Source organism: Octopus sinensis, unplaced genomic scaffold (genome assembly GCF_006345805.1).
Source record: "Octopus sinensis unplaced genomic scaffold, ASM634580v1 Contig18963, whole genome shotgun sequence".
In the NCBI taxonomy this organism is placed as follows: Eukaryota; Metazoa; Mollusca; class Cephalopoda; order Octopoda; family Octopodidae; genus Octopus; species Octopus sinensis.
Window position 1 is genome coordinate 177,544 of NW_021836151.1, and position 70,199 is coordinate 247,742.

A 70,199-nucleotide genomic window follows, 5' to 3' on the forward strand; every position below is an offset into this window, starting at 1 on the left:
TTAAAGATTTTTTTAGTTGATTTTTTCCTTTTAATTTCTTTCGATTCTCTTTGTTTCTTTGCTCAAATATGACTTGGAAGGCTCACTTATGATCGGAAAGTATCGAAAACCGAGATGTTTTCAAAATTTCAAAGTCAAAAAATTTATTGATTATTTCCATTGCTCGCCAAATTCTATTGTTTGCCATTTTTTCCTCGGTCCCAAAAATGGCGAGCACCAGAGGTTTTACTGTATCATATTTAATTATTCATGAATTTGTTGACATTTTGAAAACACAGCGCTGGCATCATATATCTTATTGAACCAAATTTGAACATGTTTTTTAAACTAAATCTTTTATTCCAAATCGTTCGTAACTTCTCTTTTTCGTTTAGAAAGCGATTATGTTGGCAATTCTCTTCCATTTTTATTTACCATTGTTTTTATTACATGCAAGAGGTGCGACCTCAGTAAACATACCAGAGTCAAATAAAATCACAATTTGGAATTCCCAGACAAGAGGTTATAATTTTTAGTAAAAGAATTTTAATAAATTGGAATCATTACTAAAAAATCAAACTCCATCTTTGAATAAGCAGACAAGTGATATTTCATCTTTTATTGTTGAACAATTTTATAAATATTTTATGGGTCTGGGTGACAGCAATGACAAGTAAAACTAAAGCACACAAATTCGAAGCATTGAAGGAGATTTTATACATTGGAAGGCTCGTCTCATGTCACGGATTTTCGACCTCTTTGGTTTAATCGAGACACAAGAAATGTGGCATCTTTAAATAAATATGCTTAGAAAAAGATATTTCCGCCTAATCAAGCACTCCTACGACGTAGAACACTTCACTTATCAGATTTCTACTCGTGAAACACTGGGATGGGTTGTTATGACCAAATTGTAGTATTTATGACTCCTACAACCCCTTTATGTGGAGGAATATGGACAGACTGAGACTCGGTCGTGGGGGGAAAGGATTTTCTTTCCTGCAAGTTTTGATTTGACTGTGCTAATTGTCTTAGATATACTGCAGGGGACCATATTTGGATTTATCCTACTAATAACCCGTCTGTGGTAAAGAGACTGGGAGAGATCCTTAATGTGGATCTGGATCACGTCTTTACATTTGAGAGCATTGATGGTGGGTCTTATTTCTTTATGATTTTAGATGATTTAAAGCATAAAAATACATTTTCCTGCCTGACCACCTACCGAGCAGCACTATTACACTATGTTGACATAACTTCCCCCTTAGAAGAGAGGTCTTGGAGATCCAACTTTAAATTACCGAAAAGGCCTTCTCTGGCTATAATCATGATCGGGCCAGGGACCGGAATCGCTCCTTTTTGGGTTTTTGAGGGAGAAACAGGCCAGGAGAAAGAATCAGAGTTTGACGGATTTTAATTTTCATAAAGAATTCGCGAAATCATAGAATCAGACTCGAGAACAACCACAAAAGTTGCCTGCGCAGTAAAATAGATAAGTGTACCCGTCAAAGACATTGACTCGGACTATAAGAAAAGGAGAATCGACTTAAAGCAGAGGCACTGATTAAAAAAATAATATTATGTAGATTTTTTAATTTTGTTTATATATTTAAATTTTGAACCAAAGAATTAGTAAACAAGTGATTTTTTCTGCTGTCATTGAACAGGAATCATTTTTAAAAACCAAATTCTTTACATTGTTTAAAATATTTATTCAAATTTTTTGAATTCGTCTAAAAAGCTAAAATCAGAAAAAAGTAAAGAATTGCCCAGTTAAATCACAGAATAAGATATAGACGAATAAAACAATTACTGTCCATATGTTTTTTAACATGAACCCATTAAAACAAGCCAAAATAGGCTTTTGATAATTTTCAGGAATGGAATTCTAATTAAATGCTCCAAATAGAAAAATATAAACTTGAATTGCCGAACTTTTTTTTAATGTTTCTCACTTTTTTGATAATTCACCAGGCTCTCTCTACACAGAGATATAATGACACGGAATGCATTGTTTTGATATTTGTTTAATATTTTAGGGTGAATTAACCCGTTCGTTAATACAATTCGTTTCTCATATTGATCTAAGTAAAATTGATAGGAATATTTCTATCGATTGTGGGGTAGGTTACGTTCCTATAACTAATTGTAGAAAAAAATACATAATTTGATTCATGGAGGAGGCTCTGATATTGGTAAGTTTATTACTTTTCATATCTAGTGCCAAATATCGATGGTATCTATCCTCTAGTATGTTATTATATTTTTAAATTGCTAGGAAGTGGCCCTTGAATACTGCATTAACTGCTTATATGGTAATATCACAGAGAAAGGTTACGAATTAATTAAATTCCAAGGATCCTCTGCCACACCATATGAAACATACTTCTTTAAATTGGAGGTAATCAAAAGCATATTTATAACAGGTTGATTATTATAACGTGATTTTAAATCATTGTTCGGAGAATATCGAGATGAATAATTTTACCACCTCTTTTTTGGAGACTTATTTTCAACAAATAATAAATATGACAGTAATATCTTAACAATATTGCAGAACGCCGTAAAAAACCATCAATTATATAATGAAGAATCGGACAACGCTTATTTGCAAATATTAGTTTAGTTTTGTTTTTTAATATTATAGAGATCAGTATATATAAAATCATTTTACCTGAGAAGTGCTTTAATATACTTTTTGGAATCACACGGATACATTCTTTGGCAACGCAGCCGTAATTAACTCGATAATTTCTCGATAATCCGAAGCTTACTATAATCTGTTAATAAATTTTTTTTGTGCAAAACAGTATTTAAAAGTAGTCCACGAAAGAAGGAAAATATTTTTTTAATAGAGGCTGTTAGTAGAGGGTAGATAAAGACATCTGCATTCCTGCCTTTTTAGTCCCGCACACACGCTCGCCTCTCAGCCACAATATGACTTACCGCCTGACTTCAGCAAGAAAGCTTGACTTCAGCAAGGAACTTATATCTAAACAACATGGAAATCCCCTTTAAAAAATCCCAGAAAATCCTCGGCGTGACTTACGATAGTCATATGTATTTCTCCCAACAAGTTGAAAATGTTACTACCAGTTGCATGAAGAAACTGAACATCTTAAAAGTGTTTCTCCGAAAATGCAAACAATGGATCAGCTTCCCCACATGCCAATCAATATACCGGCAATACATCGAACCCTCCCTTAGTTATGCTTTTGGGGTGTGGGGAGGGTTTGTCAGTGAAACGAACCGCGTAAAAATCGAAAAAACTCAAGAAAGTTTTCAGAAAGCACAAGGACTGAATGAACATCTATTCATCGCCCCATTTAAAGAAATCTTGGAAAGAAACCTCCGGTCTATAGGCCCTAAAACTCCACCATCACGCCTTAACAGAAATTGTGTCGGGACTAGGGAGGAGCCCCGGGCAAAGATGAGGACCCTCCTCAGAGAAGCCGGGATCACCTGATTAATTAGTTTTATGTTTTGGACGGTGATTTTGGTTCTAATAATAAGTGTCAAATGGCGAAAGAATTGCCCATTTTTTGTAAAACTGCATTTGAATCAATACTTGCATTCCAAACTACTTATTACTGTAAAATGGCCACGTCATGTCTGACTTATGTTAAAGCAAAATATAGAAATAAGACAATTCTTGTTGTTACGTGCATGTTTGTTTCTACTGGGTTTAATGAAACATTTCCAATGGACCTATCTACGAAAGATAATGAATGAGAAACCAATAATAACGTAAATTGTGTGGTCCGTGGGCAGCTTGGAACGCAAGAATCTGATATTCCCCCTCCAAATTCGGTGTTGCAACCGGATTGTCCTGCTAATCTGTTAACTCTATGGGCTATCATCGATCAAGTAACGCAGGTGGACATGATCAAATGGGCGAATGAAGTGGTTAACGTTTCTAGAGCAAGATTCAAAAGAATACCACGTGGTGGATGGCCTATGATTACTCAGGCTTTTAACGAAAAGTTCCTCACGTCCAAATCTGTGGCGAACGTGAACAGTCTGGCTAAGATGACGGGAACAAAGTCTAACTCTCCAATGGATCAAGAAAAGAATCACAAGACTGAGATCTCTAATTTTAGAGATTGCTCAATTGAATTTTCTTCCCGAATAGAGCAAGTAAAATCTATCTCTCAAAAAAAACGAAAGCCGACCAAAAAAGTCCCATATCAACTACTTAAAAAAAATATTGTCTGGAATAAATGCAGTGATTAATGAATATATAAAGACCAACCCTCCTGTCAATTTGAATGATATCACCGATATCATTTATGCTGCACAGCTGACATACCAAGCTCTTACAAAATACTCTCCTAAGAATAACAACTGGAAAGGAATTATGGAAGCAAAACTAATTAAACTTAAAGAACAATACCAACAGACTAATACACTTATTGATCAAAAAGGAAGCTTGAAGTTTGATAATGCAACGAGGGATACGCTGAGTGAATATGGATATCGAAAGGCAAAGAAAGGAGAACTTGGAAGAATTTCTGCTTGCATTGGAGACGAAATAAAGATTGTTGAGAAAAAAACTTCGACTCCATGATGCAAGAAAAGAATTTCGGAAACAGAATTGGTTCTTTGAACTGAATCGGCGTTGTTTCTATCGCAGTTTAAATGATGAAAAAAAGAGTGCAGAGTTTATGTTTAATAACAGTGAATGTTTATCATATTGGAAAAAAATATGGAGTAGAAATGAGAAGAGCGATAATGTGTTACATATTAACAAGAGAGTGACATGGGCAGAGGATACATTTGCAGAGTTTAGTAAAGAAAGCATCCTTGAAATAATTAAACAACTCCCAAACTGGAGAGCTAGCGGTTGTAATGGGGTGTATAATTTCTTTCTAAAAAATTACCTCAATTCATGATCACTTGTGTGAAGAACTAGTCAAGATAATCCATGGTGAATACACACCGGATAAGTGGTTCTACACTGGAATCACATATCTCATCCCACTGTATATGCGACTAAATCTGCAACTTTTGACTTTTGTGAAAATTGTGACTTTTCCAATATAATCAAGTTTGAGGACATTTACATAACGGGTTGAAATGCTACATATATATATTACAGGTATGTGCATTAAGAACACGGATGTCAGTCTCATACACCACAATGGAATCAATTTGTGAGATACTCTGGAAACTTTTGTAATTTTAAACAAATCATCTCGTCACATTATTTGAGTCCTGACCAAATTCAGCGAGCCTGGGAACATTTAATTAATAAGGATAAAATATGTGATTAAAATGATTGATTTGTGTTGATAATTAAAATAAAAGAGTAGTTAATCGTACATCAAAAACATTGAGTTTAAAATTTAAGAAAATTCACACCAAGAAAATTTTTCAATGACCAAAAACCTCTCCTAAACCGAGAAATAATCAACCTTATTCAAGAGAAACTTAAATTCAAAATCGTGTCTAAACAATAAACACAAAAGAAAGAAATTCCTCGAACAAGCAAACACTCTCATCAACCACTACCAGAAAATTAGCCAAATAAAATGAACAAAAATAACCGCAACCGAAGTCTCTTCTTTGACAAGAAAAAACACTCAGATCTAATTACTATTTCTTTTGATAAATCTGCAAGCGGATCAAAAATGCAAAAAAACTCACGCGCCAGGGGACCTAATGGCCTCCACCTAAAGAATTTAGATTTATGGGGGCTGAAGGCGCTATCAAATATTATGAATTCATCATTAAATTCTTTTATAATACCTATGAAATAAAAAAATCAATCATCATTCCAATCCTCAAACCAAACAAGGATTTATGTAAACCTGAATTGTTTAGACCAGTGATTCTTAACGGGGGCGCTGGCGCCCCCCTGGGGGCGCTGGAACATATTAGGGGGGCGCTGGAATTTTAATTTTTTTAATTATTATAAATTTTTATATTAATTTTTGTAAATCATTATCACGTGCTTTTCTATTAATTCTAAATTCAAATTGTCTTGTGTGTACGTAAAAAAAATTATTCACTGATAATATTTATAAATATTTGTTAATTGTATTTAATATTTTAGAACTTTTTAATAAATATTTTAATTATATTTTATAGATGTCTGATAAAAAAGTAAAACGACGTATATATTCGGATGAATACCTAAAGTTTGGAGTGATACCCTACGACCATAACAATTCACTTCCAATGTGTCTTATGTGTAAAAAGGTCTTTACAAATGAAGGAATGAAGCCTTCAAGAATGCTAAATCATCTTAAGATTGTCATCCTGACAAACTTGATGCGGATATCAATTATTTTTCTAATCTGAAATATAATTATGAAAATCGTCTTATGATTAATCAACTATTTACAAAAATTCGAAGATGCTTGAAAAAGGCCTATTAGCATCATACAAAATATCGCAATTGATAGCGAAATCAGGAAAACCTCATACTATTGGAGAGTCATTAATATTACCAGCTATCAAAGAAGTGTTAAATTCAATGGTTGATTGTGATTCTGAACAAATAATTTCATCAATTCCTTTGAGTAATAGTTCTGTTTCTTCCAGAATTGATGAAATGGCATTTGATATCGAAGAAACCCTATGTGCATTTTTAAGAACAACAAAATTTTCAATTCAGATTGATGAATCGACATTCAACGATAGTGTTGCACTTTTATTAGTTTACGTACGTTATATTAATCAAAATGATGTAATTCAAGAAGAATTTTTATTTCTGAACACCTTGAACTCGATACAAGAGGATTAACAATTTTCAAAACGATGAGCATTATGAACGACTTCTTTTGCATACCCATGTTAGATGGCTTTCAAAAGGAAACTGTTTGTGTCGATTTTTTGAATTGTATGATTCAATCTTAGAATTTTGTCAGTTACATGAGCAGAGAATTTTTAGGTAATTATGAGCAGAGAATTTTTACTACAAAAATTTGGGGTTATTTTTTGTAATAATATTTATTAGGTCGAAAAATTAACGGATTCTGACTGTGAATGCTTTTGCTTGCATCTAAAAATGTTAAAAGATGACATGAAAATCCGCTTTGAAGATTTAGAAAATTTAAAATTTTTTGATTGGTATATAAATCCATTTGAAACTGAAAACGTTAATTTATCTCAAGAAATAACAGAAAATTTATTAAATCTGAAATATGACTTTGAAGCTAAAGTCATTTTCAACAAATATGGATATCAACAATTCTGGGTTACTCATAGAAAAAATATCCTTTATTGTGGAATGAAATTGAAACACTTATAATAGCATTTCCTTCAACATATCTAGTTGAAAGAGGATTTAGTGCAGTCTCTAATATTTTGACCAAAAAAAGAAATAAATTACAAATTGTGAATAGAGGAGATTTGAGACTAAGTCTGTCGACTATTGAAGCTGACATAAAACGATTGACAAATTCCCATCAAGCACAAGGCAGTCACTAAAATTTTTTTATATAAAAAAGTTTGGTTTGTGAATACCCTTTTTAATTCTAAAAAAATAATAAGTAATATTCGAAAATATTAAAATGAAACAATTGGCGAAAAAATTGCCAAATAAATCTATAATTGAAAAAAAATAAATTAAATAATAGGGGGGCGCTGAAATTTTGAAGCTTCGAAATTGTGTCAAAAGGGGGCGCTGACTTAAAAAAGGTTAAGAACCACTGGTTTAGACCGATCTCTATCTTCTCCATAATTTCAAAAATCCTCAAAAGATTAATTCTTTAGTTAATCAAGCACACTCAAATTTTCTGAACGGCGACAGTTTAACCCCTGATCTACATAACACAACAAAAAACTACCCACCCTCAAAAATTTAAGAATTTTGTGGGTCATCTTTGACTAATGCCTCACCTTTTCTCAAAACATTGACTTCACATGCAGTAAAGTAAAGCGCAAACTAAACGCCCTAAAAGCCATATCGGGCCAATTCTATAGTCAAGTAATAGAAAGCCTATTAATTGTATATAAACAATTTGTTCGAACATCCCTGAATCATGCCACCCCATGCTGGTCTTGAAATGTATCCATTACGAACTTAAAAAAACTTCAGCGCCTCCAGAAAGCTGGCTTGCATACAGTCACTGGATGTCTTCCATCAACGCCTATCAACCACATCCACTGGGAATCCAGGATCCTCCCCGTCTGGCATCACTTGGAAATTTGTGGATTACAATTCCTCAGAGATCCTAGACACCCAACAACATTGTGTTTCCCTGTGAAAAAAACGAAAGGCATATCATCTCCACTCTTCGGACCAATTGAGACCACTCTTAAAAATACCTTTTCCGAAAAACAGATCAACCATGTCCAAACAGATAAACAATCAAATTTCCATTCAGGGCATCAGATCATTCGAACACAATAAACTACTAGACTTTGTATATCGATGGATCCGAATCATTTCTAAACAGGAAAATCCATATACACAGGAGTCCGCTCAGTCCACCATCCCCTCTTCCAAGACCACATCACTCCGTGCATCCAAATGTCTTTTCTTATGCCCTGGGCTACCTCAATCGTCTCCCATCACGGGCTAATTTTTAAAAATCCGTTTTTGAGTTCAGAAACTGATTTCTAGTAATGACAACAGAATTATGCAAGTGATTGAAGTTAAACTTTAAACTTATATCACTCAAAAACTTATTAAAGCATTTGATGTCTTGTGATTGGAGTTAAACTTTCAAAAATGCTAACTAAAAACATATAAATTTCCAAAAAGGACATTTTTACAACGGGAAAATATTTTTGGAGGCCTCTTTGGCAGCTGGTTATTTCAGATGAACTTTTTGCCATTCTCCAAGGAAATTGTTTTCAATTTGTTCGCTGGCCTGTCTAAATTAGTTCTAATTATCTGTCTATTATTTTTATTACTTTTTCACAGTTTTTTTTTCGGCAAAAGATATTTATTTATTGGAACGAGAGAATTGATCAAGCTTTACATAGATAAAACGCCCATTAACTGGAATCGAACCACTCCGGTGTCAACCGGCCACGGGTTTGAAGCCCGTACCTTGGACACCAAGGATCAGCTAGGCGTAAATAGTTGCAGAAAAAGAAAAATATTTATTTAAAAAGAGCTGTTAATAGAGAGTAGATAAAGACCTTTGCATTCCTACCTTTTCAATCCCGCACACACGCTCACCTCTCAGCCTTAAACTGACTTACCTCCTGACCTGCCACCCAGATATTATCTTCTCTAGGACCTCAGGGAGGCCTTTGAGGGACAATTCCTGAGTATCCTTGAGCTTCTCTCGCAATCCAAAATCATGGGCTAACCGGATGGCTCGTCTTCTAGCTTTCTTGAGCGCATCAACGTACTTCTCCCTGTCCTTGCAGAAGTTCCAGGCATGTAAGCCATAGGTCAAGACGTCAATGTCGGCCAATTGTCATCTCCAGGAGTTGAGCAAACGTAGAATGGAGTTGACGGTCTATTCTCAATCACTGCTTGACAAACCCGATCAATAACTCGTCTATGGGGTCCTGTACATAAAATGTATTTTCGCGGAGATATCCTTTGTGCGTGAGTCCGAGCTCCAATGCCCTGTCCTCTGGCATGAGGAGACAAGTTGAGGTCTTGTCGGCGAAAAAAAAAGAGTTGGCGAAAACATGTTTGCATGCATTGAATTGAATATTATGCTCTCAATGAAAGAATTGTTTGAAAAATAGTTAGAACGTTACGGTTTACATTTGTCAACCGAAAGCATACGTAAACATATACATAAATGAATGAATTAGTATTTATTCGAAAAGGAAAAACGAAAAGGAGAGAGGAAATTAATAAGACAACGAATGCCTCTTCTACATTGTTTCCCTCTTCTTTTTTGTTTAATTACAGATTCGAGAGGCAAATGCTTTCACAAGAACATTTCCAATTTTTTCTGTCGTGTCTTCTATCTCCTGAGTGATAGCTTGGTCCAGCTGGAGCGTATTTGCCAATTTGATGGAATTTCGTCTTGTCTTTTCGAGCTTAACGATAATGCGATCCCTCTCAGCCAATTCTTCGATTGCCTCAAATACTACTAAGCTCAATCCAATTGAAAATGCATGGTCAATTTTAAAGGCAGGAAAAAAGATTTATCAACTCGTTGCCCATACATTTTAAGAATATAATCAAATGGACTTAACGGAAAAAGAATATCGCTTACAGTGTCTTGAGAGGATTATTGAAAAAAACATTGGACTAATAACTGTTCAAAGATGTTTTGCATTTATAGCAAACATACAGCGCGAACTTACAGGTGAAATTCAAATACAGAACGTCCAATTTAAAAAAACGCTCATCTTTCCTTTTTTCTCTAATTTTATACGTTTTCGATTAGTTAAATCGTAAATTATAAAATTGAAGTTGCCAATTATAAAATTGAGTTTGCAAATTATAAAATTAAAGTTTTTTAGGATAGTGTTAATAATGCCTAGATTCTGCAATTAATTCCAATTGTAAATGTTTCACATCATAAATTGAAAGAATTTTGTTCTAATACATTCAACAAGAAAAGAAGAGATGTAACTAAAAGTTATTTTACTCGACAAAATTATATTTACTGGCGAATGTTTAATGTCATTTTGTGATCAGCAGGGATAAATTCATATTTCTTTTTATAATAAAATCGACAATTTCTTAGACGCAAATATATAGAAGAAAAACCAGGAAGAAGGCCTTGCCACGTATATAACTCCAATCTGATCTCCGTCCATCACTTGTTCTACTGTCCTGGACCACCGGCATTGTCGCAACAACACGCAGCACTTTGGAGTCTCTGGAAGCAATCAGCCCACGTTGTGCATCGCTTAATAGCCGCGGATTTCCTGCATATCTAGGAGATCGGGGCTACTAACTAACAAACAATTTCTTAATAATCCGTGGTTTACTATAATCTGTAGTAAAAAGTTTTTTAGTCCAAAATAGTTTTTCAGAAATATTTTTAATCATAATACAACACTTCTGCAAAGACAGAGACACGTATGTACCTGAATCTTCACTTGTGCCTCCCACACAGTTTTCAAAATCAAAAGAGAACAAGAAAATAAGATATTTAATTAATTTCGAGGTAAAAAAGTCGATTAGCTACTCTTGTCTTATAATTTCTTTTAATTGTAGTGCGGTTGATTAAACGGTAGGAAGCTCGACAGACCATTTGGAGATGTTTTATCCGGAGTCTGTATGTGATGAGATATCCATGACGTCGTTACGCGTAAAACTCGAACGGAGTTTAAAGCAGAGGCAACCGGTGGGATTCGAACCCGAAACCATGTACCCACCCGAAGATCGTCAAATGACTCTTTTTGCAAAGGCAACGACGGAGGAAGCTTCTCTGAATGAGACCATAGAATCAGACTCGAGAACAACCACAAAAGTTACCTGCGCAGTAAAATGGATAAGTGTATCCGTCGAAGACATTGACCCGGACTAGAAAAAAAGGAGGATCGACTGAAAGCAGAGGCATTGATTAAAAACTAATTTTATGTGGATTTTTCAATTTTGTTTATATATTTAAATTTTGAACCAAAGAATTAGTAAACAAGTGGTTTTTTTCTGCTGTCATTGAACAGGAATCATTTTTAAAAACCAAATTCTTTACATTTTTTAAATATTTATTCAAATTTGTTGAATTCCTTAAAAGAGCTGAAATCTGATAATAAGTAAAGAATTGCCCAGTTAAATCACAGAATAAGATATAGACGCACAAAACAATTACTGTCAATTTTTTTTAACATGAACCCATTAAAACAAGCCAAAATAGTCTTTTGGTAATTTTCAGGAATGAAAATCTAATTAACTGCTCCAAATAGAATAATATAAACTTGAATTGCCGAACTTTTTTTAATGTTTCTCACTTTTTTGATAATTCACCAGGCTCTCTCCACACAGAGATATGATTACAGGAATGCATTGTTTTGATATTCGTTTAATATTTTAGGGTGAATTAACCCGTTGGTTTATACATTTCGTTCTTCGTATTAGTCTAGATACAATTGATAGGAATATTTCTATCGATTGTGGGGTAGGTTACCTTCCTATAACTAATTGTAGAAAAAAATACATAATTTGATTCATGCAGGAGGCTCTGATATTGGTAAGTTTATTAATTTTCATATCTAGAGCCAAATATCAATGGTTTCTATCCTCTAGTATGTTATTACATTTTTAAATTGCTAGGAAGTGGCCCTAGAATACTGCATTAACTGCTTATATGGTAATATCACAGAGAAAGGTTACGAATTAATTAAATTTCAAGGATCCTCTGCCACACCATATGAAAAATACTTCCTTAAATTAAAGGTAATCAAAAGCATATTTATAACAGGATGGTTATTATAACGGAACTTCAAATCATTGTCCGAAGAAGATTGTGATGAATAATTTTACCACCTCTTTTTTGGAGACTTATATTCAACAAATAATAAATATGACAGTAAGATCTTAACAATATTGCAGAACTTCGTAAAAAACCATCAATTATATAATGAAGAATCGGACAACGCTTATATGCAAATATTAGTTTAGTTTTGTTTTTTTAATATTATAGGAATCAGTACATATGAAAGTATACGACCTGATATATCAGTGATTCTTAACGGGGGCGCTGGCGCCCCCTGGGGGCGCTGGAACATATTAGGGGGGCGCTGGAATTTTAATTTTTTTTAATTATTATAAATATTTTATTAGTTTTTGTAAATCATTATCACGTGCTTTTCTATTAATTCTAAATTCAAATTGTCTTGTGTGTACGTAAAAAAAATTATTCACTGATAATATTTATAAATATTTGTTAATTGTATTTAATATTTTAGAACTTTTTAATAAATATTTTAATTATATTTTATAGATGTCTGATAAAAAAGTAAAACGACGTATATATTCGGATGAATACCTAAAGTTTGGAGTGATACCCTACGACCATAACAATTCACTTCCAATGTGTCTTATGTGTAAAAAGGTCTTTACAAATGAAGGAATGAAGCCTTCAAGAATGCTAAATCATCTTAAGATTTGTCATCCTGACAAACTTGATGCGGATATCAATTATTTTTCTAATCTGAAATATAATTATGAAAATCGTTCTTATGATTAATCAACTATTTACAAAAAATTCGAAGATGCTTGAAAAAGGCCTATTAGCATCATACAAATATCGCAATTGATAGCGAAATCAGGAAAACCTCATACTATTGGAGAGTCATTAATATTACCAGCTATCAAAGAAGTGTTAAATTCAATGGTTGATTGTGATTCTGAACAAATAATTTCATCAATTCCTTTGAGTAATAGTTCTGTTTCTTCCAGAATTGATGAAATGGCATTTGATATCGAAGAAACCCTATGTGCATTTTTAAGAACAACAAAATTTTCAATTCAGATTGATGAATCGACATTCAACGATAGTGTTGCACTTTTATTAGTTTACGTACGTTATATTAATCAAAATGATGTAATTCAAGAAGAATTTTTATTTTCTGAACACCTTGAACTCGATACAAGAGGATTAACAATTTTCAAAACGATGAGCATTATGAACGACTTCTTTTGCATACCCATGTTAGATGGCTTTCAAAAGGAAACTGTTTGTGTCGATTTTTTGAATTGTATGATTCAATCTTAGAATTTTGTCAGTTACATGAGCAGAGAATTTTTAGGTAATTATGAGCAGAGAATTTTACTACAAAAATTTGGGGTTATTTTTGTAATAATATTTATTAGGTCGAAAAATTAACGGATTCTGACTGTGAATGCTTTTGCTTGCATCTAAAAATGTTAAAAGATGACATGAAAATCCGCTTTGAAGATTTAGAAAATTTAAAATTTTTTGATTGGTATATAAATCCATTTGAAACTGAAAACGTTAATTTATCTCAAGAAATAACAGAAAATTTATTAAATCTGAAATATGACTTTGAAGCTAAAGTCATTTTCAACAAATATGGATATCAACAATTCTGGGTTACTCATAGAAAAAAATATCCTTTATTGTGGAATGAAATTGAAACACTTATAATAGCATTTCCTTCAACATATCTAGTTGAAAGAGGATTTAGTGCAGTCTCTAATATTTTGACCAAAAAAAGAAATAAATTACAAATTGTGAATAGAGGAGATTTGAGACTAAGTCTGTCGACTATTGAAGCTGACATAAAACGATTGACAAATTCCCATCAAGCACAAGGCAGTCACTAAAATTTTTTTATATAAAAAAGTTTGGTTTGTGAATACCCTTTTTAATTCTAAAAAAATAATAAGTAATATTCGAAAATATTAAAATGAAACAATTGGCGAAAAAATTGCCAAATAAATCTATAATTGAAAAAAAATAAATTAAATAATAGGGGGGCGCTGAAATTTTGAAGCTTCGAAATTGTGTCAAAAGGGGGCGCTGACTTAAAAAAGGTTAAGAACCACTGTGATATATGCTTTAATAGATTTTTTGAGATCACGCGGATACATTCTTTGGCCACACAGCCGTAATTAAATCGATAATTACTATAATCTGTTAATAAATTTTTTGGTGCAAAACAGTATTTAAAAGTAGTCCACGAAAGAAGAAAAATATTTTTTTTAATAGAGGCTGTTAGTAGAGGGTAGATAAAGACATCTGCATTCCTGCCTTTTCAGTCCCGCACACACGCTCGCCTCTCAGCCACAATATGACTTACCGCCTGACTTCAGCAAGAAAGCTTGACTTCAGCAAGGAACTTATATCTAAACAACATGGAAATCCCCTTTAAAAAATCCCAGAAAATCCTCGGCGTAATTACGATTGTCATATGTGTTTCTCCCAACAAGTTGAAAATGTTACTACTAGCTGCATAAAGCAACTGAACATCTTAAAAGTGTTTCTCCGAAAATACAAACAATGGATCAGCTTCCCCACACGCCAATCAATATACCGGCAATACATGGAACCCTCCATTAGTAATGCTCGTGGGGCGTGGGGAGGGTTTGTCAGTGAAACGAACCGCGTAAAAATCGAAAAAACTCAAGAAAGTTTTCGGAAAGCACAAAGACTGAATAAACATTTATTTATCGCCCCATTTAAAGAAATCTTGAAAAGAAACCTCCGGTCTACAGGCCCTAAAACTCCACCACCTCGCCTTCACAGAAATTGTGTCGGGACTAGGGAGGAGCACCGGGCAAAGATGAGGACCCTCCTCAGAGAAGCCGGGATCACCTGATTAATTAGTTTTATGTTTTGGACGGTGATCTTGGTTCTAATAATAATAAGTGTAAAATGGCGAAAGAATTGCCCATTTTTAGTAAAACTGCATTGAAATCAATACTTCCATTCCAAACTACTTATTACTGTGAAATGGCCATGTCATGTCTGACTTTTGCTAAAACAAAATATATAGAAATAGACTACGGGTACAAAATGATATGCAAGTAGCTAAGTCGAAAATACAGCTTGACTAAAGTAAAATTATTCTTAACAAACAAGATTGGAAATCTCACTGAATTACTGTTAAATTGTCTGTTATTTGGAGAACTTTCATGTTATTTTTATATAATAAATTGTCGAACATGTTTAAACCAGCCCCCGACGATGCCAGAAATTGTAGGCTAGTAGCAAAAATTATTTTATTTAAAGTGGTCCCCAGTCTAAAAAAGGTTGAAAACCGCTAAAACATAATATACTAATAATGATTTACAGAGAATTTTGACCTACAAATAAGTTGATCAACAGCTTTTCTTCAAAAAGGAGCAATTAGTTGCTTATTTGTAAAATTGCATAATAAATTCAATCTCAGATTGAACATGTTAATACAAATTTACTGAAAATTAATAAATTTTTCAACTCTCTTTTGTAGAAAATCTATTTTGTTTTGTTCCATATTTAGTTTTTGATTGTTTACTTTAATATTTTTGGCCTTCAGAACCTTCACGGTCTCCAGTTTAAATTTGGCAGCATTTTTTTCATATCTTTGAATCGCCTGTTTCATTTTGTAGTCGATTTGAGAAACTTCCAAAGACTTTTTCCTTTTTAAAATCATATTTTTAGAGTCAAGTGACTTTTGACTTGGAAACTGTAATCTATTTAGTTGTAATTACTTTACTACCTAACAGTATTGTTCATGTCTCGTATATATTCTAATAAGCCGCATAAATACTAATTAATTATAAACCCATTTCCATGTGGAAAAAACGCTATAACTAAATCAGGAAAAATGATAAAATTCCAAATGATTAAATAATCACTTAATTGTTCATTTAAGTACAAAAACACAAAAAAGTGTCCTATTCTCGTCTGGCAACCCCTTTGTACTACTCTTAAAATAAAAGCGACAAAACTCACGTGTTTCTACAATCAAGCCTACAATTTATCAGTTAGGTTACCCAACTAATATTAAATTAAAAAATAAATCACAAAGACAGTAAATTAAAATTTATTATTAAAACTAAATAAAATTTTTAAATTACAATGCAGCATGGTGACACATTTGTATCTCATGTTGGTGCAGACAACGAAAACCCAGTTATATACGACAAAGTAGGGCAACGTCAGTCAAATGAGACAGATTACGACGACTCGGTCCCCGACCCTTTCGACTCCCGAGAAATATTCGGTAGTCAATAATAAACCAGCAAAGACCTGATTCGAAATATCCGTGACCCTGAACATCCCCTCACACTCGAACAACTCAACGTGGTCAGTATTGGCGGGATAAATGTGTTCAAATCGATTGTTTCTGTTTTCTTTACTCCGACCGTCCCACACTGTTCCATGGCCACTATGATTGGCCTTTGCCTGATTTGGAGACTTCGGACTTTTCTTCCACCTCGATTTAGTGTTGATGAGTTGCCATTACTCCCAGATTAATGTGCAGATTGTGGAGGGGACTCACACATCTGCGGACGAGAGTATTCTCTGTTGGTTATTCTAGTCAATAAACAACTTTTGGACAAGGAAAGGACATTTGCAGCCTTTGATAACCCACATTTGCTTAACTTTGTTCAGGACTGTAGTCTATAGTCTCTTTGTCTCCACTAGACTTGATTAATTTAAATATTAATTTAAATATTAATTAATATTAATTAAAAATTAAATATTTTATTTTTATAAAACGTGTTAAAGTTTTTGATGGACGTGGAAGAGAATGAGCTTGAATTTAACAAATCTGCTTACGAGATGTACCACACCTTTGATACAGGTACTCCTCTACTAATTGGAAGGGGAATCCTGCCTATCATTCGACTTTATTAACTCAGATACTTCAAAAACGTGTTCTTCCTATCCACAGAACTGTCTAATGGTGTGTGGCACTCAAGCACCACCAGAATACCCAAATTATATAAACATAATGCACATGACTGGACTAACCCAAATTGAGGACTCCTCTGAGTCAGAGGACGACACTACAGACCCCCCAAATGTGAATTGTGTTTCGATTATTCACGAAGGGACCGTCAATCGTCTAAGGGTACCCTCTATAGTACTAAAGTAGACCAAACGTGTCTTCAATTCTCAGTTTGTGGCCACTTTTTCTGCCAATTCGTGTGTAAATGTGTATGATGTGACCGATTCAGTCCAGGCAGTCACTCAGTAAGTCAATTCCAGTCCATTTGGCAGAAAAAGGCAGAATCCGTTGGGGATAAAACCTTTTTATTCATATCGAGGACATTCCACGGAGGGATATGCCCTGGATTGGTCTCCCCTTATACCCGGTTGGTCTAATATAGCCTAAAATAAGGACAAATGATAAGTGGGGATTGCAATGGGATGATTTGTTTGTGGCAGTTACGGAATTGTGGTGATTTTAGCGTGGAGAGTCCTCAGTGGTGTGGCCACTCTGCCTCAGTGGAGGATGTTCAGTACAGTCCGAGGGATGCCTCAGTGAGACTGTCCTCTCTACTTAGGTATTTGTGTCATGTTCAGTCGACCGGTCTATCACAATGTGGGATATCAGAAAACAAGGGAAATGTGTGGATATTAGTCCTGCTCATAATTTGGATGTGAATGTGATTAGTTTCCACAGACATGACCCACTTATTCTATCAGGAGGGGACGAAGGGGGACTTAAGGTGTGGGATATTCGACAGACGGAGGTGGGTGGTGGTATTCACGGTAGAGTCCTCTGGTGGAGTGGGCGTGGTATGACTCCCCCATTACTAGTGTGGAGTGGAATGAGGTGGATCCCACTGTATTTGCTGCCTCCTGTGATAAGTGCATTTCGATTTGGGACTATGAGGCTGTTAGAGAGGGAGAGGAGACTGAGGATGTGCCTTCTCAGTTGTTGTTTGAGCATAGAGGGTTGAGGGATGTTAAGGAAGTACATTGGTGGAAAGAGGGGTTTCTTGGAGGCATTTCTGTTGAGGGATTTGATATTTTTAAAACTATTTCGGCTTAATTATTTTTAAATTTATTATGTTGTTAAGTTGTTTAAATTTGCCTGAAAAAATGGAAATAAAATTGATATCCAATGGACTGCTTTATGTGGAGGAAGTTCAGGGTCTTTCGTTAGGCCAACTCTCCCACAGTTTGTTATAATAATTAAGGCAAGGAGTGGGATATATGACTGAGGAGGAGTATAAATCACTGCAGTCAGTCATTGAGGACAAATTGACTCCTCCCAAGTACCCATTCTTCACCAACGCGTTTGAAATTCTACTGAAGGAGGGCAACAAACAGAAAATATCAACCCACTCCACCAACATTGACCATCTTCTAGACGGGGGAATTCCTTTTGGAAAAGTAGTGGAAATTTGTGGAGGACCAGGCACTGGAAAGACTCAATTCTGGTTATTTTAACTCACAGCAGTTGCAGTCATCAACTCTGCATTTCTTTATTCGAGGCTGGACTTGAGAAAACTCTTTTTGTGGATCCTCAGGGAACATTAATGGCAGACAGACTGGTGGAGATGGGAGGCAGTGCTGTCTTGGACTCAATTCACGTGTCTAATCCCTCTTCTTATGAGGAGATGACTAACATGCTTACTTCACTGTTAGATGTCTCCTTCAATGACTTCAAACTTATAATAATCGACAACTTGACTTTGCTGTTTTGTCAGGATGTGGACAAATCAGTAAAATTGTCTATTTTGGCTGATATTTTGACTAATCTGGCAATAAGCAAAGATATAGCTGTATTTGTGTGATGATTAGTAAGGTGGTGGTTACCAATTGGAATGCGAGAAGGAGGACTGGGGATGTAATATATACTATTCCTGCCTTGGGGGAAACATGGAGGAGAGCTGTCGGTTATAGACTTGTCCTCGACATTACTAAGCTCAATTATGATGGACAAGTCAGGCAGGCCAGACGTTGCCTTCTTGATAAATCACCCGAAGGAAGAAGAACCAGCTGGAATTACTTTTGTATTACGGTTGGGTTGTATTGAATACTCTCCAGGACAAAGGAATATGCGATGGTTGATTACTCATTTCAGTTGTTTTCAATAAAATTAATTCTTTGCTTATAAAATAGTTTAATAGTCAAAATTAAATCCAGTCATCGATGTTTATAGCAGGTTTGCATTTGTCAGACTACTTTTTTTATAAATCTTCAAAAGAAGTATGCAGCAACTTAAGATCACTTTTCTACCTATATGGACCTTGCAAAATTGTGCAATCAGATAATGATTCAGAATTAAAGAAAATAAACAATTCAATTCAGTGGAAGACTGTCAAATCCTTTACTCTGAAATTAGACAGAAATATGCCTGTAGGATCTCCCAGCTCTCAATCAGACTGTCGGCTTCAAAGACAGACTTTTCGGACAGGCCAATGCTTCCTTATAAGAATATCCCAAAGCCCTCACAACCGACGCACTCTTCAAAACTGTCATTTCAACAAAACTCGAATGGTCCATAGAGACTAAACTACACACATGACAGTAAAAATAAAAAATTTTTAGAATCACATTCGAAAACCATTTCTAGGAGGACATCCAATGTCAAATCCATGTATTTTGTCACTCCTGTCCGACTAAAAGTCTCCAAATCATCGGACATGTCCGGAGCCGAGAATTTGAATTCTTTTCCAATATGTTTTGCCATAAACAACGCCCTTCATTTCCTCGTAGCAATACAATCAAGCATTTGCTGGAAATAAGTCTAAAAATCCAACCGGACTGGATCGAGACCAACAAAGAGAGTCTTCAATCACCGAATCCAAGTCCCCTCCAAGTGACTCAATCAATTTGACCTTCTAAGCAACCGCATGTGCTGTACACCCAGTCAAAGTTGGAGTCCGATAACAAAATTCCAAAGCAAGGGAATAACTTTCGAACTTATAAATCTATAATTAGTCAAAAAGTGACTTTTAAAGGCTTGGATAGAAGTGAGAAAATTTAGAATCTGTTCGACAATCCACAGTGGAGAATATCCTCGACTGAACCGACACTGAAAAATGTCCAATTTTTATCGCTAGATTGAGAAGAGCCTTCATTCAGTACCGCACAACAAGAGACACATGAACAGTAAATGTATTTAAATTATTAATTTTTAAAAAATGTCAGTAATGAATTTAAACTTTGGTGTTTTGACGACTTTTAGAATTTGTTTTTTTATGTTTTGTGGCCATGAACATTTGATTTCCAGGCGAGAGCTTTTTAATCTTATTTCGTGATAGATTCTGTTTCTTTGATTTCTTAGCTCTCTTTTATTTTCCGGATTTTCGATATTCGATGTTTCTTTGCTGAGTTCCCTTAAAAATTGGGAATTTATAGCCGTTACTACAGAGAAGGAAAAACACCAGGAAACTCGGATCTGCCGACTCAAAAGATATTACACGACGGAAAATATTAGCCATAATATCATTTCAAAAATTACAAATTCATGCGAAGATTTGCCTCATATAAAATACTGAGTTTGAAAAAATAACTGACATTACTATAAATGTAGGTTCTCCCTACTCACAGCCTGCCGCTAATTCATCAGGGACTTTGGAATAGTATTAGTTTAACTTTTCACTTTTATGTGACTTTTAACAAACAAGATGAACCAATTGCTCTTTCCATTTACGATATTTTTTCAAAAAGGGTATTTAAATATTTAGCGCAAACAAAACCATAGTTTGACTTAGTAAATATCATTTTAAGATTTATATGTAAAGAAAGCAAAACTGCTCAGAAACTCTACATGCCCTCCAACCAACAGGAACGATCGTCCAAACGTTCAAAAAGAACGTCAAGTCACGCTCAAGCAATGCAGAGTATGGAACATCATCACAGCTTTGTGTAAGAACAATTTTGATGAACGTTCTTTCAAGGCAAACTTTAGAAATAATCCCTAGAAGTATAGCCTTACAATTGCAAAAATTGGAAATTTTAAGTTATTCACGTCTTTTAGTTAAAAAATATAAATTATTTTAAAGGGTTAATAAGTAATAATTATTTTTCCAACTTATTGATAAACATTTAAATATAAATATTGATACTAAAGAAATATTTTAAATAATTGTTTATTTTCAGTCTTCCACTGGTCAAGTATTCGAAAGCTTCATGGACGAGAAGCCGACGCGATCGAGAAAGAATTAGAGCGTCCTATCGCAAGGGATATCCGCTCGAAAAACCATCTTGATTAAGGCATTGTTGCAGGTTATAAGTATAAAATTATGTTTTAGAATATATTAAAAATCATTTTGAAAATTCAGAGATTTGTTCAAATTTAGACTCAATTGAAAATTCAAGTATTTTAACTTTGAATTTATATTTAGGCGATTCCAAGTCCAAAAAAATTCAAATTTTATTTAAATCCGATTGATGGAAACTCAGCCTACTATAAAGCAATGAATAGGAAAATGAATGTCCACAATAGTAAATACGAATCTAGTGTCGGAGATAAAGTTTAGATAAAAAATTATAGATAGGTTCGAGTTAAAAAAGATTATGGAACAAACCCTTCGTTGCGGTTGGATAAATTCGAGTCTCCATTCTATCCGACCGCTGAGATAATTAAAATTTTATCAAATAATCGAGTCGAGGTAAATCAATCATTTTTATTTAATAGATAAAATATGCTAAAGGAGAGATATGGACGGTACCAATGGCAAGACAAAAAATGATTAATTTTAATTTTTTGTTAAAATGCATTATTCTTTCAAGTGAAGAAAAAAAAATTAAAAAAAATAATTGACATCACAAGGTCAAAAATGTAACCGGTTGCCCATGCGTATCCAGCCGCCCATGTCACATATTATAAAAATAAATAAAAAACATAGGTTTTTGAATGTTATAAAAAAAACAACAATGTTTAATAAAAATTAATTATCTTAAATTATTTAAGAATCCATATCGTCAGTGATTTCTCTTCTTCGCTTGGAAGAAGAGTTTGCAACAAAATTCTCATCATTTTCCATTTCTGCGTCAAAGTAATTGTTTAGCTGAGTGTCCTCACGACATGCCAGCTCCGCAAGTTGATTGGCGGCAGAGGCGTACTCCTCGTTGTCTACCTTCATCCCATGTCTGTGTTCAATAAGCATACTCTCTAGAGTCCTCTTCAGCACAACCGACTGGATGTATGTCCTCGTTCCTTCTTCAATGGATAACTTGTCCATATGACTTTTAAAAAACTTTGAGACAACTCCATCCCATGTCAAGGTGTCACTCGAGTCGAGGAAATAGGCCATTCGGGGAGTTGTGGGTACTGCAGAAAGTGACTGTCGTGTGGCTAAAGGGGGAAGTCCTCGGTCTCCTGTGTGATGGGGAAGTAGAAGAAGTCGTCAAAGGAATAACGGGAATTGATTCCGTCATCTTCCATGACCTAAACATATTCGAATAACAATCATCTCAACCGCGGCCCGCCACAATTTTGGTGCGGCCCGATTAAAATTATGAAAATATATTAAATATTTTTTGTTTTTATATTAAATATTTTGTACATTAATGTTTAAATAATATTGTTTGTGATGTCTGAAGTAGAAAAATTATTCATGAAAATCGTGCATTTAACCCCGAATGGGAGGAAAAATTTTTTGTTTTTGAAGAAAATGGTAACGTACATTGCCTAATTCGAAACACGTTTTAATGATTTTAAAGAAGCTCTACCTATTATGAAAATATTTTCGTCACCTATGGAAACAGATGCTGCAACCGCTCCATACATAAAACTTACCCAAATAAAAACAAAGTATCGAAATCGATTGACTGATGGACACCTAAATCAACTTTTACGCACATCGTGTTCGACTTTTACTCCCTGTTTCGACAAAATAATAGACGCCAAACAGAATCAAGTCTCGCATTGATTTTTATAACTTAATAAAGCCTTCTTTTCATTAATAACATAAAATATTTTTTGTCCGGCCCGCAAAGATATTCTTAATTATCGATTTGGCCCATGAGCTAAAAAGGTTGAGAACCCCTGATCTAAACACTACTAAAATAAAAAACATAGGTTTTAATGTTATAAAAATAAATAAGGTTTAAAATCCATCATTCTTGAACTCAAAATTAATTCTCTGCTTATAAAATAGTCTAAAATAACATAGGTTTTTGAATATTATAAAAATAAATAAATAAAGTTTAAAATCCATCATAATCCTGCTCAGCATCAAAATCATCCAAATCTAGAAATGACAATCCACCAAAGACCCCTATCAAAGTCGTCGTACTCTACAACTATTAGAACTAACACTACCAACCTTCCTCGTCCCCCTTCAACTCATGTTTGACACCATCATCCCCCTACCATACCACCATTCCACTACCGTCACGACTGGAGCATTCAACATCTCCACATCTTCTTCCTCGCTCAGTTTTTTCACCTTCTCTGTAGGAAGAGTGAATGAATCGAGTCCCTCAATACACGACATTGGCAATCCTTTCCTCTTTACTGCCTCCGCCATTGCCTGGCCTGCAGTCTCAAACTTCATGGCAGAAATTGGCTGGGATTATCCACACTGACAAACCTGCTGCTTTCGCTTACAAGAAGCCCGTTTTCTGCGCGAATTGAGTCCAACCTGATTCTGCTGTTTTATCCGCTCTCTTTCCTCCCTTTTCCCTGGAAGTATAAAAACTGGAGGGAACTGGTCATTTCGACTATAAACTCGGAATATTCGGCTTCCCAAATCCGCCTTTTGGTCTCCACTTCCTCCAGACTGTTCAGAACTTGAGCGATTTCGTCATCGTCGACGTCTGCCAAGTCAGTCTCCACCATTTCGCTGACTGACTGTTCGTTTGGAGGCGGCTTAAAGGCCAGCAAATCCTCGACTGACTCATTCAATCCCAATTCCGCAGTCGTTGCCAACTTTAATGATTCTTCCGTGGGGAAAACAGGAATTTCAGTCGTAAATTTCTCCTGGTCGATCAAATATTCCAATTCTTGACTGATTTCCTCAACTTTTTGTGATATTTGTTCCATTTGCACTTTTTTGACTTTTTTCCATTAAATTGAGGAATGCTGGGCTTCAGACAGTCCTCTTCGCTGATTTCCATATTTTTGAACTTTTTGACAGTCCACTCTCCAAAATCCGTGTTTTTGAACTCACACAAACGCTTCTCCACAGTCTCCGGCCTCAGACCCACCATGGCCGCCACATCACGGAAATCGCGGTTTATTCCGTGAAGCAAACAAGCCACAATCAAAGCAGCAGCACAAACCCCCACAGGCTTCCTTCCAATGGCAATCCAGTTGATTTGCATTGCTTTTATAATCTTGACAGCAAAGCAAGTCACTGTGTACAAATTGGTCCCCAAATTCATTTCTTCCGCGAACCTTGAACAGTAAATTGAGGGATCTACGTCGAAAATAAAACTTACCATCAACCGGGAAGACCAGCTGTTCGTTTTTTGTCAACATCAACAGAATGCGGTACAATCCGTTGATATCCGTCCGCAAAATCTCGCTAAAATCCAACAACATGTCTAAAACTGAGAATTGAGAAATAAACGTGGTGTTTTGTGAACACGGCAGCCAATGTAGAGACAAACCCCCACAAAATGAGTCAACTTCTTCCCGAGAGTGTATCCTTTGGAGGAAAATAGTTGGAAGTTCTTCATTGCGTGTTTCTCCACGTTGGACGGGATGTGTAATTTATAGACCAAGGCATGGGACATTGCTTTTACTGAAAATTCGAGTTTATAAATTACCCCTCATCAGAGACTTTTCCTTGGAGATTGCCTTTGTGTTCAAAATCCGGCCCAACTTGCCTGTGGCTCCAGTATCGCCTGGAATGCTGAGATGGGATTGAAACCGCTTTTAGAGACGACTTGTCCGAGGGCCACACATCGGCCGGAGGAGAGTTCTTGGAACTCGACTTCGTCTGAGAGTAGCAGTTTGTTCACGACACAGCCACAGTTTATGCAGGTGGTTATTCCTGTATTTTTAAATAGCTCCAAATCTGTCATCCCGCATTCTGGACATTTGGACTTTTGCTCTATTTGTGAGTTTAAAGCAATACCAGACATGCCAACAAAACCAAACTTTGTAAACAATCTATTAATTTTAAATATAAAAATTAATTCTTTTTAAAGTATTAAATAAACACCTGATTGGTATAATCATTAAACCACTCATTTGGATTTACCTGGGTTCGAATCTCAAAGTGATCATTTTTCATGTTTTATATTCGCCTCAAAAAGTAACTAATTTTTTGCAAAAACTGTGTCAATAAAAACATAGAAAAATTTTATTTGAACATTGAAAGTTCATATGGTTTAGAAATCCAAAAACCAAGATCATTTTCAATCAAATTATTTTTGAATTCTCTCATATTATCATTATAGACTGTATTCATATTTTTAGCATCATAATAAGTAGAATATCCCAAAAAAGTTTTCTTTTTTGACAGTTTCAAAATATCATCAAAATCCTTAAAAAATTCTTTTTTGCTTAATCTACTCGGAATATTCCTCATTGGGATGGTCGAACAGGAATCGACATTGCTTGTCCTATATGTGGCCAAACCAGTCATTCCATCGACCGATTCGAGATCTTTGCATCCCGAAAACCAGTTTAGACTAAATCTCTGCAATTTTTGAGGTTTCAAAATTTTGTCGGTATTAATAATATGTATTTTCAAATCCCCTGACGGAGCATATCTTCCCATAAACGCCTGAAACATGTCCTCCTTTTCAATAAACGTAACTATTTCTTAATCGTTCAATGCACCCACCAATAGTCACGGAACTCAAAAACATGGGCTTCACAAAATTCCCCAATAGAGATCCCTGAATGCCCAGAACATTCCATTTCAGAATCTTATCTGAACAGGACATAGTCAAAAGTCTATTCCCCTCAAATATCCCGTCCCAAGTTTGTAGAACATTGCTCAACGAATCCTTCGTCCCTTCTCCTACAATTCACCTTAAAATAAATCACCCCTCTCTATTTTAGTCCTTAGTCTCTTAGGACACTCCATCTCTTCCGAATCCTCTCTAAACATTGTTTTATTTTGTAATACAATTTCCATATTTTGGAAGCCACCCCACACGGAATGCTACTCACATACAAATGAAGTCGAAAGTTTTCCCGTAACTGAAATAGCGGGCCACTTTCTAGTTTAAAATGACGAGGCATAACTCCGGTTGTGTAAAACTGTTTTATTTCCGAATAAACAAATCTAAAACAAATATTTAAAACTGACTTGAGAAAGGCTCTCCTTGCAATCACTTCTGCGTGACTGTCGAGAATGCAAGTTCCGTTGAGAGTAAGAAACTCTCCCACAATATGATTATTCCCAGTTCCGATGGCAATGGTCTCCATTTGGCCAGTTTCTGTATCTAAATTATTTTTAAGAATAATAAAATGACACCTTCGATGACTATTCCGGCCAACATTCTGTTCCCGAGGGCATATTGGGGGTTGAGCAGAATAAATTGGTGATAAATCTCCTCGCAGTTGTAGGCGATTTTTCTGCCCATGTCCTCAGCCACCTCTTCCGGGGACAAGTGCAGGATATTCGACTAAACTTAACCTAATCAACTACTTTATTTAAATTAATAAGATATGTGAGAGCTTCCTCCATACATTTTCGTTTTGTGATTTTTTTAGTTATTCCAGTCGCGCTTGAAACGAGTTGTGATTCTATATATAGAGTCCCGTCATAGCTAGAATATTCCATGTTTAATAAACCCATAAAAACATGATTTTTTACATTCAAAATCGACGGAGATTTTTCTCATTCCACAATATTCTACTAAAATGGAGGCAGAGTTGTGAATCGTGTCTTTGGCTGTCTCTTCTAAATTACATATTTTTTGATTTGAATATTTTTTAGTTAAAAGTATACAAACCGTCAATTTTGTAATTTATTACATAATTTTTTTTATTCAATTTATTAATGGCGTGTAAAGCAGCTTTCAATTTCATTTCTTTTTTGGAGAATCCAATTGCCATTTCACAGTCAGAACCGTCTATTTCATAATATATTCCAAGGTTCAGTGGTGGAAAATTTATTAGCTTTTCTTTTAATTTAACTATTATTTTTGGATTGTATTAAAAGTACGATTTAATTTGTGTTTTAAGCAAAACTCGGTCAGAATGTTGATTGGACTTCTGGAATTAGACATATAAGTAACAATTCCAGATGTGACCTTTATTGTTACAACAAAAATTGTAACAAATGTATTTTATTCAATATCATGTTAGCCTCATTAAATATATTAAAAATTGGGTATTATAATTTTTAATAAACTAAATAAATTTTAAAATTTTTATTATCCATTTCGGTACTTGTGCATTACATGCATCAAGAAATAAGGCTTGAAATGTGCCCCGATCAAATAAAGACAGAGCTATACATATTTTCATTCACAAATAAAATATCTTAATTGATCAGTAAGTTACATAAATAACGCAGAAACGTCACTCATAAATGTCAAAAGTCCAAGAATTCGAGTTTAAAACGAAATTATTAAAGTTTTATAAGCATTAACGTTTTCAGAAAGTAACTAAGAGCTGTGTTGTTGAAATTAAGTGGAAACTGAAAATGTTATTGCATTATTAATTCAGTTTATTTATCAATACTCATTATTCTTATGTTTATTGATTCTTTCAATTTTTTTATTCAACAAAATGATTTGAAAATATTAATAGTGAATAGGATTTTTTATACAATTAAACCTTTTTTGTACAAATCTTTTTAATTTCTCTATGAATGAAAGATACAAATTTTGATGTGAATTTTATGATTGGAATTCGCAGCTTCACAGCAATCACGAATTTTGGATTTAATATTATTTAAGTAATAAATCATTATTAATAAAATAATTTCTAATAAATATTTATTTCAATTTGTTGTGAATGCGGAATGATGACCCGTTGTGAAACAAATAATAAATAATTAGAATCCACAAGAAATCACCCTCCCTATTCAGTTACTCAAGCGGCTACACAGACTTCCGAGGACTGATCACACTGGCCTTCATTTTGCTGGTTATATCATCCCTACGGTTCGTCATTGACAACATAAAAACGTATTTTCTTTATATATACAAAGCTATGGCCTGATTGGGAGTCCTGTCGTAACTTTTGTGGTATTAATTAACAAAGAACAAAAAGCATATTTATTTATTATTCTTTTACGTTGTATTTTTTGTTGCATTTATTTAGAGTGTCTTGCCTCGATATTACTCACATTCCTACTAGAAATATACTTGATAAATGTAATATTTTATTTAATAAATTATAGAATAAAAAATTTGAAAAATATATAAATATAATTCATGCAATTAATTTAATATCTTTCCTTGTAATTCCGGCTGGGATAATAATCGAACAATCTCCCACTCCCCTGGTGTCCTTTATCACCACGTTTTTCGTTTCCGTGGGTTTTCTCAAACTATATTCGTACATCCGCGTCAATTCCTGGTGTCGTAACGGAATTGTCTTCGAGGAGACATCCTCAGGCATAAAAAGAATAATTTCTCCAAAAGTTGCTGTATCCTCGACTTTGGTGGAATATCCTTCCAATCTGACCGCACGTGACCTCATTTATTTCATGTTGTCCCCCACTTTGTGTTACGAACTTAACTATCCGTGCAAACGCGGAATCAGTTTTGTATTCCTTGGGAAAAGATTGTTTGAAGTGGTGGTGTTGTTATATTTGATTGTGTTCCTCATCCAGCAGTGGTTGCAGCCTGTGTTGTATCAAACCACAAAAATCACTCAAATTCCGTGGAAAGTTATAAAAATAGCAATTCACAACCATATGATTCATTTGGTTGGGTTTTATTGGTTTTTTCACTCCTGTCTTAACTTTATGGCCGAATTGTTGGGGTTTGAAGATCGGGCTTTTTATGGGGCGTGGTGGTTGGTGGTGTTGTGTGAGGACATTTAGGAATAGTCCTGGGCTTCGTACGTTTTGGAAGACTTGGAATTTGCCTGTTTATAGATGGGCCTACAGACATATTTACAGGTCACTTGTATGTCGGGGATATTCCCGAAGGATGGCTTCCTGTGCTGTATTTTTGGTATCGGCTTTCTTCCACGAAGTATTTGTTTGTAATATTGTAGTATTTGGTGAGTGTGCCTCTCAATTTGTTCAGGGTTTCAGCTTTTCTGTCAATGTTGTCACAAGTATTGTTTTTTTACGAGATTAGGTGCCGCAAATATATTTGACTGATAAGTACTGTTCTCCGTTGGTGGGGAATGTTATCATGTGGCTTAATCTTATTGTGGGAGTCCCCTTCATTATGACTTTCTATATCTATGACTATTCTTCTCCTAATTAATGTTTTTAACTACTTTTATTTGTCAATAATTATCAGATTCATTTAAATTTAAACAATTTTATACTTTTGGGGTGAAAAGAGGTTACCGCAAATGATTTAGTTTAATATTATAGAGTTTTCTATTAAAGCTATATATGCACAAAAGAAATACTATATCTCTTTCAATAAAAAAACTGATAACTCAGATCCTTTTTGCATAAATAATTTACTAATAAATTATTTGTTTATGAATGCCATCCTCTGCTCAATTCAAAGGCTCTGCGCTTAGTTAGAAAAATTACTTAGTTAATTAGTTTCTTTTTATTAATTCGTTTATGAAATGAAATGCATAAAGCTTTACACATTTTTTTGCGGCAATAACAAATATGAAATTATTTTTCGTGAAATTTTCAAGACAGAATTGGAGTTGAAAAATGCGATAAATTAAAAAATGAATAAATAACAGTTTAACACTAACTCTTTTTATTGAAAAATGCCTAGATATGTTTCCCTTTCGAGCAGAAAGTAACTTTAATTATTTAATAAAACGTATTTGTGAATTTCGTAAAACAACGATGCCTATTTATTTTTAGACCTTCAACACTAAAGCCTGAAGGGTCAACACTAATGCCTGAACTTTTGACACTAAAGCTCGGAAAACCCAATATCATCAACGTCAACAAAAAATCGTTCATTTAATATGATCAAAGCTTAAACTTAACAATAACAAATGCTGTAAGTTAACATACAAAAATTGAATTTCATAAATAATATAAACATGAAAAAAACAGTCAAGTATTTAATTTTTGCAATGTCACATACATTCTGTGTGCAATACGAATAATGTTCGAAGTGACAGGTCTCTCCAGAGGGTTTTTCTTGAGACACAAAGCCACCAAATCGACCATCTAAATATCCCCAACATAACCAACCTGGGAAGAGTAAATATCAGGATCCATAGGCGTGTAGCCCTCGTGTTGTATCTGTCGACAGAGGGCGATCAGATTGGCCTGTTCTGGCTGAAATGGCACCCGTAAAGTAGCCATCTCGTAAAGAATACAACCCAGGGACCACACATCGGAAGAAAAGTCATACCCTGCTGACTAATCCTCTCGGGGGACATGTAATACGGAGTCCCCACTAACACTAACCAAACCAACAAACCCAGAGAATGAGCCACGGAAGAATTGGAAGGGAAATAACGAGCTAATCCCAAGTCCCCCAATTTGACAAGTCCTTCAGAAGTGATATAAATATTGGCTGGCTTTATATCTATAAATAAGCGGAAAAAACGACCTCTGTGCATTATTCTACGTGAATGCATGTGGTTCAATCCCTGACAAATTTGAAGGAAATATCGCCAAATTGAAAACTCCCCCAATTTCCTATTTTGTATCCGAAATGTCTAAAAATCAAAAATATCAGTCAAACACTCAAAAGTCTGGACAAATCGCCCCAGTCGGCCAGTTCCATCACAATTATCAAATCGTTCATGTGAAGAAACGAAGAGTGGTGTTGGATTACATTCGGATGATTTAATTTCTTTATTATGTAATAAAAAATACCTTTAATAATTCAACCTCCTTCAAACAGTCATAACGAGCCTTTGCATCTGTCATTTCAAATATCTGAGAATTTATGCTGTTATTAGAGTTACTTGAACTTGTTTGAGGGCATAATATTGGTTATCAAGCAGACTGCGTGCAGTGAGCACTACACTGAACTGTCCGTTTCCAAGTTTCCCTTCGACGGCAAATTGTGTGAGAGACTGGTACTTATCACTGTTGCATAGTGCCAGAAGTCTCGAAATTTCTTCGTGGTAGTCGACTTTGTTCTGACACTGGTCCATAATGTACTCACGTCAACAAGTGGACAATAACAAATTTAAATATTTATTTCAAATATAATTAAATTTAATCCTAAATTAATATAAAACAGAAAAATAATTTAGTCCAAAACAATATCAACAGACTTTAATGCATCGACTATCCATTGTGGAATTTCCAAATAACGCCGATTAAAAAAATCAGAACAAAATTGTGGAAACATTTCCTCTTCAATAGCATTTCTAACCCTCTTCATCAATCTCATCTGAAATGCAATATTATGAATGCTTAGCAGAGAAGCCAATCCACTTTTTTGCTTATTACACGACAAAAAATGAAGAAAAGCCCGAGAATACAACCGACATGTCGAACACTCACATTCACTGTCAATAGGAGACATATCCTCACAATATTCTATACTAGATAACCTCAAACTGCCAGAATCCACCAAAGCATTACCAAATCTCTATAAATTAGTAATAATATTAATATACAGCTGTTCTAGTGGGGAAAACACAGTCAAACATGTCGACTCCCAAAGCAACAAGGACTACAAGGTCTTCCGCGTATCTACCAATGTCGGAAAGGACTACCCAATGCCCATAGCATAGCGAGGAGACTCAAATGGAAGCAATTCACAGCAAAGACTAATACTAGTCCAAAACTCGTTTTTACTTTCTCCTCCACTCAGCCCTCCTATTGCATACCCCACGTGCTTTTTATCCACCAAAGCTACAAGTAATAAATATATATAATACATTTGATACAACGTTGTCGGAGTTGGGGGTTTGTGGCTCCTTGGATTATGGGGAATACTGTTTGAAGATGAGGGTTTCTGTTAGCATGATAAGACCTCTCTGCCCAACGAATTGTCCTACGATTTGATTTGTCAAAAAACCTATCCATGGCCTCACTCACACGTTCAAAATCAGAGGAAGGACTCACCACGTCATCTAACTGCATTATAATATCAGATCCTATAAATATTGCAAATATTGAGCACTACCGAGATCATTTTGTATTTCAATCGACTTTTCTGGAGTTAGTAACATTTCGGATGAGTCGTGTGGTGATTGGAAAGTCACGCCTTCTTCATTTATGGATGACAATTTGATGAGAGAGACCATTTGGAATCCTCCACTGTCCTATCTACTCTCCTGTAATATTTTACTGTTAAAATGCTTCTTTTCCAATTCATAAATTTATGAAGTCCCCCGGCCTTGCTAATTATGGAATTTCCCTTTTATGGTTAATATTGTCAAACTGGTCGATGACCGAGGTGATATGTATTTCCTAGTATTATATTGCAGTCGAGTTCTTCTAGTTGAATAGGGAGAAGTCCCTTCACGGTGCCTTGGGTTCCCACTGGCATAAAGACAGGGGTGGGGACTGAAGAATGTGGAAGTTTTAGCAAGCCGGTTCTGGCTCGGGATGTTTTAGGACATTGTTTTAACACTGAGAATTTGAGGGGAATTTCCATTTAGTAAATATTAGTAAGAGTGCACATGTGTTAAAATTTTATTTTTAGATTGAAATATAAATTAAATGACATACTTTATTAATAGAACATACATAGATTAATTAAGTTAATATTATTAAAATCGATGTTAATCCGACCGTTGTCCGCTGAAGGTTAATTTCCTCCTTTTAGAAGAGAAAGTAACCAACATCACTCCTTTGTCACTAAGTTAGTTTCCTCAGCGGAAGGAGAGGGTGTGTATTCCTGATTGGAATTAAATTAATCTCAAGATTGTTTCCACATGGCGTTCCCCAAAGCTCCCCCCTTTCTCTTGCTCTTTTCAATTTATGCCTTTCCGAAATTTCTAATCCTAAATGGAAGACTCATTCGTTCTCGCCTACGCTGACGACCTACTCATTGGATCACGTGATAAAGATCTCTTGAAAGCTTTCAAAAGAGCACAAGATCTCTTATTACAAATTCGAACTTGGCTATATCAAAACAGGATGAACCTCTCCCCCAAAAAATCGTCCACTACCTTATTTACGTCGGATAAGAGACTTGGAAGGCGTACTGTTGATCTTTTTCTGGACAACGAAAAGATCCCATTCACGAAGAACCCTAAAATTCTGGGGGTCACTTTGACATGTGTTTTACTGCCCATTTAGAGAAGGCCATCGGATCCAGTCAGAGAAAGAATGGACTAATCAAATCGATATTTGGCGGACTAAAGAAACCGTTTCCGGCTCTCTCTAAAAACAATTCATTGAACCGACAATTGGCTATGCCTGCGCCGCATGGGGAATTAATCTCTCATGGTCCAACCGACCTAAAATTGAGATTACACTATACAGAGCTGCGGCTCGCATAATGAAAATTTCCAATTTGAAAAATATTATTCCAAGTCTGCTTGACCACCTAATTAAGAAAGATGGAAAGGGCTTCTTAGCCATTTAACAAGACCAACTGTCAAAACACCATCATATGTCAATTATCAACCAGAAGCACATTACCCCGATTCAATTCCTTACGAAAACTGTTCCCCGTCAGTTTTGCACTTGCGTTGAGCTCATCGGGAAAAGCAGAGAAAGATCTTTAGGATTGTTGGAATCACCTAATTAATTACTCTAATTAACTGTTGGTAATTCTTGGGTTAAATAAAAAAGAGGCTACTGGCTAAATTTATCTCCTCATCAGTGATTCTGATCCAGTGCCTGTGTTCAACAATCATACAACTGCCTGTATATAAGACCGAGTTCCGTCTTCGATAGCCAACTTTTTAATTTAGTTCTTAAAATACTTGGAAACAGCCCGTAAGTCAAAACCAATGGAATTATTTTCACTTGAGCGTCGTAAAGAATGGTTAAATCCCTTGCCAATAGATCGTATTTATGGCATTTCTTGACATGCTTGGCTGTCAAATTAAATATTTTTCTTTTTTAAAAATAAATAGAGAAATCATTGATTTATTCATAGCGAAGATTGTTTTTGGAAAAGCTGCAAAACTACCTCTATGGTTTTGGAGGGTGGTTACTAGTAAACCGACTATCAACAAGTCCAGAAAAGTCGATTACTACCCTCTTTGCCGCAGCAAAGAGACTCGGAAAACAAGGCGGGAGTAACGCTGTGGTTAAACAATGTAGAGATATTATTTCAAAAATAAAGTTTTTTATCTTTAGAAACTTATTAAAAATCAGCAAAAAACATAAAAATCGAAATATCCGATTTTCATCTTTCAATGCTGTCTAATTTGAAATCAATTAAGTCAATGTGGCGAACCTATCAATTAATAGACTGTTCTTCCTCCATTTTGTATTAATTCTCCACCCAAATCTCTTTTTATTATTATAAAAGGATATGTTTAGATTAATGTAAAGTCCAACGATTTGCATGTTATTTTAGTAGTAATTATATTGTATTGGTGAGTGTTTAGAATATTTTTTCTTAATGTGGTTAGCATTTTTTGGTCGACCTTTATCATGTCCCTGTTTGGACAAAACATGTGAGTTGGCTTATGTGTGGGCTCATCTGTAGACCATTAGTGTTTATTACATTTACTCTCGGATGGTCATGTCGATCAGACATTTTGGTAATATGGAATTGCCATTTTTAAGAGTGCTTTTATGGTCAATGCCATCAACATGATCCACCCTGAGCCTGCTGTCAATAAGCAAAAGCATTACATCAATATGAGCATTTAACTCTCCAGGACGGTTTTTTCCCGACGGGAGGTTTTTTTAGATAACTTTAAATTGTTCTTTGATTAGTGTTCTCTAATTTGTACTCCGCCGTTCCTTTTACTGAGAGCAGTTAAGAATGTTGGGAATATTATCACTCGTAAAAAGGAACACATTTTGCCAAATATTAAAAATACGTTAAGTAAGGTAAAATACGCATTGTTCAGTTTTTTGGTAAAGAAATCATGAAAATATTATTTTGTAATAAATAAATAAGTTTTGATGATTAAATATATAATTTATATTGGCCAACATAAAGTAATAAATTACAATAGTTAATAATTTTAGTAATGTCCTCGGATTTGGAAGGCACCACTGAATATGACTACCTCATCAAAATAATAATGCTTGGTATTTATTTTGTTTTTAAAAACAGGCGACTCCGGCGTTGGAAAAACTAGGTTTGTCTCGAAATATACCGAAGAAAAAGAGGCCCAAGATTTTGTAACCACAGTCGGCATTGATTTCAAAGAGAAGATCAAGGCTTGGCTGTTTATTTAATTCCAGACAATCCAATCTCCGTTCAAAAATGACATTCCTAATAAGCAGATTACTGTAAAGTTACAAATTTGGGACACTGCAGGTCAAGAAAGGTATTTTTAGAAACAGATGGACAATTAGTCGCATCGATTTAGTTATGAGGCGTTAATATTTAATTAGAGTTATTATCTCACTTTCAGATTTCGGAGTCTCACGACGGCGTTTTTGAGGGATGCCATGGCCTTCGTGATGGTTTTCGACCTGACCAAAGAACGGACTCTTGCCAATATTCAATACTGGATTGAACAAATAAAAGACCATGCTTATTGTGAAAGTCCTGACATGCTGCTTTGTGGAAACAAGGCCGATTTAAAGGACGAGCGGGAAATACCTCAGCATCAAATCTCAACTTTTGCCCAAGAACAGGGGTACTGTATTTGATATTTGTAGACTTGTTTATTTGGAGACCAGCGCACTTGACGGGCGAAATATTGAAAAAACTTTTGATATTTTACTTGAACGAGTTTTGCAAAGAATAGAAGGGACAAGAAACAACATCACAATTCGGAAGGAGATTGACAAGTCGGTGGCTAAACATAGCAAATGTTGTAACTAATCTCTATTATTAATTTTTATTTACTTTTAACTTTTATTTCAATAAGTACTTGATGTGTTACAGGTTTAATGATGACACAAACAAACACTTGAACTGAATAAATTCGAACCTGTTACCCAAATTGATCGATAATTTTGAATTTATAAAATTCATTTAATAGTAAATAATGTCATAATATGGCTCAATTGAGTGATTTTAGCATGTAAAACCCAAACTTACAAATGTAAATAATTTCGACAAAATATTTATGCTAAACCAGTGCCGAATGATTAAAATCTGCAAAAATCTCCTAAGTTGACTCTGTATAAAGAAGAGATCTTTTTAGTAAAGAAATTTATATTGCGATAAGAAATTTAAACTTAGTGACTATGCGGTAAAATTCAAAGGTTTGGGCACTCTACATTCAGCATTTAAACAAAAGTCTCGCTAAGTGTAAAACCAAAGTTCACAGTTTCAATTATATGACCAATCACACTTACGTAATTTGACTGTCAATGATACAAGACATCGGTAAATATACTTACAACCAGAAAGATTAAAATTACAAAAAAATATTCAAGTTGTCGTATTATAATCTAATCCATATGCGTAACATTTATTTTATGAGAAAAATAAAGAAATATATTATCTGCTTATCTTGTTAACGATTTTATAGTTTTTAAACAATCCGGTGATAAGAGCCCTTGATACTTTGTGATTCGTGTTGTTAGAAATCATATTAATTGCGAAAATCCCATCAGACTCCAAATATTTATCAATAAATCCTTTAACTGTCGACAAATTTGCTATTTCTTCTTTCAAATAAGGATGAATATTTTTCATTACAAATTGAATTCTTTTTTCATGATTGAAAACGTGATAAAGCCATGAAATAGTCGTCGATATATTTGAAATAATGATAAAACACATCCAAAACCAATAGAAAATAAAGATTCCTTCCAGGTAAACGTTATTGGATAAAACACACTGAACAGTATGCCGTTCTGGGTACATAACATTGCCAAGTTCGCGAATATAAAAGTCACACATCCCAACTCTTGGAAATAACGAAGAATCGTTGTTCTGTCTTTGTACAAAGTCCTGGATCATTTTAAATCCGTCTATATTCCCCGTTTTGTTGGATAAAAGGTAATTTGAGAGCAGAAATTGGACGACAGAGTTAATTATATAAAAGAATTTTGCGAGGAAATATGTCAAAGTGAGTCGATGTTCGGAGAACCAACGGTTCAGTAAATTGATATTTCTTGCATGCCATCTTTTTTTCACTTCTAAATATCGTTCAAAATGTGCAATCATTTGAGTAATTTGATTTTCTTTATCATCTCCAGGAAAGAATTTTTGATAGTTTGTTCCAATTTTTATAAGGTTTTTCAGATTGAGTCCGCAACCCGTGTTGTGGCCCCTCCAAAACATGAATGGAAGTCTATATAAAAGAGCGAAGAACAGAAAGATGAATTGTGTCCATTGGTAATATTTTATTTGATTTTTTCCGATGAAATAATCAGTTTCTGGGACCGAGTCGTTCATTGAAACATAATACGTGTTAGTAACCCAACATATTGAATTCGTGTATTTGGTGAATGTTGCTGCAATAAAAATTAGTATTACCTGTAAATTCAGCAGGGGTCCAACATTTGATGGGAGGTCCTACAAAATCGTCGGACGTTACAATAATTGCTAAAATCACAAGAAGTGTCGCTGTGTAGGTATGGTTAAAACGATCGATTACATCATCGTCATTTTCCGTGCCAAAAATATTGTTCAGCACATTTAATATGTCCATTTAATATTTATGCAAAAACTCTTTTTATATAATCTAATATTCCGTCACTAGCTATTATTTCATTGTAATTAAATAGTTTTTTTCACCTAGATTATCAGTAAAATTGAAGAACATAATACGCACTTTTTTATATTATGATATTTTTTTATTGTTTGCAGGCTTCAAATGTATTTTAATTAGTCATATTTGGAGATCAATATTTTCAAATTCAACGGTTCAATATCAATTAATCAAATATAGTAATTGAACAAAGCGTACTAATTGATTGTATGGAAAAGGTTTACATTTTAATTTGTCTTGCTATTTTTGAAATAGTTTATCCAACAATAATTTTTACTGATTCTTAACCAATTATTCACACATTTAGTTATGCAGCAAATAAAACGTCCACTTTTAACAAACTGGAACAAATTAAAAAAGAATTTCTATTTTAGAAATGAATGTAGAAGATCTACAAACGAAGCCTCATAGAAAGTCTCGCCGGCTATCAGGGGTTATAGTTTCCTTACTATCTATCCGCAAAACTTTGTAATTAATAAAATGATTTCAATTAAAAACGAATTGGTCACAATTTAAATCCTTAAACGACTTGAATTGCTTTTATTACTTTTCCTCGATTTACAGACCTCAGACCTTTTCTTTGGAGGCGAATGAACATCTATTTACTCCATATCTGATCAATAACCAGATTCCACAATCTTCTTAATTTGAATGACAGTATTCAGCGGAAAAATAAACTTTCCTAACCGAGAAGCAACTGAGGAAGACTTTGGCTAAATATGAAAAACCAAAAACTTTACAGATCCAAGAGAATAGAGAGAAAGTATTTCAGAGGCAACATTTCGCACCTTTTCAGAACTAACTCGAATAATATGATAAAAAGAATCCCCAGGCAAATCAATCTGGCTAATTAAACAACAATACTGAATAGAGACGAGTGGCCAGGTCAATACAACCCATGGCGACCTCTTCTTGCTTATACCTAATAAGGATATCCGTCCTCTGACAGTCATTCATCAAATTCCTATGAATAAATACTGAAAATACCATGAACACTGCACTACTTCAGCATAATCCGCCAACATCAAAGTCTGTAAGTACAAAATAATAACCTAAGAGTGAGAAAGTGGATAAACTTTATGAGGATGTTGAGGGAAAACTGCAAATCCCAATTCTTTGAGGATCTTCCTTTCAGTTTCAATCAATTCTCTTTTATAATGAACATATTGACTATCCAACAAAACAGGACAAAGTGGTCTGGTTTTGTGAATAGTAATTTACTTGTTATTCTCCAACTGGTCGAGTATGGTTGCCACGTTGATTACATCGCGGAATCTCCGCGGCTCCTCTTCAATGCGGGAGGCCAATATTACACATGACATTGCTACATTCTTCAAGTGAACTTTCCCCGTAAAGGACTTTCTGTAGAAATATCGGTGGAATAGTGACTGTGCTGTTGCTGCAGCGGACTGGGAGGTCATTATTGAGTAATACAGTGGGTAATTTCAGTAGGATACAACATTTTTGGATCATGCTACAGCCTATCCAACGCAAAGCTTTTTCGTCGTCAATTGTGAGGTTTTCTTGGAGGGAAGGGGGGTTGGAAGTCGTCTCGGGTGGAAGTGCGACTTGATTCAGGGTCAAAACTACTTGTCCATATCCTCGTGCTTCCATCACACCACAAACAGAATCATTCAGATTAATAATTTATTAAAGACATAAAACACTTATACGAATAAGTAATTCAATATTAATTAATAAATGTCGGTTATTAATTTTTTCACCATGGAGAAGATGTTCAATTGACTGGCTCTTTAGTGCTATCGTTTGGGACAGAACATAATTTCCCAAATCACTTAATTCGTATTTTTTTGCAGAATAGTCTTCCCCCTGACATAGATAGAAAGCTAGAATTGTGATTAAATTTAAGGCCGCCATGTTACTTTTAAAACACATTTCTATCAGCCCTTATTTGATTTCATTTAAAAACTGATTTAAAAAAATACACACATCGTTCAAATCACAGAAGAGTATCCAGAATTTTTCCATTTTTTACTTGTCCAAAACAAGGGTGATATTGTGGTAGTAGTATTGGACAATCTTTATGCCTTTTCTAGCATCACTTTTTATTACAGAAAAGACAATTGTGACGAGTTTTTCAAAACCTGTCTCTTAAAACTACAAAAAAAGTCATTAAAGTTTTTTGAATTGAGTATTTAGGAATATTCTGCATAGAAATGACCATCTGCAATATGAAGTAGACACAAATCGTTATTCTCGAGTGTTTGGAACGTCTATTATGTTGATAAGAAACCAGTGGAATTATCTTTTTTGCTTTTATTTTAAGGCCATACTTAACATTCAGACTTATTTCTCTGATTCTATTTTGATTTATTCCAAATTATTCCCAAACGAGTCAATCATTGTAAATCTGTGCTCAGAAAACTAAAATAATTATCAGACAGTTACAATTTGGACGATTTTTTGTCTGTCCGAGTAACAAATCGACCAGTCTCGTGAGTCATTAACGAGTTTATAGTCATATGATAACGCGATTTCAGAATCCAATGCAAAGTCTCATGGGTCTGTTATAACGTCTTTCTTTTCAATCAATTCCTCGATCATAAACGTATTATATGATATAAATTGGTTTTGTCGTCAATGTGATTTGATATAATTTTGAGAAGAGGACTGATCGGGTAAAAATCCAATTCGTATTCTAGGAAGATTTTGATCAGAATTTTCTCCGAATTCAAGTAGTCTCCGCATATTTCTCTTTCAGGAAACATCCAATTTCCTGAAATTTTAAATTTGTGTTGAAAAATAAAAGAGCATGTGTCTACAGGATTTTTACTCCAGTTCTGAATATTCCGATTTTTAAAATCCTACAAATGATTGATTAACTTGCATCCACGTATTCCTTTCTTGTTTAGAATGTGATTCTATTGTATGAGAGGTCTCTTTGTAATTAATATTTTAAATTCAGAATACTAATTCTTTGTTAATTGCAAGAGCTTTGGGGAAATTGAATTTCATTGTTTTGTCCAGTCTCTAATATTTATCCTGATACTTTTGACTGAACTCATGTAAGCTTTCTACAAAATAAATCTATAAATTACGAATTTGTTGCTATTAATAGTCATTCGATTAATTTTTGAGTCATTTCCGGTGATCTTTTTTATAAATATTCACAAAACGGAGTATTGGAGATTAAAATGCTTTCTGTAATTGATTCAATAAAAATTCAAATTCCCAATTTTGTACAAAACTTTCAAAGAATTTTGTAAATGACAAAATTCTATAAATCGATATGAACTCGTTACAGAAAATAGAAAAAACTGTTAAAGTAATAACAAAATTAATCCAAACCCATGGAGATAAAAACTGAAAGTTTCAAGCAACAATGATTTAAGAAAATTTGAAGTTACAGCACTTTGAGTTATTCTAAAAACATTCACGGAGAAATTATGAAATCAGCTTTCTGTAATTAAAAGTAAAATTGACTTTATTTTAAAGTGTTATTTGATTAGTTTTACCAGAAAGAAAGAAAAATGCTTATCAGAAATACCCAGGCCAAATACCTGCAACCGTCTCGAAAGTGATTAATATTTATAGAATGTTTAGAATATATATTTTAAATAATAAATTCAACTTTGTGTTCTTGTTATGGACGGCGGCTTGTTATGGTATTATATGACCAATGATATCCCAGTACCCTAACACAGATGACCGTCTCTCATCCCTTTCTAGTAGTATGTCGCCAGTCTCAGGTATTTTGCTTCCCTCGTTAATAATAAGATAAATACAGCAACATCTGCACTCCACACCACTCCATTTTCAGTCATCCCCTTACTTTACAATCTTTCTTCTTCACAGGTACAACTAGGTCTTTTATATTGAGGGTATCCATTGCCTCTGGAAGGGATTTCACAGTGCCTTACTGACTGAAGGCTGTCGATATTTCACAGAAATAGCGCTTACTGAGTATATTCCAACCAGAAACAGTACAATGGAGACTTTTTTGCTAAAACTGGTTTCCTCTGCTCTTCTTATCCCTCTACACATTACATCATTTGTTACATCTGTCAGAGTAATGACCAGTTTTTAAAATAGAGTTCCATTGCCTCCATTTCTCCTGGAGTGGTCGAAACTCTCCAAATGAGTGTATGTCGTATATTCGGAGTCGGACAGTCTGCTTCGTCGATTCATTTTCTTGTTTTGGCTCCGCTTTGCCTGATTGACAGCGCAGTCTGCAACGGAATTGATCGCCTAGTTCGTGTCTTCAGAGATCTTGATCTTCGGTGACTGAAGACATAAATTCTGTTGTGGATAGCTCTCTCTGTGAATATTATACTTCTGCCTTTTCTACGTGTCTTTCCACTCTTATTCTCTATCCTTTTCGGACCATCACTGCCAGATTGATTGTTCAGGGAACTCGTTCTATTATTGACGATGCCAGTGGTCTTGGAGTTATTGTGGTTCAGAGCAAGTATGAGGGTATCAGGACTGCTGTCTTGCTATCCTTTCTAGTGATGGATTTGCTGGTTTTTACAGAGGGTTTGGGTCTTTCTTGTTGGAATGTTTTGTTCATTATGCTCTTTTTCGATGTCTTTGGAAGTTGCGTGAATTTTATTTGAACATTTAATAAATGACATTTTCTTTTGGGTGTGTTTGCGGTTATTTAGTATTCGGCCGGAAAAATTAATTTTAGCCACTAAATTCTAGTTTATAAGAATGTTGTAACGTATTTAATTGGAAAATGAATTGGTAGTTCTCGTTTTGTCATCAATTTTAGTTCGTGGATTCTAAAGAGTTCTTGCAGCCACTTTCCTGTTAGATCACTCTTGGGATTAGGATCGACAATTCGGCATTCATCTGCTCATACGAGTAACCATTTGGAAGAGAAAAATATAATTGGACAACTTTCTGGATGATATAATGGCATCAAATTAAGAAAAGAATCCTTTGGTAGCATTTGTCGTAATTTGTTCATCATGAAATTTTGCTCCAGTCAAATGTTGGTTGTGAATAGTGAACAGATTATGAACATCACTCAGAAGCTTGTAGGAAAACGAATTTTTAATTTTCTTATGAAAAAAACGTTTTATAAACAATTTGTTATTGGTGAAAATGAAACTGAGATTATTCAAACGATTGAAAAAATAATTCAAAAAACTTAAGATCGATGGTAATGATGAGCTACGAGAACGACCTTGGACTGTGCTCAGAAAATGACTACTACAGTTCGATTTGTAGAAACCAGCAAGAACTGATAAAGACAATTAAATTGTTCAAAAAAAGAAATGACAAGACTGTTATTGTTCACTACAAATTAACAGGGTTTTTTCCCTTTTCAACGCTAAGAAAACTATCATCACAAATTAAGAATCGAACTGACTATATTGATACAATTTTTGCGGTGAAAAATATTTTTCGTGGGAATAAAATAATTGATGGCACCATTTTAAAACACTTTGATGCCTCAGAAAGAAAATATTTATTAAACGGAATTGAAAAAATTAGAGAAGCTATGGAAAACGTTGAAAAGTCTGATTTACAAGTACTTGTGGACGCGGAATACACAGATATGAACGAGGGAATCAATGCGATAACCATGGCAATGATTATGCTTTACAATGTTGAAGTACCGACAGTGGGACTTACTTTTCAATGTTACCTAAAGAATTCATTGAACTCAATTATGCAAAACCTCAACATAATTGAAGAATTCAACCTTTGTTGGAATTGTAAGTTTGTTAGAGGAGCTTATATGCTATCCGAACGCCAATATTCTGATTTAAATAAAGTGCCCAATCCGGTTTTTGATTCTTACGAAGAAACAAATTCAAATTATGACAAAATAGTGGAAATGATATTTAATTATCATTTCTCAAAAAAATATTCAATATTGCTTGCCACACACAATATTAACTCTATTCGGAAGGCCTGCAAACTTTTGCTCCAAACGAATAGACACACAGGTTCATTCAAGTTTGGACAATTGATGGGAATGTCGGACCATATTAGTCTTCAGTTGGGATCTCTTAATTTTCCAGTATATAAGTCATCTCCATATGGAAATGTGGAAGATACAATTCCGTACCTCGTAAGACGATTTTATGAAAATTCGTCAATTTTTGGTAACGTAAAAAACGATGTCGTATTTATACGGAAAGAATTTTTTCGAAGATTAAACCCCCTTTCTCTAAAAAATTAGTCACATCTATGATATCTATTTCTAATAAATAAAATATTTATTTCTTATAAACCAATCATTTTTTAATTTGAAATGTTTTATGAATTTGACACAAAAATAGGCATTCCAATATGACAAAAAAGAAATAAATGTTTTAAATCGCCAGATTTCAATCTAATTGAACATTTATAGAAAATTTTAAAATTCAAAATTGATTTAAGGAAATCGCAAACAATCACCAAATTAAGAACAATTTGCTTGAAGAATGGAAAATATTATGTTACAGTCGGATAAATGGACACGCGAATAAATGGACACTTTCAAAATTTCATTTTTGAGCAATATTACCATACAAAATACATTTGATTTTTCTAAGTCTCACTTTAAACACATTTTTAATAATTTTGGTACCTGTTGAAAAAAGCAGGATATCGAAAAAACCAACATCCCACTGACATCAACAATTTTTATTGATCATCGAAAAGTCTATTTGATTTTTGGTTAACCATTAAAAAATAATGATTTAAAATTGTAAATAAATCGGTTAAAATTGAGATAATAATTAAAATTTACATTAGAAAATAGAAAACTGTCTATCATTTTATCTCCAGCAATAAGAAGTTTTGAATACGCTTCTTCACGTGCATCTACGATTGCACTGTCGACATCTCCCGATAATAATTGTTCGATTTCCGACTCCGTTATTGGATTTGGATTTTGAAAACTATGTCTTTGTTAATGAAAATATTCAAAGAGCATTTAGAAAAAGATTGAAAACTAAAATTTATTAAAAACCGTCTTCAGGTCAAAAAAGATTACTAAACGTTTTCTTTTTGAGCAGAATTTTCTTGGGACTTCAAATAAAGAGCTTGATTCAATTATTTTTTTAACAGAAGCAAAATTAATGAAATGCAAAGAATGTGTTCATAGATATTGGGCAACATTATTCCGGAAATAGCATAAAAATATGTTAGAACATTTGTTAATAGGTTTGCTGGAAAATGAGACGTGTAAGTATTAAAAATAACAAATATTTAAAAGTGATCTTTTTATGAAAATATAAATTTACGATTTTTTAAAAGATTTTGAATGCTTAGTACTTTAATTAAATACATTAAGTGGGGTCCACCTGATTAGTTAACTTTACTCTGTCTTTCTAAAAAAATAAAGTGCGTTTCGGCCTAATGGAGAAACCTGGTACTGGTAACATTGCCAAGTCAATCCAGAAAAGGCTTTGAATAATTGAATAAGTGGGGTTTCCTGATGTTATTTTTAGATCAAGTTCATTCTGATAATTAATTTAGATAAATTTTGGGATGGTCCTTTTTATGGAAATTATTTTATCAAAAAAACTAACGAATGACAAACATAAAATTGGAAATGAAATTTAATTAAAATCAATAAGCAAATTTATAATATTCATAGAATTTTTGTCCGAAGATTAATTCTAAAATATGTCTATTTTTCTCAATACCAAAATTAGTTCCAAACAAATTACATATTTCCACGACGGAATAATCAAAAACAGCGCGCTGCACGTGATCGACACTGGGCTCGGATCCACGACATTTAAATTTGTACCAGTCAACATAAAAATCACTTATGACTCCTGCCTGTAAATTGGTGATTTATTACATGCCAGACAAAATTTTTAGATTTTTATCATGCGTAGCGTGTGCTAAATTAAGCGTTTCCTCGTTCTTTAATAATTGTATGTTTTTGACAACAAACACGTCTTCTTCACCTTCTTCCATTAATACGTCCTGTATTCATTCATTTTGTATACCTTGGCCACCAAAAATAACTTAAACTCTTCATCTGTTCTTTTAAGTTTTATCAATTCTTCGATCAGTCGTTTAAGTAATTTTTCAGTACATGCGGTGTTAATGACTACATTTCAAATATATATTCGACCATGAGACATCTTGATTTTGATTTTCTGTTCGATTGCTTTAATTGATACATATTCGTATAGCACAGCTATAGAAGATATATTTTCTGCTTCGATCACGAATTTGTCATCTCTGTAGATAAAGACATTTTTCACAACTTGAATCGGCAGCAAACTAATGTCCCGAGATTGAGCGATTTGAAATAATAAACTACGTCTGTAGTAGTTATAGTTTCAGGAACTTCTGGAAAACAGTCGGAAATCCAATTATTACATTCTACTGCCGAAAATGTTCCCGTTATTTTCAACAAATTCACATCGCTAAATTAAATCAGGATTTGAAAAATTACGCGATAGGCTCATAACTATTTATTCGTTGGTGATGAGACATGGGCTTTACTTTAATAGACATTTTTTTGACAGTTTGAATGGAACTGTTGTACAAAACATAAATATGTATCCATCCAACTTGCCCTTCAACAAAATTGAGGTTGATTTTAAAGTTATTCCTCGACCAATCAAATTTAATAGAAAATGTTGTCTAATAAATACTTTTTAATATATGACCTTGTATTCAGAATGGTTCTGGATATGATCTAAGAAACAGCCCTCTTCTATGTTAACAACATCAACGTAAATCGTACTCTAAAACTACTTAACAAATATAAACCACTAAAATTATGTGCTCGGTATTTAGTGAGCACTGAACTTCGAGGGTATGAAACTTTTTATCAAAATTCCAGATCAATTTATGTTGGATCTCGATGACAGGAAACACGACAACTTTGCCCTTTTTTGCTTTCCGAGAAAATATTTTCGCAGCCTCGTTTCTCTGAATTTCAAGATCATTTTCAATTTCTTCAATTCTATTTGAAATTAAAATGAGCCACTAATTAACGTTTCCTTATTATCTTGTGCTACTTTCAATTCCGGATGCTTATCATCGGTGGTTATCTCGATTATCCATCCTATGGAACTAAAAATCATCAAATAAACCCTTGATAGTAGAGCATAACAGTTTCATCTCTCCAGAGTATTTTAATACTTGAATACATGTAACCGAATCGTCAATGTCCTGAAATGACTGTTTTCAAATTATACAGCGAATCCTAGACATGAGAAGATCCCTCCGAAGGAACAGGAGTAGATGCGAATGTGTCCCTTTTCAGTTCCCACTGCAACCTTCATCATATATTCCTCCACTTCAAAAGTTTCAATACAGGCGACTTGGTGATATGATTTGAAAACTTACTATTGTCAACTTCTGGAGTTTTGTATTCCCAAACTATTGTTAGAGTTTTCCTGAAATAAAAACACAGCTCAAACATATCAAATCGAAGCATTCCAATTGTTCCATCATAAGCACCAAATAATATTTCATGTTTTTCTAGACAAATATTTAATCCAAAAACCGTTCTTTGATCGAGCTACATTTAAAACTAAGCAAGGACTGGAGAGTTCAACTTCATGTAATATTTCTCCACCCTGTGAAATAGATTGATGAAAAGTAACTTCCAATGCTCGAATTCTTCGATCAGAAGTCGCTATACACGAGAATATTGCCGAATTCATAGAAATGGCGATAATGTCATTGATACAATATCCTAATTGACAATTAAAAACTTCATAGTTATCTTCAAAACAATATATTGTCTGATTAGTGCAGATTATTTTTATTTTTTCACAAGGAAGCCTTAGAAACCTTATACATAGATTGTACATTATTGTGATATCTTCATGGATTGGGTAATGTATTTCGTTTTCCAGCTCTCCTTCCGAAAACAACAAAATTTTATCGACGGTGGAAACATAAATTTTATCGTTTTGGGTGATTATATTCTTATATTTAATAATTCTTCCTTCATAATTTTTGACTTTTTATATTAGATTAATGTGTACTTTCAGAGAATTTGATCTTATTTTGAAATTTAAAAATTTTCCGCTCATATCTCCGCAGAATATCTAGCTTATATGAAATTAAATACCTGTTTGTTTGGTCCAACATGAAAACACTTTTTCGAGATGCTATTTATCTAGGATATTAGTTTGTGTACTCATTTCCTGCATTAGGTAGCTCAATCTTAGTTTTGGCTCAATCATTTATTATTATTGTAACTATTAGTAACAATTTTAATACATGTAATAAAAATCTACGGATTTTAAAAAATAGTTCATTTAAGAAATTTAATATTTTAATTGAATAAATAAATATTATATTTGAATAAAAAAATTAACTAATATCTGAAATTAAATTTGATTTTAACAAACATTTATTATGGGCAATTGCAAAAGCATGGAATGCAAAAACCAACAAAAATATCTCTTATAATGCTGACCCTAAATGGAGTAACTAATTTAAATACAGTGACAGATTACAACCAATACCATAATCTCTTTTGTGCAGCCTTTTCTTCTGAAATGATACGGGTACTGTTTTTATTCGCGAGTTTTTGTAGTTTTTTGGATTTGAAGAATATCAGAAAGGCTATTACGTAGGAATTGTTCAAACTGCATTTTACGTTGGAAGAATATTTGGATGGTAACTTTAAAAAAAATTTTATCAGCCTTATCGTCGGACGAATTTCTGATAAGATTAGCAAATATTGTACACTTAAAATATGCTTTGGATTGTGTGCTGTCTTCACTTTTCTGACTGGATTTTCTTTTAATATCTATTTTGTCAGTATCATGTCTTTGTCTCGGATTGGTTTCTGGTTGTCTTGAATTTTTATTTTACAAGGAACGGCTGGAAAAATAAAGCGATGGTTCATGATTTATGTGATGAGGAACATCAATCTATTGGAATGTTATTCCACATGATCGGAGTGTCTCTCGGAGGAATACTTGGTCCATTTTTTGGAGGTTAATGACTATTATAACAATTGTCAGGATATTTACAAAATCCGAACTTGCTGTATCCAAATGTATTTGGAAATGTAGCCTTTTTCCATAAGTATCCTTATTTCTTGTGTTCGCTGGTCGTAGTCTTTCTGACAATCATTAACATAATAATAATATACCCAGCTGAATATTCACAGAATAAGAAGTAATAGCGTCATTAACCATATATTAGGTCATTACTACTAGAGCACTTGAATAGTATTGAAGTTCCCGAAATAGAAGATAAAAAGAAGCCTGAAACCACCATTATGGCATTCAAAAGAATTACTAAGTATTCTGGAGTTTTTAGACACAGGTCTCGAGGGACGCTTATTTCTCTGGCGATATATATGATATTTTCTCTATTTTATGTGGGAAGCACGGAACTCATTGTGGTTTATTTATCTACAGAAATATCATCTGGTAAGCCAATTTTGTTATGCGTAGGTGGGTTGGAGAAATCTTCTAAACAGATAGGGGACTTTCTCATATATTCCTCACTTCCGTCGATAGTTATACAATCGTTTGTTTTTACGAAAATAATGAATAACGTTGGAGTTATTCAGGTTGAGTATTTTGATAAACACTTTATTAGGTCACCAAATACGGAAATGTGATTCTTTTACCTTTGACTTTGATTGTTCCACTAAGTTATACCATTAGAATTCACAGGTTTCCGATTTTTCTATTCTTTTAGATCAATTATTGAAACGGAAATATTTTTATATTTTGTGTTTATTATCATTCGCGCTATTACTTACATAATATTTGGATCAATTGCATTGATGCTTAACAATTCCGTCAAAATTGAAGATATTGGTACGATTAATGGGATTGGCTTGTCACTCTCTTGTATTTTTAGGTTTATTACATCATTTCTTAGTTATCTAGGGCACTGGCTCCAATAACCTTTGATAGCATTTACTCAGTGACCATAATGCATGAGACTAAAATCGGAAAAATTTTTGGAGCATTAATCTCATTTAGTTCAACTGGAGTCGTCGTTCTTCTTGTAATTATTTTATGTTTCTATGTTCCGAAATGCCTCAACTCGAGGAAAAATAGTGATACCATAATTAATACTTATTTAAAAATAATTTAATTTCAATATACTAATGAAAAATGTTTAGTCTGAGATATCAATTAATTAAAAAGTTGTGTAAATCCGTTTCTTCGAAACAAACTTACATGGTGTTGAAACAATATTTAGTTCCATATTAAGAGAACAGCCAACTTAATATAAATTATGAGATAAAAAATAAGGAGTGGAAAATATTGGCAAACTTCATTTTTCTTTCAATATTTTTATTGGTCCTGGTGCAATGTTCGCTTAATTTATCAAAACATCGTAGATCTAGTGGAAGTCTACACGTAAAAATTGATTCTATCAAAGACTCGTGAATCTTTAAAATTTTTAGAATTTATAGAATTTTATTTTTAACAAAAGTAACTTTATAATTCACACTTACTATAAAATATTGTTTCTTAGTAATATTGTTGTTTGCCATAAAACTATTTCGTTAATGACAGAATTGAACGGCTCACTTTATGAACGAGATAATTTATACGACGTAACCCTATTGATTGACAAACGTGTTCCCGACTTCAAAAATTTACAATTGGAAGACAAATTTCAATATTTAGGAAAATCAACAGATGGTTCTGACCTTATAAGTGAGCTTAATAAGGTTGTATTTTTATATTCAAGTAAATTAGTTCAACGATGAGTGTCAAGTCGAAATAGCTAATCTCAATTATATTGAGGAAAAACTATTTGAGGCAGAAGTCATGAGCATTAAAAATAGTTATTATTTTTTTTAATTCTCGAGAATTTCCTCTCCGAGATTGCATCCGCGCAAGAGTACCGAAAAATGATTTTCTTCTAAAATCTGAAGATTACAGAAGAAACAATGAACCAATGAAAAAACAAAGGTTATGAAAAATTTATTTTTTTTAGCCAAATGCGATTACACTCAAAAATTAAAACTGAATGCATTCTTCAAATGAGAATCTGGTGCGATGACGAAGAGGATGTTTAACATGCAAACAAATAAACTCTCACAGTGAAGATGAGTTTAAAGTACTGAAATATTCCTCCTCCTGATTTGAAGACTTTGCCAACAAAAAACGCACCTCCTCGTCTCCCTATGGATATCTTTGAGTTTGAAATGAGAAAAATTGAAGAGTTTAAAGCAAAAGCAGAATTTAGACCAAATGAGCTTAGAAACGAAAGTTCTTCTAGTAATATAAGAATGATATATATTAATAGAATCAGTACTGACTTTGTTCTCCCCCACCCAGTGGTTTTCACGGAATACGACTCCAACAACTATCATAAGGTAACACAATAATTAAAATTTGTAGAAAATACTAAAAAATAAAAAAAACATTGTCAAGCCAGAAATTTCTTAGTCGTTTCGTTAGAAGCAACGAGTACTAGTCTAGTCGGACCGGAATGGAATTAAGTTGGTCATGGATTTATTCCCGACTGCCTCGAAATTATGATGACAAAATAACCTTGAAATTCAAGGACTGGGCTCAGTTGACATTTTAATTATTGGTAGACGTCGAAACTGATCAAATAAACTCATCATTTATAAATTATATTTTCTTAAATTGTATTCAGATTTTCTTAGTGGATAGCTCTATTTTATTGGAAATGTACTTGTCAATGATTCGCAGATATACCATCACAAAGTTATAAATACAGGAAATCGAGGACGGTTTTGGATTTGTAGAAAAATTGAATGGGATGAGAACTTTATAAAATTTATTAATCTAAGGTTTACAAAAATGACTATAATAGAATGAAAATTTAACGTTGAAATGCGAGCAATATACTGTAACCCCAAATTATTTCGAATTGGACGAACACGAAGAAGTTACTCTTACATTCGTATTTACTCCTGACGGAAATTACAGTTTGCATGAAAATTTAGTTATTGTTTGTGACAATTATACATTTCGTGAAATCACTATTAAGGGGTTTTTAGTTATTTATATTGGCATTAGGAAATGGAGAAATTGCTTGTTGTGAGTTAATAAACGTTGAATTGGGCGAATATTTTCCAGAAAACAGAGATTTGTTGGACGCAGCGGCAACTAATTTTATTAAGTTTATGGGACAAAATAAATCCGAACGAGAATTCAAGTCTATAATAAAAGGTACCCAAAAAAGTGTTTAACTGATAGCAACGTATCTCTAGAATATTGTTGGTCAATGCAAAGACATCAGTGCTACAAAAAATCATATGCTACCACTTCTTTTGATGACTCTAATTTCCAAATACAACCTCCGCATGGAACGTTAATGCCTCGGGAAACAAAACGTTATAAAATCAGTTATTCTCCTACCTCCGTTGATAATTCCTATTCGTATTTATTTTCTAGATTGGAGAACATAAAAGCGTTATTCAACTCATTCTGCAAAATATTCCTGTTTGGACAAGTATATATATAAATTATTGTAGATAAAGAGAATAAAATATGTCGAGATAGCATCAACAGTTTGAGAATAGGTTTGATAGGAGAACGAAAAGAAATAAAATGTTTATTAAAACCGCTTTTTCTGGAAATTGAGGATGTATGTTTAGTAGGGACTACAAAAAGATATAATATTGAAGTATTTTACTAATATTCTAAAAAAATAGTTATATAATACAAATACATGTAAAATCAAGTATTTGTGGGAAGAAGTAATTGATGAGTCATGCATAATCGAAGCAATTCCACAATCTGGAGAATTGGGTTAAATTATGTTTTGATTTGATTATTTTTTGATTCAGGACCCTCCCAACGTAAAGTTTTACAAATTTCTCTCACGGGGCGAATAGCTGGGTTTTTAGACAAAATAATATGCTTGTGGGTAGAGAACAGAGAAACCCCTATAGAGTTTCCAATTAAAGCCAACTTTAAAGTTTGAATCATCGAAGGACTTTATTTAGGAATGTGAAATTTCACTTTCAAGTAGCGTTATTGATTTTGGGAATGTGAATTATTTAAAACAAGTCGAACAAACTTTAGAAATCTACAATCTCTCCGAATTACAAGCACTCTGGAAGATTGACATGAATTCTTCAAATGTATTTGATATTTGTGATAAATTTAGATAAATATTATTAAATTTGATGAAACGAGCGGAAAAATTCTACCTTTCAAGAGCAATTCAGTCAAATTAGTTTTTATGCCTCAAGAATAGGATACAATGAAGATTTTGTTAAAGTATATACAGATCCGGAGAAACCAAAGTAATTCATTTTAAAAACTAAAAAGAATATTAAAGATAATTTCAAATGTAATCGAACAAAGTCTGGCATTTAAAAATGTTCATATTTATCTCGACGAATGGTATGTGTCGATACCACGAAAATTCAAAGTAGAAAATAATCAATCAAACTCCTCTGAAAACAAATTTCAAACTCAACGATGTAATAAACCATTTAATATGATAATTCCGTTAGCCTGTCACTGAATTAGAAGAGTTTGAATTGATATATTCTTCCACTACTGGAACACTTGAAGGAGGAGAGACTTGTGAAGTAGAAATTACTATTCAAATAAACTCGCCGGTATGACTTTTAAATTAATTTAATTTTTGTTTGATTTTAATTTTGTTTAGATTTTTATCCGAGAGTTTTTTCTACCACTGACTTTTAGTAACGAGAAAGAAATATATGCAAGTATTACTGGTGAGGTTAAAGGCCTCGATTTGAGTTTCAGAATTCCAGAAAATAAAACTTGGTATATCTTAAAATTCATACAAAATAGGGAAAAATTAACGTCGGTGACAATAATCATGCCTGAATGTAACACACTGGAAAAATCCTGTTCTTATAAATTGCGGATCCGCAACGACACTGCAATTAAAACATCATACAAAGCCACCATGCAAAACTTTCCAATTTCACAAAATTTATACTCAGGGTATTTTAATTGAAATAAATTTTGGAATTTAAGCAACAGTCAGGATGTAAAAACAGATTCATTAACTCATCACGACAGTTCACCAATTCGTAAAACTATTTCAAAATTTGTAAGCTTCAGAGACAGTTCACGGAATATACTTATATTGTTCACCTAATTGCGGCGTTCTGGAAGAATTTGAAGAAGTAACGCTGACGATAAACTTAATGTCAGATATGTGGGGAGAATATGAAGACATTTTACTACTTAAGGTGTATATTTTAGCGATCAAAACACTAGTTTGATTTATTGGAAATGATAAAAATACGATTACTGGTCACTGTCTTAGGAACTCCTTTGTTTTTTCCAATGTTTTCCAGTATGAAAAACTATAACAAAATCCAGTAAAATTGTGAAATCTATGTTACAGTTTTGGACAACAATTAAGAAATACTAGTGATCAAATCAAAGAAATACGAATAAAAAATTTGGGGCCGTGTGGTTTGGTGATATTTTAATATCTACTAAAAGATATACATTTGCATTTTGAGATTCATCACGTGACAATCGATCATCTCAAAAATCCCAAAAAACTATTTAATATAAAAATTTGCAGTCCAAGACCATTTGATAGCCAAGAGTACAAGACGCATCGTCTCTTCCCTCTTGATTTCATTCCCGACCAACATCCAATATCTGTCATTCCTACAAACTGCTTCGGAGATAGTAAAGATGGAATATTCTCTATAAACAAAAATAAAATGGTAAGTTAATAAATTGAATTTCTGTAGACTATTTTAAGTCGGAAAACTGAAAAACTCTACTTAACATTTGATTTGTCCAAAATCAGCATACAAGGTGAGTTCTATGCAGTCATTGTCGCATATATGACACTAGACCCATCAGTATATTTTAAATTTTGCTAAATTCAATTTAGAGCATAAAAAGTAGAGGTATTTGTAGAAAAGATGGATACAATATTCTTCCTCTAATGATATATGTGTGTGGATCTACAATACTTCCACAGTTAGTCGCATGGCTTTAGTCATTAGATTATCAATTTCAAAGAATTTAGTAAAAATTAGAGCTGTGGCTGGAAATTGTATAAAGAATGGAAAAGTGGTGTTTCAATATAACTCTCCAGATTAAGGAAAAAAGAACTGTTTTATGAAAAAGTGATATTGGAAAATGTTGCTAATATTGGGATGAAATTTTGGTTATCCACCGAGCCTCCTTTCTTCTGCGACGAGAATGTGCGTTATTCAGTGAAAGGGAATGATAGTAGCGAAGTATTAGCTAATACCTGATATTCTAGGTGAGTTTCGGATTCCAGCTAGAAAACTATGATTAAGATCGAAGAGAGCTTTTCTACAGAAATGTTATTTGAAAGCTCTTTTGAACTTCATTTCGATAACGGGGATATCCAGGTAATTTAAAAAAAGAAAAACAATATAGAAAACTCCAATAAAATGCTTTGTTCTCTTACCATTACTCGAAGTTGATAATAGTTCAATAGAGTTTGGAAATGTCCAAATTGGAGATGTCCATGCACGTTCACTAAAAATATTAAACAAAGGAGCATCTTGCACTTTGTGGGCCATTATATATGGTAAAACTATATACATTTTTGATAGATAACGTAGAACCAAATGAAGCAATAAAAGTTGATTTAGAAAGTGGATTAATTCAAGGTTATGGAATCACTCCTTCAGAATGTTTAATCACTGTGACATTTATTCCAAGGTAACTAATTTCATTCTATGAATCGATAGAGAAAATGTTATTTACTCACAAAAACTTTATGTAATCGACAAATTAACTCAGAGGAAATCAATTGTCGAAGTAACTGGTTATGGCTCATACAGTGAGGACTAATTAGAATAACAAGTTTAAATTAACTAATTATTTTCAAAATAATCAAAATCCTTAAATATCTTTGTTCCCTTAATTCTAGTATTACTAGAAATATTAGTAAACTGAAATTTTACAAAAATAGGTTAGTTAAGTTCCTTAAAGTTATGATTAAAATAATTTATAAATAGTCTAGTCAATAAATATCTGTAATGCATTAAAGTCAAAAAACGAACAATATATACTGCAACCATCATTTACTTATTTTTTTACTCTGTTGCAATTATATAGTATTCCAAGCAATTTAGGTGATTTCAAGTAATGTTGTCTTCTCTTGGAGACTAGATTTGCGTCAAAAATTACAAAAATTCTTTCCGTTTACCAGAATCTACATAGGGCATTTCCGATACCGAACTAAGGAATCTTGACTCCTTTCACGGAAAACAGCTTCGTGTCTTAAATGGCGTATACTGGCCTCAGAAATCAACAACTCATCTTTATATAGGCTCAGCAACTCGGCGCCAATCAGTCGTGATATTATAGATGACCGCTGGAGACTAGTTGGCCATATCCTAAGAATGAACCCAACTGCAACTGCATACCAGGCCATGAAGAATTCTTTCTGTCAGATAGACCAAAATTTCGTAGACGACTACAAACAACAATTCCGGCTGTTCTGCAATATAATCTAATTTGCGCGGAAAAAAAACCCTAAACAACTGCGATGACCTGGAAGAACTCTGGAAGGTGAAAAACGATGGTTAAGAAGATTGTGTCGTATGTGTGCACGTGCGGGAATATGACTTATTCTATCCATGTTCATACGGGAAGTGCTATAATAATAAACAAAAGAATAGTGAACTTATTTCTGAATCACTGTGAATTTTAAATTGTGGCAATTACAGAAATTGAAAGCATAGATTTTGAGTGGAATAATGGTTTGGGGGTGTTTTACCGAGTTTCTGTGTGTTTTTTAAACAAGTCTACATTAAAAAATACTTAAAAAATCACTGCTATTTGCTAATAAACTGTTCTTTCTAAATTGTTAACAAATAACTTGATTTTTGTTATTTATAATCTGATTTTTTGTATGAAACATAATTTAATTGTTAGTATCTACAGTTATATAGCATTTATTTCATATATTTATGACATATATAACAAAGATTTTTGTAAATAATTAAAAGGCACACAGATAATGCATATAATTGATATCTGCAACATATGTGAAGATTTTCATGATTATCAATTTTTTAGACAGTCAACTCATATTTTTCATAAAATAGTGTTAGTTAGCTTGTAGAATTTCCTAAAAGTTTGCATAAATCTCGTAGAAAAATCCTTACTTCCTCGTAGCTAAGATTGGATGTCATTTTTTTCTCTCTATCTCATTTCGCAGCTAGTGAGCAAACGCCAAGTCGATCTCATAAATATTAGTTAAAGAAGTTAATAACGAGTCAGTAGCTATCTATACTAATCAATACCCAACGCGGCAATAACCGAATATATAATTGTGTATATAAGTTTAATATTGCCGTGATGCTGCTTATTATGATGAATTGTTATAATGACGGTTAAAATTTTGAATTTAATACATGATAATATGTTTAGTATTATTTTCTAACACTAATGAAATTATCATAATTAATATATTGATTACAACAAAGAGAACACAATAAATTAATTAACAAAGTTTAGCTCGGTCTCTAAATCAAATTTTAATGGTTTGATTTCCATGTTTAGATAACTCAAAAATTTTTATTGGAATGCTGAACAAAGAACAAAATGAGAGAAAGTGTTCGAAAGCTTTTCAACAATTGCGGAAAAATCGAAGAATGCTCCATTTTGAAGACTCGATGGTGAAAGTCGTGGTTGGTTTGTAATTTCTACAATCAAGGTGTGCATTTATTAAATTTTCCAACCCGAAAGAAGCCGAATATGCAATAAAATCTCTTCATGGAACAAAAATGTTACCTGTATATTCATATATACAAAATATGAAGGGCGCCTCCTCGAGTTTAGTCGTAAAAATGGCCGATTCTGAATCAAGAGGGAGTTGCGAAAAATCCAAAAGTATTTGGAACAACAAGGAATAGTAAATCCAATGGTCATATACCCGGCAAATTACCCAGTAATTTTAGAGTGTACACGAATAAGCAGGGCAATCAGTACTATCAAACTTCAACCAAAGCAGATCAACGGTCATTTCTCGAAACACGTCATTTAATTAATACATTTAGTAGAGAATTTTTGGTACTGGGAAAACCAACTTATTCCAATCACACACTACGTTGCTCCTCTGTCATTACCCGGGCAAAAACAGAGTAGACCTTAGTCTATGAGATCCTAGTTATCCCAACTGGACCTGAAGGGTGTAACTTGTTTATTTACTATCTCCTCAAGACATCAACAATGAATCATTAGCGCAATTTTTTTCCCCATTTGGAAACGTCGTCAGTTCAAAAGTGTATGTTGACCGAGCTACAAACCAGAGCAAATGCTTCGGTAATATACTAATTTTATCTCTCCAGGATTCATTAGCTACGATAATCAGCAAAGTTGTCAAGAAGCCATCAGAGTAATGAATGGATACCGAATTGGAAAGAAAAGGCTCAAAGTTCAAATCAAAAAGAGCAGAAACTGACATTAATTAAACTTATTGATATTAATTAATTGATTAAAGACACCACAAAAAGTCCTAGCTAATACTGAGGAAAATATAAACACATTAAGCAGACTTTGAAAAAGTTAGAAAAGTCCACTCATTCTGGGAAGGGAGATCCTCCAGTTCATATTTATTGAGGACATGTTCATGGACAAGCCATTTCCTTTTATCATATGATGAAATGGATGTCATTGTGAGTTCTAACTGACGTCTCGAAATGGGAGAAACACTATTAATGGAAGAAGGCTAGGGTAGTGACAGAACACTACATTGGTAGACATAAGACGGATTTTGAGATCGTCTAATATTATTCCCTTTTCCTTGATCCAGTACAACTGGAATTCCGTGATCAACGAACTAATTGAACGTGTACTGCAATGAAGTAGTCTGATGATGTGAGGAATGGCTGCAGAATAAGCAGGACACCACACCTTCCTCAGGGACAGGTCGTTTAGACTGACAAGGCGTAGTCTTCCCTTCCGATGGAGGAATGTCGACTATTTTATACTTATCCAGGACGGACGAACTCCCCCAATTACAACCAACCACTTTCCTAGTGAGGACGTTCACAACATCCATTTGGTGACCCACAGTCCACATTATTGAACACAACCAACCATATCTCCCTCACCCTCAGATAGATGTCCATCAGGGACCAGAAATCCTTCATCCATGCCATCATCGCCTTCCTCATCCTCCCCCTCATTCTCACTACCCGATAACTCTTCCCCCGGCTCATCCTCCTGCCATTCAGCATCACTATCCACATCATAGTCCAGAAGACTGTCCTTCCCCAACGGAGTCCTTCCCCCCACAAACTCACTCCGCCTCTTCCACGTCCCAAAATATGCCGGCCGATTATTGTCGTGGAATTGCAGAAGAATCATTTTCTTAGTCCTGTCCACACCCATTCTAGCAGTCACTCTCCCTGGTGGGCAGCACTCCATTGCTCTCCCCCTCAAACGACCTTTCGAACTTCTCCAAAGCCTCTCCCGTGAGGATCTTCCTTTCCACACGCATATTACTATCAGGGGAGTGCAGCAGCCAATGGTCCCTTTTTTTCTCTTTTCTTTCTTTATTGGTACAAAAAAATTTTTAAAAAAATCCTGTTCTCGTTCTTTTCTCCGATTCTGTTGATTTTTTATAAAAACAACAACCGCAGCCTCAATAGACTTTTGTTTATCTTCTTTTAATTTTTCTCGAGCATTTTTTTCTTCCATTTTTATTCGGTTTTTTTCAAGGCGTTCACTGCGATTTCATTTTATTAAAAAACCGAGTTTTTGCAATCATTTCGTCTTGTTTTCTGGCTTTTTCTTCCAATTTGACTTTTTTGAGCTCAATCCCGAGTCTTTCTTTCTCAATCTACAAAACTAGACACAACTGAGATACAACCCTGTATAATTTTTGCATTTCTAACTCTGCTTTTTTAAGTCTAGTCAAATTATTTTCATTATTTAACCTTTTACTTTCCAATACTCGAATTTGCTGTTCGACATCTTCTTTGATTGACTTCCATTTGGGAGAGTTGTGGATTATTGGATGTCTCCAATTTCCTTGATTGGAAAAGTTGGGGAGACGTACACATTTCATTATTTTGTAGGGTTTTTTACAATGTTTGCTGTCCTGCAATTAATTAGAGTTATTAACTGAATCAAGCATTTCAATGTCTGTTTTTGGGGGTTTGTAGATTTTTTCATCTATTTTTATTAGGAATTGAACTTACTTACCTAAGTGACTGTCGTTTCCTTCAGACATGCTCCACAAAACGTTTTAATTTATCCTATTGTTTACCTAAAATAAATACGATTCATTTGATGAATAAAATAAATAGTTTCAATAATTTTGATTCCTATAGTCAGAGATAATAATTTAAAGAAATTAACTTTTATTTTATCAAATTATTCCTTTTCAATACAGTTTTGTTTGTACTCACTCAAAAACGTGTTTTTAATAAATCGAAAAGTGGTTTTAATTAAAAACTATTTAATAATTAATCATAATTTAACTTTTTCAGAATTTTGACTTTTTTAAAAACCAAGAAAATTGTCATCCAGCCCTATGCTTATTATTTGTCATGTCTCACTAATAAAAAAAGTTTAAAAAATCATTAAAATATTAAATTCACTATTTTAACACATGTCTTCTGTAGAATATCGAACTCCCATTCCATGCTTCACCCTAAACGTGAATAAACTCCTAAACTCTTCTGATCAAATCCAAAAGCGAAATAAACCAATTTCCCGACAGTCACACAAGCAACAAATATTCAAATCCCTAAAAGATCAATTTCTTGACCAACCTGCACATACTCAAATTTACGTGAAGACTAGTTAAGGCCAGTGGGTACAAGAGAGAGTAATAGCCAAGTCCCAGCAATGGTTTTACAACATTGTACTCCTCTTCCGTCATCAGTTTCAATGAGGCAACTCTGCCCAGTTCATTTAAAATACAGTTCATGATTCTGAGAATAACAAATGGCACAATTCCACTAAATAACTCAAACATTTCATCCGAACGAATAAAGGCTGAGAAAACCGTCTCTGACGATCGAAGTGACAACAAAAGAAGGACTACAAATAAGCGAGTTGACATACGAATAAGTGGACCCCAAAGAAAGGAGATACGCAATTTGTCTTACGGAAATTTCTAGAGCATGAATAACATTTTTTACGTCGCAATGGAAATGTGATGACTGACGAAACCAAGATGGAAAAACACATTTTCGCCAAACGACAAATCACAGCTAAATTACATCTTGGAAAGAGACAAACTCCACCAATCTTCTTCGAAATAGTCTTGGATGTCAAAAGATACTGAGGGTTGTTTTCTGTGACTGATTGGAGATTATCGGGGATTAATTTTTCACAAATTTTATCAAAGATTTTCTTCTGGAGAATTTTGTGAACGAGAAACGTATTGAAACCAGTGTACAGGTACGGAATTCCCCGTTCCGAACCATAATAATAAACTTTAATAAAAACAAGCGAAACTCAATTTTAACATATTTGGATAGTAAAGATCAGATTGTCCGCTAAGAAACCGAACCGGAGTTATGGGTTCATGTCCAAGTTGCGTGAGAGTGCGAGTTAGCTGGAGTGGGTAGTTTAATATAATTTTGGTTATCGTGAGGGAATAGTTGACATCCTGACAGTAGCTCTGCATGAGTGATATTCTTTTAATTATTTAAATGATAAATACATCTCCATGGCTAACACACAAAATTCTGTGCTATTTTTAAAAACATATTTAATATCACAAAATATAATTTATTAATTATTTGACTCGAATTTTAAATCTAGGATATAGTTGAAGATAGTTTAAATGTTCAAAAAATAATTTTTTCATTTCAATCAATTAGTATATTTTTTTAATACCATGTTCGGCCGGCCACTTGGATATCAGGAAAACCAAACGAAAGAAAAGTAGAGAAAGCTACCGACTCGCTTTATTTTCCCCCACCTATTTCGGCTGAGACTTCAGTGCATACGCAAGTCTTCTTCATCAGAAAATTCAAAAAAGATTCAAAAAAATCGAGCTTTCTTAAAAGATCTTTTTTGTCATTTTCAATATCAATTCAATTTCCTATTCAAAACTGGGTCAATAATATAACACCAGCTGATTCTTAACCTATAAACTTTGATATGTTTCAGATTAATATGGAAAAAAAGTTTTAAAGCACTAAAAATTATAAAACGAGCCAGAAAAATAACGCCCTGGAGGAATTCAAAAAAATTAATTACAAAAAACAAAATCCCACTGAGAATAGAATAACATTGTTTTTATTTCACAGAAAACCAAAAAACAAAAGAACAAAGAAAATTTGTTAATAAAGCACCGAAGTGTCTCTTTTATTGCTAACCCCAATTGCTTCCTTTAGCTTCGTCTCAGTAATTGCAAAAATGTGAGACTTCGATATGGCCAGGAGGAACCAGGCATTTGTAGTCGTTAGTACAACCAATCCTTCCGTTTTCGGTGGCTGACCTCCCTTAGAAACACGGTCAATCACGGAATGATTGACCTTGATTAAATGCCAGAACTTTATGTTATTTTACAATCAATTCGATTCGTCATTAAAACTGGGTCGAGAATATAATAACTAAGCACAGCCACCTTGGTCAAAGGAGACGCAGGAATGATAGGAATGATAGGCTTTCCAGCCTTTCAAAACTTTGTTCCTTATCAGATGCAAAGTTTTATTTGAATCGGCTTTCTTCTGACCGTTTTTTGTACTAAGGACTCCTTCACTGTGCTCAGTTTCTGTGACACACAGATCGGATTTGTTTGCATGCCAAATCCACAGTCATTGGCACTCCTTTTGTTCATGTATCCAGGAATTCAGCATCCGTCTGTAGTCCGAGATGAGAGACCTTTATAACAAACCGTTTTTTAACGATTTCTTTTGGAATTTTCTCTCTGCAAATTTTTTCATTCAAATATTTTCGTTGGCTGAATTCCTTTGAAAATATTCATTATTAGAGATGTCCTTAGAATCTCACAAAGAGTTTTCAGTTTTAATTTTTCCATTTAAAATCATTCTCTAGTCATCAAATGGTGTCACAAGATTCCCGAAGTAGTCTATGATTGTCGCATTATCCTGATTTTTCTCTCCCTGATTGTTTGGCGACTGGGCAGCCTCCCAGTTGGCTCTGTGCGTCGACAGGCCAACTGATGCGGAATAAACCCAAAATACTTTTAATTCAAAATTATCATGTTCTAAAGTCACGCCACTTTTTGTGTAATGTGTTTTTTGCTCTGCAATATCAAAAATATATACTTTGAATTTTTTAATTATATATTTAATATTTGTTATTAATCAAAAGAATTTTTATCTATTTTATTTAACTTAGTCATTTATCGTCGCTAAGTTTGATTAATAAACGTGATTCATCAAATGATTAAATCTCGTCTTTCTTCACTACTCAACCGCAGTATTTAAATCCCTCAACATTTTAGGGAAACAAATACTTGGACTTAATTTGCCTAAGGACAATGAGTTGCCATGTGCCGCACTTCTCTCAACAAACAAACATTTCAAAATCGTTTTCTTTATCCTTATAGAAACCTGGTCTTTCTAAACTAATGACTTCTAGTCCGATATCGGTCTGGTTGTTATTCCACCGACGGCAGTACTGTCCATTAAGATTTTAAAACTTGAGATTAAGACTCTTTATCTTAAGTCCAGTCATTTATTTGGCATAAAAAAGTTGAATTTCAAGTCTGTTGCCAAACCAGAAACTCAGGATGTGGATGAACTTTTCCAAGAATTTTTCCGACATCTGCGGATGGAAACCAGCAAAAATTTTTATAAGGAAGGACTTGCGTTTTTTCTGATGGGAAATATAAGGAGTGCTTTTCATCTTTTTTAAATTCGTTTTCTTACTTCCCTTCGTCGAAAAGCTGTTTCAATCTTGCACAGTGCTATCATTTTGGAATTGGCACCAGTGTTGATTTGGAACAAGTAAATCATTTTCTTGTTTCTTTAGGCTGTAAAATACTACAAAATGGGTGGGGCAGACGGGAAATGCTTATTTAACTTGGCGGTTATAAAGATTCGGTGTGCATCCACAAGCTCTAGTCTCATTAAATATTTGATTGTTTTAATCGAGTCTTCATATTTGGGATTTTCCAAGGCAACCGACTATCTCCATGAACTGGATAAGTCCATGAACTGCACATGTCTTCCCAGAGCTGCTACCGAGTTGAAACTTAAAGCCGAATCAGGGGTTTGTCTTATTTTTATTTTTAGAATGGACTTGCTACCAAATTGCTTGAATACTCCGGGATAATTTGTTTGGAGGATTAATAGACAGCGTACTTTGCCTTTCCAATTTTCCGATTGTCCTTTTTTTACCGTACTGAGAAGTTTTAAAAACATTTATCAACCTAATTTTGAAACATTTACTTTGTCGAATAAAATTCAACACTTTGTTATTAACTATCAAATTAGACACAATGCTTTAGATATCAAGAGGTGTGGAAAAGATAAATAAATACGACGTGCTTGAAAGTTAATTATCATTTATGATAAAGTGAATAAAGTCAAATCCCTCTCAACTGATTCCTCGATATGCCAAAATTCTCTTAAAACGGCTAAACTTCTGGTCCCGATTTTCCTCATTTTATTTTCGAATTATCAGATCTTCTTCATTCCAAATATCGGCCGTATTTTTTGGTCTCTCCTTGATTTCTCTTTTATCATAAATCGGCTTTCTGACATCAATTTTTCAATTGCACGCGGTGTTCTTGTGGTGCCTTTCCTTGTTTTTTTGGTTTATATTAGAGAAGAAAAGAAGGTTTTTTGGCATTTCTGTTTGTTTTTTTTCTTTCATTGTTTAATGGCTATCTGTTCCGTTTGTAAATCCGTCAATAATCGGTAAAAGTCTATTCAGTGTCATTCTTGCTCTTTTTCTTTCCATATTTCCTGTATCAAGCTGTCAAAGAAATCACTTTCCGGCCTCTCTCGTTGGGTGTGTTCTTTTTGCTCTTAATTTCCTCCTTCTTATTTAAATGATGGCCTCTCCTACCCCTCTTGACAATCTTTCAGATCTATTTTAGTTGAATTTTGAATCTGTTCTTAAATTGATTTATGATTATCGTGCTTCTTTCCGCATTCCTATTCGAATCCCAAAATCAGCCCGTATTTCGGTGGTCCAAAACCTTACTTCTTTAATTGATTCTGTCATTTCCGATCCATTTATTCATAATTGAAATTGTTTATTCCTTTTCCCAACTTTTGCGTTGGGCTCCCCTGCTCGTCGCCCCGGTGCCGGTGGCTCCTTTGTTTCTCTTTTGAAAAAGAATATGAGTCAGTTTATGAATGGCTCTCTGGCTCTGTCTCTCTCTCATTTAAAATCTACCGCTAAGCCCTCGAAGGACGCTTCTAAACGTTTACAGTCTTGCATTAATTCCTGTCTAATGTCACATGATGTCAGCGCAGCTGTTCATCTCTTGTCATCTTCCGATTCTATTGGAAAACCAGTAACCTTTGATGTGGCGCAGTCGTCCTGTTTTCCCTTTTCTGTTTCTTTCAAACAACTTCTGGACGCCTTAAACTCCTTTAGGGTAACAGTGGTGGAGGTCTCGACGGTCTCCACCCTATTCATTTGAGAGACTTAATTTCCGCAACTTGTGATGAATCGCCTCTTGAATGCTTGCACTAACTTGTGTAATTTATTCCTAAGCGGCAGAATTTCTGACCATGCTAGAATTATGTTCTTTTCCGCGAATCTTACAGCCTTGGAAAGAAAGATGGTGGTATCAGGCCTATTGCTGTTGGAAATGTCTTTCGTCGTTTATTTGCGAAAGTCTGTTGCAAGTCCATTATTCCTTCTATTGGCGAGCAACTGCAGCCCATTCAGTCGGGTGTGGGTGTTCCTGGCGGCTGCGAGTCTTCTGTCCATGCCTGTCGTTGTTTTATTTACGCTTTTACTCGTTCCAATATTCCCCTTGCCTTATTGAAACTGGATGTAACTAATGCTTTCAATTCTCTGGAACGTGGCCATTTGTTGGAGGTCTGTCAAGACCGTGTTCTACACTTGCTTCCCTTTATATCGCTTTCGTACTTGCTTCCATCACTTTCAATCGCCGGCGGTTCTTTCATTTCTTTGTCCTGTGGCGTACAACAGGGTGATCCTTTGGGACCATTACTGTTCGCTCTTGCGGTGGATTCTATTGCCCGGGTTGATGAATCACCCCTTAATCTCTGGAATCTCGACGATTGCACCCTGGACTGATGTTTTGCTAAAGGACTTAGCCAGTCTAATTCCGGAGAAAATTCTTAATGTGCATTTCGACGATATTGCCTGGTATCAGGTTAAACTTTCTATGAGTCACGGGGGTCTGGGCCTCCGTTCCAATATTGATTTGGCTCTTCCTGCCTTTCTTTCTTCGGCGTCTGGATCATATCTCCTTGTCCAAAAGATTCTGGAAAAAATTACTGAGTCATCGTTGGACTCTGACATCGATTCGGCCCTCGCATTTTGGAAACACAATTTCTCTGAAGTTTTTTCCGATGTCTTTTCTCAGCGGGAGTGGGACAAAATTCTTTGCCGCCGATCTTCAACTGATTTGAGCCACTCCTCGACCAACACAGACTGGCTTGTTTCCGTTCCGCCTGTCAGCCAGACTCAGGCTCCTGGCTGAATGTACTCCCTTCTCCGCTTTTAGATACCATCCTCGATAGGGATTCACTCCGTTTGGGTATCTATAATTGCCTTGGACTCCTCTGTCTTGTCGAATGGCGATTTTTTCGGCACACTGAAATTAACAATCTAATTCACAAAGCTCTGGAAAGAGCTGGTTTCCCTTCAATTCTGGAACCGATGGCCTTTGTCCTCGAAGATGCCAAACGTCCAGACGGCTGTACAGTTTTCGCTTTTGAATCCGGAAGCAGTTCGTTTAGGACGTGACCAGTGCCGACTCTTTCGCCAAGGGAGCTTTGAATTCCACGGCTTGTCGTCCTGTTCGTCGGCCGAGAAAGCCGAATTCGCGAAACTAACGAAATACGAAAATTTGCGTGATCGATTTTGCGCGATATATTTTGAAGTTTTGAGAACCCCGATTAAACATCCGAACAGTCATGAATATTTGACTTCCAGGCGAGAGCTTTCAATTCGGTGACTTTCTCGTCTAAGTATTTCATTCACAATAGACGCGCTCGAACTGTAATTTTGTGAAGGATTCTGTTTCTTTGATTTCTTAGCTATCTTTTATTTTCCAAACAACGATTTTCGATTCTCAAGCGGATATCGGTTTAGTGGTCTGACATTTCCCTTATTTTTGAGTCTAATATGCGTAGTTGTTGTTTGGAAGGTTGTCTCTATAGCCGATAGTATCCGCAGCGCTCTGTTTAACAGCCACAACCAACTTTTCCAGAAGCTTAATATTTTTTCTTTTCACAGAATTTTTTTCACAGAATTGTTATTAGCAGTTTAATAATTTAAGAAAAATGATGAATAAATAATAAATAAATGATTATGTTGGGCCCTAATAATACAGATTAATCGATAAAATCGATAGGTAACAAAATAGGCGGGTTTTATAAAGGACTGTGACAATGTATGAAAATAACAAAAATAATTAAGGTGGGGAAATATAAACTACTATGTTTCTACGGACAGTTGCCTATAATCTAATAAGAAGAATCCATACGCATCAAAAAGTGATTGAAAAGGGCCGACACAGTTGTTCCAAAATTCGAGATGGTGTAAACTAAAGTATTATATATGCAAATATACTATTAGAAAATCCTCCTGTGAGTCTATCATATTGTGCTGCGTATTTTATTGAATTGTGGGCTAACCAAATAGCCTCACTTTCCGTTGTAAAAATTCCACGATAACTGGCAATGATTATAAAGAAAAATACTGATTATTGATAAAGAAAGCGCCCTTATTGAGCCCGAGCCGATGGTCGTTACGTGACACCACGTACATTTCTATACTTGTGAAGGAATCTATCACAAATTGATACATCCTCCATTCAGTAACATAAGAGAATAACTTCTAAAAAATATACCAAGAACTCAAGAACTCAAATATACCGATAATTGATTCGGAAGTATAAAATTTGATAGAATTTTTTTAATGAAATCTTCTAAAAACATTGGATACATATTCCAAGACTTTCTAGAAAACAAATTAATTAAAAAATACTGAAAACTACGAGAACATTCTTTCTTTAAGATTTCAAAAACATCCATGTTCCCAGTAAAACCAATGATCGCGTTATTGGCAATCTGGGAAATTTTATAGTTATCATCAGTATCTAATATTTTAATACAAAATTTCATTACAGCTTTCGTCGGGATTATTTAAAGAACAAGTGACTCTTGTATCTGAAGCCAAAACAACACCTCCCAAATAAGGAATTGCAACCACGGTTGTAAAACTTGTAGGATTCTAAAACAAAATTATAAAATTCTAAACGACCAGTTGAAACATTTTTATTCATTAAACACGCGGAAACATTCATAAATATCACTTTAATCACGGCGTAAGGTTATATGCTAACTTCAAAGATGGCAGCGTCTCAATTTCAGTATGGTTATGAGAAACAGATCAAAGAAAAATTGAAAATAATTCTCGTTCAAGAAACAAGACATTTTCTTGTTTTGAACATATTTTGATTTATTTTGTAATTGTAAATATTTTTTATCAAAAAGGCAATGAATTGGTCAAAACATCGGTTTTTAATATAACTTTCTTTGCGATTTTCAAAGTATACAAAGATTAAATAAACCATTAAGTGAATATATTTAATTGTTTAAAATTATTTTTAAATTATTATTTTTTATTGAAATAAAATAAATTTTTTCCGTCATTGTGGTGATATTCTTGTTAAATGTTCTTAAATTTTGACTGTAGATTTTTATTAATTACACTGATAGATGTTAAGCTTGAAGACATGAAGAAAGTTTCTGGAGAGGGGTTTTTTGACGGTGCCAAGCACAGTTATTTTTAGTAATAACACTGCTAGATATACGTATGAAGAACTTATGAAAATCATAAAAAGTGGAATCCCCGCGATGCAAATTTACTTTGAAAGTCCCGAAATTCAACATATGTTGTCACCATCCTTAAAAGAGGTATTGAAGGCCAAAGGCCTTCTCAAGAAAAGAGTTACAGCAGCTACATTCAGTGATGAAGGCCCTGAAAGATGCTGTCTTTGTGTCGTCTTATCAGAAGAGCCTCCCCAAGTACTATTCTGCTTGAAGGGATCTACCCTCAGCATATTCGCTGCACAGAATTTGAGTATGGACGTGACCATTTTAAACGTTCTTTTTATCCAAAATCCGAACAAGAAAAAGTCGCAAACTTTTATTAATTGTTTTCGTTTTAGTTAAAATTGGCTTTTTTTAAAGTTTTATTTACTTCCTTCCTAGTAGAATGTCACTTCCATTGTTTTATATAGACTGCAGCTCTGAAATTTAGGAATCTTGCTAACTTTGGCCAGCCTCAGAGAGTGCCCAGAATCGACAGTAGACAGAGCGAGTTTTCCGCGCGAGAATGTGTCTGAGCGGGTGGAGTCCCAAATAAGGAATTTCCCTTCCTCGAAGGGAAGGTAGACATGCTATCTGGGCGCCTCAGTTCCTCTGTCATCTTCGCCGATAAGGCAATTGATCCTTCTTAGCGTTTTGCCAGATGGTGACGCAGGAATTTCTGCAACATAGTACTCCAACAGACGACTCCACTGAGTCCGTAATTAGTCCGGATCAGTTCAAAAAAAATTTTGATATTCAACGAACGTATTAGTCCGATATGAGTCATTGGACTTGCCAGGAGCCTTCGAGTAATTTTCAATCGTAGGACGGCGCGTTTGAACAGAAAGGCCTTCTAAGTCTCAGTACAATGGGGATGGGTCGCTCAAGAAACATAACGAACATTACACGAGATATATCCAGCCAAGGATGGAGTGCAGAGGCCAGGTCCGGGGAATGGGGGCTGTCTCTTCTGCGGGTGGTGTTCTCTTGTATGAGCATATGGGTCGTTTAGGATAGTCAACTTATTGAGTACGGAAAGGATGTACTCGCCGCGAATGTCGGCCGGTTGAGTACCGGAGCCAGAGCGGATGCTTGGCATTTAGGTCGCCAATAGCAGCAAGTCCGTCAGCCGCAAAGTTTAAATAAGTTTGGGTGTATATTTGGACTAATAAAGGAAGTCGTCGAACTCTGCGGTGGGAAATACCATTGCACAATGTAAAATGTTCTTGAGGGTGAAAAAGGAACTTCTATAGAGATTTGCTCAAGAATAGGTTGCCTTCACACAGGAAGGAAACGAATGTAGTAACGTCGGTAAACACAAGCCCATCCTTGACAATTGTCAATAGTCCTCCACAAGACTCTCGTCCGGTCCTTTCGC

General features: G+C 34.2%; 3 protein-coding genes, 1 non-coding gene and 2 pseudogenes across 4 annotated transcripts; 3 read left to right on the top strand and 3 right to left on the bottom strand.

Annotated features, from left to right (window-relative positions):
* The first annotated feature begins 6,337 nt into the window (after positions 1 to 6,337).
* Positions 6,338 to 6,727, top strand: LOC115231958 (zinc finger BED domain-containing protein 5-like). Its single transcript, XM_029801838.1, has one exon. It carries the CDS (start codon positions 6,338 to 6,340, stop codon positions 6,725 to 6,727), a length of 390 nt encoding a protein of 129 aa, XP_029657698.1.
* A 2,195-nt stretch (positions 6,728 to 8,922) lies between these two features.
* On the bottom strand, positions 8,923 to 9,008 carry Trnastop-uca. Its single transcript has one exon. It is a non-coding gene; the product is annotated as a tRNA-Sec (tRNA).
* Positions 9,009 to 13,723: 4,715 nt separating this feature from the next.
* Positions 13,724 to 14,146, top strand: LOC115231959 (SCAN domain-containing protein 3-like). Its single transcript, XM_029801840.1, has one exon. It carries the CDS (start codon positions 13,724 to 13,726, stop codon positions 14,144 to 14,146), a length of 423 nt encoding a protein of 140 aa, XP_029657700.1.
* A 6,878-nt stretch (positions 14,147 to 21,024) lies between these two features.
* Positions 21,025 to 21,208, bottom strand: LOC115231962 (annotated as a pseudogene).
* A 10,294-nt stretch (positions 21,209 to 31,502) lies between these two features.
* LOC115231960 lies at positions 31,503 to 39,338 on the bottom strand (annotated as a pseudogene).
* Positions 39,339 to 43,141: 3,803 nt separating this feature from the next.
* Positions 43,142 to 44,173, top strand: LOC115231961 (hydroxyproline dehydrogenase-like). The gene has a single exon (XM_029801841.1). The coding sequence runs from the start codon at positions 43,142 to 43,144 to the stop codon at positions 44,171 to 44,173; it is 1,032 nt and encodes a 343-aa protein (XP_029657701.1).
* The last annotated feature ends 26,026 nt before the right edge of the window (positions 44,174 to 70,199 follow it).

Excerpts from the sequence above, each read along its gene's own strand:
- LOC115231958 (XM_029801838.1), top strand. The coding sequence starts at position 6,338 with ATGCTTGAAAAAGGCCTATTAGCATCATACAAAATATCGCAATTGATA.
- LOC115231961 (XM_029801841.1), top strand. The coding sequence starts at position 43,142 with ATGGTAATGATGAGCTACGAGAACGACCTTGGACTGTGCTCAGAAAAT.
- LOC115231959 (XM_029801840.1), top strand. The coding sequence starts at position 13,724 with ATGTTAAAAGATGACATGAAAATCCGCTTTGAAGATTTAGAAAATTTA.